The following is a 61541-nucleotide window of genomic DNA, read 5'->3' on the forward strand; positions in this document are numbered from 1 at the left end:
GACAGTATGAAAACAAAGTGCCAGTAATAGGCATAGCATTATTTCCCAGTAAGAAGCAAAAGGACACAAAAAATAATAAAGGTAAATCAATATGAAATAGGTGTTACATCTGCAGTAGGGGTTGGCAACTCCAGTGTGGCTTAGAATAAAATGCTTTTCTCCTTTTTATGACTATGCTCTTCCCTCCATCTGCTGGATCTCCATTTCAAATTCCAATAAAGATACATTTCAAGACTAGGGCATGACTATATTTTTGACAATTCAGTATTTCACTGGCTTTCTGTCATTTGTACTTAGGCCCAGAGGAGAAACCAAACTAGCTCAGGGTGATCAGGGAAGCAGCTGGAAGCTACCCCCAGTTCCATCAATTTCAGTAACCTCTTCTCATTCAGAATTTATGGTGGAACACAAGCAAAAGTGTTGTAGGGTAGCTGCAGCCTTACAAGGATCAGGAAACTGGCACAGAACGTAACTTTTACTGTTCCCCTCACTTTTTAATGTGCTGGAGTGACTGCAGAGTCTGCTTGGCACAGGAGATTGTCAATGCAACTAAACTGTACAAAAACACTCAATTCCACTCTCCCATTTAGCTGCAGACATCACTAAAAATAGTGTACAAACAGCCCCAGGAGGCAGTTTACCTTTATGAATAGTATGTAATAGTTTACATAAACTTCAGAGACAATAAAAATGGCCCAAGAAGCACTGAAAAGCAAACTTACATGCCCCTTGTTAGAAAACAGGTCTGCCCCAACCACCAATTTATTTGGCACCCAGTAACAGTATGAAACATTTTTAAAAACCAATGTGAATACAGTTAATATGTCAACTTTAAATTTTATTTCATGTTTTTTATGAACACAGTTCATTGTTTACTTCTGGCTTGATTCAGATTTAGATGTGGAGGCTCTCAACGAAGAAAGTCTACGTCTCTTGGCTATTTGTTCTTGACGTTTTTCCTTTGCCTCCTAAAAAAATGAACAAGCACTACATGTCACCACAAAACAGCATGCTGATTGACTGTAAGATGCTGCCACACGATACAAGCACATTTGGGAAACACGGCCCTATCAGAATTGCTGGACTAGAACTCTGGCCATCCCTCAACATGAGGTATACTAGCTAGGTTAATGGGACATACAGTCTGACAAAATCTACAAATTGCCCACTGGGCTATAAAGTCACAGTCATATATATGAAGTTTTCCCATTTTTTAACCACAATCTGAGTTCTTATTTTTGATTTTGTCAATTCATCAAATGTGGAAGTGCAATTTCATTAGAAAGAGCTTAGACAGTGTCTTCAGCTAAAATCTTAACTTTGAAGACCTTACTTAAAATCAGCTATGAACTTATATACAGCCTTAAGTATATAAGGCCTCAAATTCCTCATTTGCAACAGTTTAGTAAGATTATGTATATGAAATGCTTTCAGTGTTTAACTCGGTGGTTCCCAACCTTCCTAATGCTGCGACCCCTTAATACAGTTCCTCATGTTGTGGTGACCCAAACCCATGAAATTATTTTCATTGCTACTTCATAACTGTAATTAAATAGGTGTTTTCCAATGGTCTTAGGCGATCCCCATGAAAGGGTCATTCGACCCCCAAAGGGGTCCCGACCCACAAGTTGGGAACCACTGGCTTAACTAGTACTGACAAATCTAAATGCTCCATAAAAGTACCACAAGTTATTTTTAGTTGAATGTGCTAAAAGTGAGCAATACAGATCTAATATCTGTTCAAGACTTGCATCAATATTCGTGTATTCATTTTTATATCCTGGATTTTTGTAAAGAAGACTAGGATAGCATACATGATTCTTCTCCAACCAAATTTATGTTCAAATCAGCTCTGGGAGACAAACTGATGTCTAAAGGAAGAAATCTACCTGACCAAGGGATTTCTTAATTCTACTCTACACCATACTGACTCAAACTGTGTTGTACAGAAACAAACATACCTTCATTCTCTTGGCCAGAAGCTTGGCATATTCTGCAGCTTCTTCCTTATTCTTCTGAGTACGTTGCTTTTTTAGAGCAATACGCCTGCGTTTATGCTGCAGAACTCTGGGAGTTACCAAACGCTGGATCTTAGGTGCTTTGGTCCTGGGCTTCTTGCCTAAGCATGCAAAGACAGTATGAATAACAAGATGCCTATCATGAAGTTTAGAACAAGAGTTTACAGTTGAATAGCTGGACTACTTCATTTTTCTTTACCGCTGAAGTCATTTTCAAAACAGTGCCTATGTTGACTCTTGCAGCATGAAGAATCCTCTGGCACCTTAAGGACTATTGTAGTTAATCTTCTCCATCTACAATACCATTTGCAAGCATGTGTACAATATTTATGACTTGAAATTCCAGATATTGTCCCATGCATTTGATCAAGTGGAGCACAAAACAAAAAGCTCACATAATCATAAACTATTTAGTCATAAAAGTGCCACAGAACTGTCCATTGTTTTTTCTCAAGTTAGAGGTTTCCTCTTTGACAAGACTGTCTAGTTGTATCCAACTGTAGGGGGCAGTGCTACTCTCCATTACTTAGCCGAGGGAGGCAGGGTTGTCAGAGACAACACTGTGAACATGTAGCCAATATGACACACAGAATGCTATTAGCTTCCCAGGAAGTGGTACCTATTTATCTACTTGCACTTTTACATGCTTCTGAACTGCAAGGTTGGCAGAAGCTGGGACTAGTGACAGGACCTCACTTCGTCAGGCAGTGCTTGGGTCCCAAACCACAGATCTTGCAATCGTCAGTCTTAACTGCTAGGCCAACCCATCCCTATCTGTTGCTTTTACCAGTGATGAAAAATCTGTCCTGTAAGTACATACACATTGAAAGCACACATTCATTCTGTATTTATTCTCCTCTCCTCCAGAGACAGGACAAAAGAACAAAATAATCAACAGGAAAACACTAAATGATGTACCTTTCTGCAAAGAATGAAGGCATGCATTCCCACCTGCACTATGACAAGAATGTAGAAATGTATAAACTGAGAAAACATTTGACCAAGGAAATAATACACTGGCCAGTGCACATCTTCCTTGCCAATTGCAAAGATATCATTAAACCCGAAAGGGGGTTCAGCTACTCAAGCATTTAAAGACCACACAGCTCTGTCACAAAGCCACAGAAGGTAAGCTTACATCCTGCTATGCATCCAGCATCTGTGTATAAAGAACTTGTCAGGATGCACTGAGCTTGCACATTGAAACAGGATATTCCAGCAGGTGAAATACTCTCATGTGCATGCAATGGTCCATGCATGGAGTCCCTTCTGATACATTCTCAATGTGTGGCTAATAGGAAACCATGGCTAGTTTGCATGGCCATAAAACTCTATTGTTTTTTTAGTGCAGCAGAGAGTTCACTGAAACTTCCTCTATATTAAGACTAGTTATTCCCAGCTTGATGCATCCACGCTCTCTTCAAGCCGAGGTTTAAAGACATTAACTACTCTTGTCTTTATTCTGCTTATTAGCTACAATGACAATAGTGTGATGTTCTGGAGACAAGTACTGTGTTTCCAAGCAGCAACTCAGAACTATTGTGCAGGATCATTAGCGCACATAAAGGTCCACAGCTTGTACTGTAACTATAATTCATCTGAAGCTTTCACATATACACAATGATCTCTAAGCTGCTCAACATACATCCCAAGGAAGACTTTCCTTAAAGTCCTTCCAGTCGTTTTACTCATTTCACCAAATATTTTTTGTCCCTTCACACCTATCATTAAAAGACATATACATGTACTTTGTATACTATTATGTATAGATTATTTATAGTATTCTTCATGGATTTAAAGAGCTGGCTAGAAAATAAAATTAAGCCAGATGGCTCCAGTCCAGTTTTTCCCCACCCCAAAACCAATCTGCTTCCATTTCTGTGAAATGATACTGCACAGTCTAAGTATCTGACCACTATCTGATTTAATAGATAGATTAATATTGTTTAGAAATGTACAGTTTTTTTCCCTTTGTTTTCCTACCTTCCTTGTTCAATGGTTTTCTCACAACATACTGACGAACATCATCTTCTTTAGAGAGATTAAACAGCTTTCGGATTTTGCTAGCCCTCTTGGGACCAAGTCGACGAGGCACAGTGGTGTCAGTCAGCCCTGGAATATCTTTCTCACCTTGACAAGTTGCCAGACAAAATCAGTATTATTTTCAACAAGAACCACACTCATAATATTACACATTGAGATTCCAGCATTTTCGATGCCATGCATTACAAAACCAAGTGTCGTAAGGCAAGGCAAATAGAAATGCGAGCCACCCAGTTTCTTCATTACTCTCATTATTTTCTAGCCTCTAGTGCAGACAATGACATGTATATTATTTCCTACAACCTAGTTTCTTTTCCTCACTTCACTGGCCGCAAATACAATCATTTCCACTCCTAGTCAATGAAAGTTTAATTATGTACATTTGAAGCCATGCTGCCCTCAAGATCAACCTTTTTCAACCTTTACTCTTCCAATTATTTTGGGTATTTGCTCTATAAGCAGATCTTACAATTGTCTTATAATTCTCTAAGATAATGGAGGCTCCCCTGAAGAGAAAGAGAAATGACTGTGCCTCTCTTTGTATACCTCTGACATACATTCATCTCTATAATTGTGTTTTCCACCCCTTAAGTAAATTAAGGACATTTTCAGTCTTGTGTCTACCAGCATCTTGGATTATGACCAAAAGACAATCTACTGTGAAGATAATACAGCATGCATGGGATTTGTTCCCATTGATACATGTTACGAAAAACAGAAATCAATAAAAACTGCTTTCTTTAATGAGAAGCACTATTGGAGGCAACCTCAAAGCTGGATACAAATGACCAAGAAATTCTACCAGAAGACAGCCTTGTGAGGTAAATGGAGTCCTTTTGTTTCTAAAATATCTCCTCACATCTGCTTGTTAGCAAATTTGTAAGAACAAGCTGCCCACCAAACAGTTCCATTCTAGTTAATCCCAAAAACAGATACCAATTTGCTGATGCAAATGGATTATCTGAACACATTTTACAATGGTCACTACAAAGCTGTTCACCAGGCAGTACACCAGATCATCACCTAGAAACAGGGTGAAGATCACATGGCTGGAAGTAGCAACTTCTCATATTTACAATGTATTAGCATGAATTCTTGAGCATCCTAATAAACTGCAATTCACGTATAAGAACTTTTTTTTATTCATGATGTGTAAAATACCACAGTTAATCTGATATAAAAATAACAGCCAGCACAGATCCCATAAAGAGTCATGGGTAAACTCAACATTGCCACTTGCAAGAAAGCACAGCTTCCAAATGACCATTGCAAGAAATGTGTGCAACTCTTAACAGATTTAGCTAGTCACGTCTTGTCATTTTAGATAGAAAAACTCACCTTTCTTTACAATGACCAGATTCAAGACACTTAAGTTAGCATCAACAATGCAACCGCGAACAGATTTGCGTTTCCGTTCTCCGGTTCTCCTGGGACGATAGCACGAGTGACCCTTACTGAGTAGCAGGCGGACACGTCCATGAGTCAGGACCCCTTGCTTCATGGGGAAGCCTTGCTTGTCATTGCCACCACTGATGCGGACAACATATCCCTGAAACAAAGAGGAACTTAGACCTCACTCTCAGTAACACTTTTAAACAAATGACTGCATTTTCTTACTTGCCCTATGTGCAGATAATCTGTTTCCTAAATATCATTTGGGTTATTTTGGCAGAAGCCATAAGCCTGCTTTGTTTGAACATCAAGCATTAGATTATCTCTGGATTTCATTTCAAAAATATTCTAACCAGGTCTGTGAGAACATTAGTTTTTAATTATTTCAAATATTAGAAATAAGCAAATATGTCATGTATGCAGAGACATCCTCAGTTACGACAAAGCTAATTCAGGTTATTATTGTAAAGACCCATTTTCAAAACATCTCTACAAAACCTCACCAGTTTTTCCCTCTCATGTACTTATCTGGAATTTCATCAACCATAATTCAATTTGCAATTTATTGAAGATAAAGCTCTAGTTAAACAAGACACCATTCTGCACAGGAAAAAAACTTTCTATATTGAACCTACCTGCACAAAACCTCTACAAAACTTTTGTATATTTTTATGATAACTTATATTGTTTTATATAGATGATTTTAGCTGTTAATTAAATGTTACATATTCCCAATGTACCTGGGAGTAATACCACTGACTACAAGTTCTCCTTTCTTTACTGGAAACTTGTCATGGAGTAGGAGCCAGCGATTTGTGGACCAGATCCATCGCTTTGAGTAACATTGTTCTAGAACACAGCAACAAGCTCTGCAAGCACTGCAATGGAAGCCCAGGAGTGGCAAGTAAGTCAGCTTTCAAGGAAACAAAACTACAAGTGCTGCTCATCAAACCAGAGGAACACTTGATGTTTTAAAGATATAAGAATTCCCTTCAACCAACTTTTAAACCCACTACTATCATGTCACGGAGTGTGAATTACTATCATTTTAACCTGTTTGAGTGAAGTAAATACCCCCCCCACACACACACACACACTTCTTTCCACGTTTTTGACTTACAGCAACCCTAAAGCAAACCTATCATGGGGTTCTCTTGGCAACTTACCATGGCCATCCTCTAAAGATGAGAGTGTGTGACGTGCCCAAGTTCACCCAAGAGGTTTATACAGTTGAACTGGGATTTGAACCCTGGTCTCCAGTCGTAGTCCAAGACTCTAAACTTTATACCACACTGGTTTCACTAGATCTTAATTTTTTCAAGTCCTAGTCCATTTCTCAAACAAATGCACTGCATTGGCCTAACAGGGCCATTAAGACAAGCACATCTTTGGCCTTTCTTAATAGCCTCCAATCTTACTGTGGCAATGAAGACATTGTCACCACAAAAATCCAAAACCTTGTCGGGAGAGAAAAGCAGGAGCTCAATGCTAAAGTTCAATCCCTACATGCATAAGTTCCCAGGTCCTGCCCCTGGTGCTTCTGTCTGACTAAAGTCTGCAAATCCACTGCCAGCCACGAATACTGAACTAGACAGACCAATGAAACTTGGTTTTCCCAATCATAAGGTTCCCTCAAATCAACTAATTCTTCCCAACAGGAATTCAAGGCAATCACAAGTGTTGCACATTTTGCACTGCTAGGGCCTGGGCTCCCTAAATCTAAGGGCGCATCTACACTTTAGAAATAATCCAATTTGATACTGCTGTAACTGCCATGGCACCATCCTACAGAACCCTGGGATTAGTAGTTTTGTATGATCCTGTGGCAGAGAAGGCTTTAAATAAACTCTTTTTGGAAGAGTGTGAGCTCTTGGTTGGACTATGAGCCTCAGTGGTCAGGAAGGGATTGGAACGCCTTGGCCAAAGCCTCTGAATATTTGTGTGTGATCTTTACTTCCTATCTAGATCAATCAATCCAACTACATGCCTACTTTTTCAACTGTATTGTTCTTTAATTTGCTGTTAGCTGCATAGAGTCCCTATGTTAGGTGAAAAGCAGGGAATAATAATAATAATAATAATAATGCCCAGGTAGATATGTCTGAGCTAATATTTTGGCTCTCCCAACACCAGGAACCCATCCATAGGATGGAACCGTGGGTGGATGAAATGGCATCAAGCTGTGTTATTTCTTCAGTCTGGTGTGTTGCCTTACCTTCCACTCCTCGCCCAGAGCATCCGCGGAGACCTCCGCCGTCATCCGCTTCTCATAGAAGGTGCGGAGCTTGCGCTCATCGTCCACTTCAATGAGCTTCTGGCAGCCAGCGGCCGGGAAGGAGATGTTCAGCTGGAATCCAAGCACCGACAAAGGAGGGAAAATTAGCAAACAGGAATCAGCAGCATTTCCCCCACAACACTAAAGGTGACAGCCACCCAGTCCTCCAGCTGCGGTTATGGCATCAGGCTCCCCGGGGAAAGCAAAGGGCAGGGACACTTGGCTGGCTCAAGTGTGCAAAAACCCAGTGGGCGACACTAGGCAAGTCACTCACTCTCAGCCTCAGGGGACGGCAATGGCAACCCCCCTCTGAAGAAATCCACCAAGAAAACCCTCTAACAGGTTTGCCTTAGGTTTCTCTTGAGTCAGAAACTACTTGAAGGCACACAACAAGGCAACCCTATCAAGGGGTTTTCTTGGCCAGACTGGTTCACTGTGGGTTTGCCTTTGCCTTCCTCTGAGGCTAAGGGAGTGTGACTTGCACTAGGACACCCAGCTGAGGAGGGATTCAAACGCTGGTCTCCAGAGTCATAGCCCAACACTCAAACCATGCTGGTCCTGGACCACTGGGAGAATGGGAAAGGAAAGCATGCAGGCAGGCGAGTGAGCTCTGGCGCATGCGCAGCACTGCAGACTGTTGGCAGCAGCCTCTGCTCCAACAATCTTCCCTTCTCGCCCGGCTCCCTCTCCGCAATCCGTCTCAATCCGTCGCGGGGGCGTCGTTCGTTGAACCAAGGCCTGCCCCACCGCATCCTCCCCGAAGCCTCCTCCCCAGCAATGCCACTATTTCTAGGGCCCGGACGAAGCCGTCGCCAACAGCGCCCACTTCTTCCTTTACCTTCATGGCAGCGACGCGCCCGATCGCTTCGGATCCGCCACGGGAAAGAGGCCGCACTTCCGCCCAGCCGGAAGTCGGAGAGAGGGAGCTCTCGCGAGACTGGAAAGGAGAAAAGCGAGATATAGGTCTGCTAACTTATCGCTTTAAATGCGGTCCCTGCCTCCCGTTGCATTTTGGGGTTTGTAGTTTAGGGAGCGGCGTTTAGACTATACAGCCAGAGAACTCTTAAGCCACACTGGACTACAAAGCCGAAAGTCGGACTCCGCGAGGCTCTCGCGAGACTGGAAGGGAAAAACGCGATATATATAAAAACAATAACAAAAATAATTTGTCACTCAGCTATTTTCCTATCTCTATCTTTTCTAAGAGAGCGATAGAGATAGGAATATATATGAGTTAGAGATAGGAAAAGAATAGAGTGACAATTTTGTCTTTGAAAGCAAACGTTGCTGTTCTTTGCCCTTTTCTGACTGCCTCCACACTGTAGAAATAATGCACTTTGACACCACTTTAACTGCCACAGCTCAATGCGATGGAATTCTGGGATTTGTAGTTTCGTGCCAGGGAGCTCTGGTGCCACAAAGATCTACACATCCCAGGATTCCATAGCACTGAGCCATGCAAGTTAAAACAGTATCAAACTGCATTATTTTTGCTGCCAGGCAGCAGCTTCTCTCTTCCCTTCCTCATGTTTTATTGGGATGTTTTACTTATCTTTCTTTGCAACAACAACAACAACCAATGTCAATTAAAAATGATTTAATGCTGTTTTGTGTAGTAATTTAATTTTTTTTTAAATCTGTGAAGCTTTTTGATAGACTTTTAAGGCTGCATCTGCACTGCAAAATTAATGCAGTTTGACACTGGTTTAACTGCCATGGCTCCATCCTATGGAACCCTAGGATTTGTAGTTTGTTGTGGCACCAGAGGTCTCTCTCAGGGAAGGCTAAATACCTCACAAAGGCCTGTTACAGACTGCCAAAATAAAGCTGCTTCGGGTCTCTTTGGAGTTATGCTTTTTAAATGATACATGCACCCTAAGAATCCGGAAGCTGCACCAAAGCTGCACTCCAGTGCTTAGGAATGGAGTGTGGCTTTGGCGCGACCTCCAGACTCTTAGGACCCATGCATCATTTAAATAGCATACCTCCAAAGAGATCCAAAGCAGCTTTATTTTGGCAGTCTGTAACAGGCCAAAGCTACAAATCCCTAAATTCCATAGCATTGAGCCATAGCAGTTAAAGTGGTGTCAAAGTGAATTATTTCTACAATGCAGATGCAGCAAACAACAAGAAGAAGGACAACCTCCCCTCCCTGAAATAAAGGATAGGAAAGAAAGAAAAGGGTGGGGAAATACAGCAAGAAAAGGAAAGAGAAGAAACAGAAAGAAAGAACATAAAAATTACTTCACATCTTCACACCAGTGGTTACTAACATATGTTATAGTCTTTAAAAAAAGCTTTTGATGCTTCTCTCAAACATCATACCTGCACAGAAAGTTGAACAGTAGGGCATCTATTGGAAAAGAAGGACATCTAGTCACCCCAGACTGGCATCACTGGCATCACGAGGATGGTGCTACCCCATTGTGGTAACTCATGTTGTCACACACACACACAACATGTAACCATCCCACATCTCCAGTGAGTAGGAGCTGCTGGCGGAAGTGGGGATCCAGTCTTGGTTGCCTTCCTCCATTCATGGAGCAAAGACAGAAGAAGGAGAGAGGTCCCAACTAAACATTAGGGAGAATTTCCTGACCATAAGAGCTGTTTGACAGTGGGCTTAGTAAACTGCCTCAGAAGATGATGGGCTCCAAATGTTTGCTGGTAGGTTTTTAAAATACAGGTTAGGTGGAATACCCTTCAACACAGATGAAAACAGGGACACATGTGGCCAAGCAGCTCCAGAGTGTGGTTAAGATGGCAAAGGTTATTAATGAGAAAGAACACACAAGCTAAGAGAGGCTGCCACAGTTTGCTTTTGCCTGAGTCTATTAGAAAGGGCAAGGTTTCCTCTCTTCTCCTCAATGCAACTGAGTTAACTGAGTACAGTACAAACTACTTTTGCATTTCAAACTCTATTTGTAGCAGCTGGGGATAAAAGGGGGAAGAGAGAAACTGGAACATTTTAAAAGCAGCTGGAAAAGTGAGGTGACACATTATTAATCAGGACTTTTTCTGCCAAACTGGGACAGTTGGGTGGGTATGACCATTTCTTAAGAATTCTTTAGCTGAGGATTTTCTGCATTGGCAGAGGGATGAACTTCCAGTTCTACAATTCTATGACTCTGGTTCTAGTTATAAGACTTTGGAAACAGGTAATGGAAAGTGCCTAAGGCTTTGGAACATGACGGAGTAGGCAATACTAAATAGATAGTATTGCTATGAGGCAGCTTGCTATCTTTCACAAATTAAGATCATTTTCTGTTTACTCTTGCAAATACTACCACTTCTGTTACTGTTATGAACAGTTCCTTATCTTTCTTCCTTTGACAGCCTAGCAAAACTCACTCTGCCAGCCAGGTTTAGAATGAAAGCTGGTGTCATTGAGTAGTTTGAGTGTTGGACTATGACTCTATAACTGGGTTTAGCTCCTCACTCAGCTACGGAAACCCACTGGATGATGTTGGACAAGTCACATACTCTCAGCCACTGAGGAAGGCAATGGCAAAACCTCTCTAAAGAAATCCTGCCAAGAAAACCCTGTGATAGGTTCACTTTAGGGTTGCCGTGATTGAGAAACTATGTGAAGGCACCACAACAACAATATTCTGGGTTTAAATACGCACAGATGGCTTCTCTCACAAGATTTTCCATTAAATTAAGAAGAATGAAAAGCTGGGGAAACAAGAGAGGGCTATAAGATCTACAAATAGAGGACAGAGTTGTCTAAAGCTTCAGTAAAATTCAGTGAATAAGGCAGGGTGAATGCATGCTAAAAGCCATTTGGAATCACAATCAGAGTAGTGTTTGACGCATTACCGGTACTGATCTAAAAACTGTCACAGTATGTTATGTGCAAAGAAATTTCTGGTTTTCCTTTGCAATGATCTCGTTCATTTGACTCTGTTGTGATGTTTTTCATCTTCTGGACAGCATCTTCCCATAAATACTTCCTGTGGATTAGTTGTACAGCTAATCATACAAAAGAAACATAACCCTGCAGGCAACAGGAAGCGTCCCTCTGATGAGTCTATTTGTCCAGCAAGTACAGTGACCTGTTCTTTGCCAGGAGCATGTCACATCCATTAAGAAAAACGCCTTTCTCAAAGTCAGATAATAACAATGCATTTATATTCCCTTCCATTACTCCTGTTCACAGCTTTAGGTGGCATTTGTTTCTTGTAGTTCACCTAAAATATTGAAGCAGGGTGATTGGAACTGAAGAAGCATTAAAAATGTTGAGCCATCTTATAAAATAAGTTACCTGCATTTTGTGAATTGGTATATTAGATAGGCAATGGCATGATAAATACGTCTCTTTTATATGCTAGGAGGAGATAACCATTAAGCACTGAGTGGAGAGAGACCCTAAATCAAGATATTGGTAAGTATAAAAAGGCACCCATTTACTTTAAAAGTATTGACATTTTAAATAGTTCTGTATTCTTACTCTTAGTTAAAAATCAGCCTTAGCTTTTTTTGATTTTTTCAGCCTATGTGGCCATCTTCTAGCAGAGTTTATTCCTGATGTTTTGCCAGTATCTATGGCTGGCATCTTCAGAGAATGCATTTTCTGAAGATGCCAGCCAGAGATGCTGGCGAAACACCAGGAATAAACTCTGCTAGAAGATGGCCACATAGCCCAAAAACTCACAAAAAACTATGGATGCCGGCCATGAAAGCCTTCGACTTCACACCAGCCTTAGCTATTCAGCACTTTGTCTTGAAGGCAGTAGGAACCTCATTTGTTGTTCTTAGTAAAATATTTTAGGCTGGTTCTTCATTGGAGGTAGAAAGTTTCCTTATCTACATTAAGCAATTTAAAGAAGGACACTTGAACCTGTGGCTAAACAAGGTACAAGCATTTATATCTTTCCATTCCGCATAATACGTATAAGCATAACCTTGAAAGCCCTTTTATAGTTTGATAAGCTGCCAACTTCTGGATCAGGGAAATGTGCCCCATTCAACTCACCAGGCTTACTTTTAAGTAAATTTTCCAGGATGCACTTACTGAAAATGTATCTCATACCAAAAATACTAAAAACATAAATGACAATTCAATCTCTTTAGAAAATCCCTATAAATTAGGATGGCTGGGTTTTTCATTTTGTTTTAAAGGGGAAAACTGCTCAGTAAGAATTCATAATATTGCAGCTGTGGTGGCCAGAGGCAAATAAAAGGATAAGGTTCCAATATCTTTTCCTAGTTGTGCAGATATCTGATATTTCACTTTCACAGCTTTTAAAGAGATTTGTCCCAAGAGAATTTAGGCCACACCATGCTTGCTAGCCTTTAAGGTGCCATGAGCTTTTCATTATGTTTGCTAGCTACAAGCATAGCATTAAAAACAACAACTGTGTCTGGGTATCCATTTCTTCCATTGAAAAGGTTCACAAGGGGAAGATGTATGTACATTCATATTGTGTTGAAAGTGATTTAAAAATAAATTAGTCAATACAGAGTTCCAAATACATTTATTTGGTTTTTCAGTATTTTAACAATTGTTTTTTCTCTTGGTTACCGCCAGAAAATACCTGAATTAAAAAGAAGAAAAATTCCCCAAACATTAAAGCTTGGTTAAAATTGGTTAAAAAACCATGGCTGATCTGAAAAGGTAAAGGATATATATTTGAGGGTTATTTCTGTTTTTGGTTGGCAGTAACTTGCAGAAGGCATTGAAAAAGTGCCCCAACAAGTTGTCTATGTGTGCATGTGCCCTTCATGTAGTGTTCCCAGGCGTCCCTTGTTACAAGAAATGCTCTTTATTTTACAGCTGGAAAGTGTGTCCCTTCTAGTCTAGAGCTAGTAGATATCCCTTATTATTGGAGATGTCCCCTATGTGAGGGTTGGAAAGTGTTTCCATTTATATAGACAGAGCAGGAAGCCAAAAATGTCAGTATTTTGGGATGTGAGCTCTTTTGAAAAGACAGAAATGAGTGCATTGTTTATGAACATGGCCAATATGTTTATTTTATGGAAAAATACATGGCTAAATTGACTGAAATCAATACTTTAATCTGGTATTTGGGTAGAACACAGACTTCCAGATTGTCACCTCTGTATGCCATGATTTTTCATTGTCTCTCACTGCTATTTTGAAAATTTGGCAGCAGTACTCTCAACTTACTTCTCAATTTATGGCAACTCCATAAATTTAATTGGCATTTCTTAGGCAAGGAATATGTAGAGGTGGATTGCCATTGCCTTCCTCTGAAATACAGGCTACAGCATCTTGTATTCCTTGGTAGTCTCCCATCTGTGCACTAACTAAACCTAACCCTGATTAGCTTTCTAGGGCTGCATCCACACTGAAGAAATAATCTGGTTTGACACCACTTAACTGCCATGGAATTCTGGGAATAGTAAATTGTTGTGGCACCAGAGTCTCTGCTTGGCCATGAGAATCTCTGCTTGGCCACAAGAACACATTGTATGACCTTGGGCAAATCACACTCTCTCAGCCTCAGAGGAAGGCAGTGGCAACCCCCGGGATGACCAGATATCATAACTACAAAGAAGGACAAGGGACTGTTTGTCAATGCATGCTTCTTAGTCCTTCTCAAAAGGAAGGACATTTTGGAATTCTTCCTGGACATTAGGTTGAAATGCAGAACATGGCCTGGAAAAGGAGGATGTCTGTTCATTCTGGGCAGCAGCCTCAACCAAGGAAGACAGGTTTCTTGAGCTTGCAAGACCTGAACTGGGTTGTGGATGCTCACTGGGCCTCTGGTCACTCCCTGGACTTGGCAATTTGGCAGCTAAGAAGAACCACCAAGTGGAAATCAACCAATAAATAAAAGAACTCAAGAAACCAACAACACAGACATGCATTTGAAAGACAGGCTCTTGGAGGAGGTTGATCCTGGGCAGGGAGACCAGGCATGTCCTCCTTTTCCAGGGCATGTCCTACATTTCAGCCTCCTGTCCAGGAGGACTTCTAAAACGTCCTCCATTTTGAGCATGACTAAGAAGCATGAATATATGTTTCTATGAGTGTTTTTAGCTTTTCTTTGGTAATTTCCTATATTTCCTTCAATGGCTTCCAGTTTCAGCAGGACTACGAAGGATACCTTTAATATTTCTATGAGTGTTTTGAGCTTTTATTTGGTCATGTCTTCCATTTTTAAAAAATACATTTTGCAGGCTCTTGGAAAGGTTCGATCCTGGGCAGGGTGACCAGACACCCTTCTTTTTCAGGACACATCCTCTATTTCAGCCTCCTTCCAGGAGGAACTCCGAAAGGTCCTCCATTTTGAACAGGACTAGGAAGCATGAATTTATGTGAGTATTTTGGGCTTTTCTTTAGTCATTTCCCCCATTTTTCTTGGAATGTCCTCTCTTTTGAGCAGGACTAAGAAGCATGAATTTAATATATGATTATTTTTAGCTTTTGTTAGGTTATTTCCTCAATTTTCCTGAAATGCATTCTTTTTGAGCAGGATTAAGGAGAATGAATCTAATACAGTATGAGTGTTTTGAACTTTGGTTTGGCCATGGCCCTGCCCTCAATTCTCCTGAATGTCTTCCCTTTCGAGCAGGACCAAGAAGCATGCATCTAATAATTCTGTGAGTGTGCTGAGCTTTGATTTGGTCATTCCCTGCATTTTTTCCTGAATGTCCTCCCTTTTGAAGAGGACTAAGCATGAATTTAATAGTTATATGATTGTTTTTAGCTTTTGTTTGGGCATGTCTTCCATTTTTCCTGAATGTGCAAGAAGTATGCATGTACATTTCATATGAGTGTTTTGAGCTTTGATTTGGCCATTCCCTCAATTTTTCTTAAATGCCCTCCTTTTGAGCAGGACTAAGAAACATGAATTTAATATTTCTGTGATTGTTTTTAGCTTTTTTTTTTTTTTGGTCCCTCCATTTTCCCTCAATGTCCTCCCTTCTGAGGACTGAGGAATACCCATGTATTATTTCTAGGAGTGTTTTCAGCTTGATTTGGTCATGTCCTCCATTTTTTTCTGAACGTCCTTCTCCCTTTTGAGCATGAATTTACATTTCATATGAGCGTTTTGAGTTTTGATTTGGTCATGCTCTACATTTTTTTCCTGAATGAGCAAGACTAAGAAGTACGAATATATTATTTCATAGGAGCGTTTTGAGCTTTGATTTGGTCGTGGCCTCCATTTTCCCCGAACGTCCTCCCTTTTGAACAGAACTAAAGAAGCATGAATGTAATATTCATATTACTGTGTTTAGCATTTCTTTGGTCATGTCCCCCAGTTCTACTGAACGTCCTCCCTTTTGAGCAAGACCAAGAAGCATGCATGGAATGTTTCTAGGAGTGTGTGGGGAGCTTTGATTTGGTCCTTCCCTCCATTTTTTCCCTCCCTCCCTTTTGAGCAGGACTAAGGAGCATGCATGTAACACTGTATTTCTAGGAGTGTGTGGAGCTTTTCTCTGGCCAGGTCCTCCTCCCTTTTGCCCTGGCCTAGTGTTCCCCTTCTTTTTTTTACCCTGCCTTGCCCTTCTTGGGCCAAGGAAGGGGGAGCAGAAAGAAGGCAAAAGAGAGAGAGGTGCCTGTGTGGAGTGAGTAGTGCGTAAAAGCGCGCAGGCGCAAGCAAAAAGAGGAGGAGAAGGAGGAGGAGAGCATCCCTGGCCAAGCCTCTAGCTGGCTTAAAGGGGAGGGAGGACCCAGTCCTCTGTCCAACAGGAGCAGAGCAGCCCAGGGGACAAAGGGGGAGCCTGCCTGACCCCTAACAGGATCCCCAAGAAAGCCAGGACCAGGGGCGCCTGGTGCACCTTTTTGTGCCAAGGGTGCCTTCCCTTCCTCCCTGCCTCTCCTCCTTGGCACTGTTTTGTCCTCTTTCTTTTCCCCCTCTCTAAAGGCTGGGCAGGATCAGGACCTGGGCATGGCTGCCCTCCACCTCTGGGACCACCTGAAGGCTGGCAGCTCCGAGCTGGACTGGTGCGAGGATAACTACACCATCGTGCCCACCATCGCCGAGTTTTACAACACGGTGGGTACCTACCTGCTGGATGTGCCCTAGCCATTTCATGCACATATTATTGTTGCTGTTGTTGTTGATAAAAAAAGATAATTCTGTGCAGGGAAGAAAGTTTGTGTACACTGGGCTCTCAGGGATGCTGCTTGGGACCCAAAGGGTTTGGGATTTTATTATTATTATTATTATTATTATTATCATCAGGAAGACCTATCTTGGCACACACACACATATATGAGAACAAACAAAACGAGAACCGTGCATTTACATTTCATAACACAACCCAAAAAACAGGGAGGAACTAACAATGCACCCAAAGCTGTGATATGTCAGCTAAATGCTATATATATATATATATAGAGAGAGAGAGAGAGAGAGAGTAAATAAATAAAACCACCACTTAAACGTGGACAAGGCTAAATTATATTTTAGAACAATGAAGAGATTACTGAGAAACATGAAACACATAATACAAAATACTGTGTAAAAAAGGTAAATCAAACTTATTTTCACAAGTTCTTATAACCTCTGCTGCAGGAAACATTTACAGTGTATTGTGTGTGTGTGTGTGTATAGCACAGCTTGGTACTTATATGAATAAATATCTGTAAGCCACTCTGAGAGTCTTTAGGGCTGAAGAGCGGGTATAAATACCGTAAATAAAACAAACATCTATCTATCTATCTATCTATCTATCTATCTATCTATCTATCTCCTTGGGGATGGGACCCCAGAGGCAGGCTTGGAGTCTTCCTTTTCCAAAATGCTGGGCACCAGGTTGGTTTTTTGTTATTATTATTATTATTGAATTTTGGAATACCAGCGTTTGCATCCTTATTGGGTGCCTTCAAATTGGCTGAGGTCCAAAACACACTCCAGAAATAATCCAGTTTGAGACTGCTTTAACTGCCCTGGCTCAGTGCTAGGAAAACCTGGGAATTGTAGTTTCTTGTGGCACCAGAGCTCTCTGACAGAGAAGGCTCAGAAAATGACAGTTCCTAGAATTCCCTAGCATTGAGCTAGGGCTGTTAAAACGGTTTCAAACTGGATTATTTCTGCAGTGTGTTTTTAACCCAAGAGAGACCCTAAGGGTCAATCTTAGCATGGGGTTTTCCATCATCTCTCCTATCATGGGGTTTTCTGGGCAAGATTTGTTCAGAGGGGGTTTGCCATGGCCATCCTCAGAGGCTGAGAGAGTGCACCCCAAGAGCACCCAGTGAGTTTCAGGGCTGAGCCAGAATTTGAACCCTGGAGTCCAATGCTCAAACCACTACACCATGCTGGCTCCCTGTGTATATGAACATATGAGATATCATGGTGATGGGACCCATGTCTTAATGCAAAATTCATTTTATGTTTCCTGTACCCCTTATACACAGAGCCTAAAGGTAACTTAATACATAATAATTTTTTAAAAATACTTTTGGGCATGAAAGGAAGTTTGTGTATTTGTATATATGTACATAATGAGATAGATTGGAGATGGGACCTTAATTTAAGCATACAATTCATTTATGTTTCTTGTATATTTTATACACATAGCCTGAAGGTAATTAAATACATATTTTTAAAATAATTCTGGGCATGAAAGAAAGTTTGTGTACACTGAATTACCTGAATGCTTGGGACCAAAAGGGTTTGTATTTTTGGAACACCTGCTTGTATATGTGTGCATAGTAAGATATCATGGGAATGGGACCCAAGTCTAGACACAAAATGTTTATTTATGTTTCATATAAGACCAGTGTGGCATAGTGGTTTGAGCACTGGATTATGACCCTGGAGACCAGGCTTTGATTCCCAGCTTGGCCATGAAACTCACTGGGTGACCTTGGGCAAGTCATACTCTCTCAGCCTCAGGTGAAGGAAATGCCAAATATTCTCTGAACAACTCTTGCCAAGAAAAACCCATGATAGGGTCGCCATAAGTCGGAAACAATTTGAAGTCAAACAGCAACAAGGGTTTGAATCCCAGCTCAGCCATGTAAACCTCCTGGACAGCTCACTCTCCCTCAGTCTCAGGGGATGTTTAAAGCAATTCCCTTCTGAAGAAACCTGCCAAAAAACCCTCCAATGGTAGGTTCCCCTTAGGGTCACCATAAGTGGAAAATGACTTGAGGGCACACAACAATAACATAGTCTAAAGGCAATTTAATACATAACACACATAGCCTGAAGGCAATTTAATGCATAATATTTTAAATAATTTTTGTGCATGAAACAAAGTTTGTGTACATTACCTTGAACCATCAGAAAGCAAACGTGTCACTATCTCAGCCACCCATGAAAAAAGTTTTGGTTTTTGAAATATTTCAGAATTCCGAATAAGGGAGACTCAACCTGTAATAGTAATAATATCAACTGTTAAATAAACAGTGTGTGTATGTGTATGCACAAGCTAATACCATTTAACGCACAGGTGTGTTTGGCTTGTCCTGAATTTATCTATCCCCTTCACCTCTCCTTCTGTTATTATTTTGATTTGATCTGATATGTGCATCAACTTTTTTGGTAATCAAAACACCATCGAGGAGGAGGAGAACAAAAATGAAAATAAGAAACCCAGTCCTATATTGAAAATGCCTCTGTGTGGTGTAGTGGCTTGAGTGTTGGACTGAGGGTTCTTCCACACTGCAGAAACAGAGCAGTTTGGCAACACTTCAATTTTAATGGCTCTATTCTATGGAATCATGAGATTTGTAGTTGGTTGTGGCACCAGAGCTCTCTGACAATGAGGGCTGAGTATCTCACAAAACTAAAAATCCCAGGATTCCATAGCCATAGCATTGAGCCATGGGAGTTAAAGCAGTGTCAAACTGTATTAATTCTGCAGTGCAGATGCAGCCTACGATTTGGGAATTGTTGTTGTTAGATTCTGGAGAGCAGGGTTCAAATCCATGCTTATCCATGGAAACCCATTGGGTGATCTTGGGAAAGTCACACTCTCTTAGCCTCAGAGGAAGGCAGAGGAAACCCTCTGGACAAATCTTGCCAAGAAAATCCAATGATAGGTTCAACTGAGGGTTGCCGTAAGTCAGAAACATTAAGACTGCAATCCTGTATATTCTGGCTGAAATCTGAATGTAATTTGTGGTCTTACTTCCATGCAAATGCACAGAGGGCCACATTGTGTGCAGTTGCATTAAGAAGTTAAATGGTCTTCATTCTTTAAAAAGGTAAAGTGAATATTTCTCTTAATGTTCTACTTACTGCTAGGGTTGTGCATGTACATGTTCTTAGCAAATTTATCCAGAGGCCAGATCATTTGATGCAGTTTTTTCTTTGTTTTTCCTGGCAAAGGTTCTTCAAAACATAAAAATGAGATGGAGCCTGTGTTTGTGTACATGTAGACCTATTAAAAACCAAATTGGGAAATATCTGTAGCCTTTTAAAAGTCACCACCTTCTTTGACAGAAACTGTCAGTTTGCCTGATGTTCAAACTAGAGGATAAAACTGAGGGCATTAGATTAATGGAACAAAACACTGATTTCATCTGTCATTGTTTTCAGCTTTAACTTTACTCCAGAAAAATATATACATCCAGTGCAATTCAGCAGTTTTCATGGCAGATACACCCTAAGAAATACCTTTGCAGGCTCACATTGACTAGATTGTTTTATCCTGCATGCTGCATATTGGCCTCTCTCCACATGTTGAGGATAGGTAAAACTGATGTACATGTAAATGATACATGTAAATTATGTCAGTAATGAACATGTCACTGCATAATACAGTCTACATAGGGGCACCCTATTGATTTAGTTTTGCAGAGAAGTCTCCAGTGTTACTGTTTTGCATGCACTTTTCCTACCCTTGTGGCCCAGCATATCTTTGTTTGTCATTTCTGCATATGTAAACTTTTGAATGAAATCCACAGCTCTCATCCAGTTGACAGATGTTTCCCTGCTTGGTGAGCTGATCCACTTCAATGTCTGTGGCAACTTAGAAACTAGCAGGAATTAGTGGCTAAACAGGAATGTAATAGAGGGTGAAATGACCCTTATTCCATCTTCTGTACTCTCTCCTGTATCCCTTACTTACTGGAAAATACTTATGAGCTGTCTTTCCTTGCAAGGTTCATGGCAATTTAACAATCAGAAAGAAAATGATTTCTAATAAAATGCATATTAATTGTTTTTGGGTTAAACATGTTAGATAACTGTTGTTGTTGTGTGCCTTCAAGTCATTTCCAATTTAGGATGATCATAAGACAAGCCTAACATGGGATTTTCTTGGCAAGTTTCTTCAGAGGGGGTTTTGCTTCTGAGGCTGAGAGAGTGTGACTTGCCCAGGAATTTTGCTTGCCATGAAATGTTTTTACTTGACAGCAAAGGATGTACGGGTAGGCACAAAATCTAGAGTAACCGACACCCCCCCACCCCCAGTTAGGGTGTCATAGAGAGAAAGCCCATGTCCACTAACCACCAATCCCAAAATATGAAAGCATCTGGAGTAGAATGCAGGAGAACATAAAGCAGGGTCAGCTTCTTTCCCTCTTTTGACTAGAACGGAACATGTTTGTGTCATCATGGCAGCAATAGTGCTTCAGTGTTTCAAGATTATTCTTGTCGCTCCAAACATATGGCAATTCTGTCATGAGTGTTAGCAATTGTAGTATGAGTTATCAATTTATGTCTGGCTATTATTAATTTCAAACTTAAGTGTTCAGCAATAGATAGGCTCAGTCCTTTGCCAGGAGTTTGGAATTAAGAAGTATGAGTCACTTCTCCAGAGAAAACATGCAGTATACCAAAAACATGTTGTACCTTAAAGAATAAATAAAATTATCCAGCACAAACATGCTTGCAAGTCACACACTTTCAGGCTCAGAGGAAGACTATGGCAAATTCCCTCTGAACAAGGCTGCATCTGCACTGCAGAAATAATGCAGTTTGACACTGCTTTAATTGTCATGGCTCAGTGTTATGGAATTCTAGGATTTGTAGTTTTGTGAGATATATAGCCTTCTCTGCCAGAGCACTCTGGTGTTACAATAAATCTCAAATTCCAGGATTCCATAGCACTTAGCTGTGGCAGTTAAAACTGTGTCAAAGTACATTACAGTAATTCTATAGTGCAGATGCAGCTAAGTCTTCCTGAAAAAACCCATGATAGGATTATCATAAATCAGAAACAACATCAAGGCACACTATTTATTTCCTGACTATTTCTTAGTCTGGGACTCAAGATGGCTAACAGCAGTTAAAAGAAACAGCTAAAAATATACCATATGCATGACTGCATTTCTGGGGTCCGAGATGGAGAAAAGGTACTGGAAAATAACGTTATATTTTGTGACAGCTGCTCGTATCTTAATTGCTAAAGTGTGGAAAATGATAACCTTGCCCAGTATAGGCGATTGGATACAAAAAGTCTTGGAAATTAAAACAATGGATAAATTAACTGCATTATTAAGAAATGAGGAATATAAAAGCAGTATTTGGACACCTTTTGAGGAATATGTGAACAAAAAATGGAATGTAAGAATGTAAGTGAAGCGTAAAGTAAAAAATATAAAGTTATGTGAAGTACTTAGGCAATAGTTTTGTAATTCATTTATACTATGTTGATATAGAGTATTTATACGAGTAGATACAACGATATTACGAACGAAAGAGATATAATTGAGGAAGAACAGCAATAGAGAATACGTATAATGTATTAAATAGAGAGAATGTGCAAGGTCATATTATGCAATATTATTTGTGTATCTGTACCTGGTCTTGGCTAAACACGAAGAGGATGAAATAAGTGTGGAACTCATTGAATACACCATTATGACTGTTCACTTTTATTTTATTATTATTATTATAAATAAAGATTATTGAAACAAAAAAATACCATATGCAATGGATAAAGATATCAGTAAAGATGCCATAAACTAAAACCAGTTAAAAATATAGCTGTTGAAACAACAAATAAACAAAATGCAGATCTAATACAGCTTTTAGGAAAAAAAACACATAAATATCTATCACACATTTAGAGGACCTGCCAAAACAATAATAATAAAAAAGTATTAACCTGCAAGGAGGGTGCCAGGCTAGCCCCTCTCAGAAGGCAATTCCACAAAAAACAACATGGGTTTGTGCTAATGCAACGAAATTGACATTGAATTGTATTGAAGACCATAATGTTGATACCAAGCAAGCATTTCTGGAAAGTGTATTCTTCCGATAGGATCACACCATCAAAAAGGCCTGGAATGGCCCTCTATCCTATAGCTATTTGCCACATCTAATTAGCCAGGGGCATAAAGAGGAGGGCCTTGGATGATTCCCTCAACCTGAAATCATGTCAAGTTTCCAGATGTGGATATTGGCTAAATATATGTTGCTGTTTAAAGAGTACAGTCAGCCCTCCATAGCCACAGATTCTTTATCCTTTGATTCAACCATCCATGGCTTTAAAATATTTTAAAAAATATATAAATTCCAAAAAGCAAAACTTGATTTTGTCATTGTATATAATTAAGCTGATCATACATATGTTTTACACAAGACACTACCTTTTTTCATATTTCCAGATTGTCCTGTCATTTCAATATAAATGACAATTTTGTCCCATTTTTAAGAAAAATGCCCTGTTCTATATCAAAATGGTTTGAAGATCCCTGTTTGAAACTGATTGTCATTTGCAAGAGATCAAGTGTCTATGTTCCAAACATACATTAATTTTTTGTAGGTTATTCGGGCTATATGGCCATGTTCTAGAAGAGTTTCTTCCATCTTCAGAAGATGCCAGCCACAGATGCTGGTGAAACGTCAGGAAGAAACTCTTCTAGAACATGGCCACATAGCCCGAAAAACCCACAAAAAACTATGGATGCCAGCCATGAAAGCCTTCGACTGTACATTAATTTCATTGAAAAAGATAATACTTCACCTACCAAAGTAGCCATAATCATTGAAAATGCTGTAGACAATTTAGAGTCCAGAAAAAGTGAAGTGTTTGCAACTATTAAAAAAAAATTGTCATGGAGTGTGAGATGTTTTATGATAAGGTGTTGAAAGAGTGAAATTCGCTGTGTAAGATTACTTCATCGGAGAAATATTCATGATACAGTTGTGGTGAAATACAGTTCCACTCTACATCTGCCTACATTTTTGGATGAGTTCTGTCCTTGAATAATAATTGTTAGCTCATTATGTTCATGTAATAAAACTTTTATTATCATCTTTTTCATGAGTACAGAACACTACATAACTCCGTTTTGCCATCCCAGTGTCCTGGTTTTGTCTCAAGGAAATAGGTCAGCCTAATATAATGGACAGCATTTTACTATGAGATTGTATATAATGAAACCTGAGCATCCATGGATTTTGGTATCCATAGGAGGTCTTGGAACCAAACCCCAGCAGATACCAAGGGACCACCGGAATCAATGTGTGCCTTCCATCAGTTAGAACCAACACTTTGAAGAATCTTTTCTATCATCCAGACATCCATTTTTACCTGGTTTACCTGGGTACAAGGCAAGCTTGTTATAAGGTCGAAGTTTATATCCTTTGAAGCTAATGCCAACTCCTGCAGCACAGTCTGGAAATGCTCATGTATTCCAAAGTTGATTGTCTTTTTCTACTGAATCCTATTTACCATAAAGAAGTAATTGGCAGTCCAGTAGCTCACTTTGAATTTAGGAAGTGAATGTGTGAACATCTCAGGGAAAACAGCTACATTTTGCGGGGAATTTATCTTTTTGCTCAGAGTGTGTTGTTTGTGATTTGTTTTTCATTTAAAATGTCTGTTAACGCATAAGATGAAAAAGGGATTAGGCGACAGGTCACAGCCGGGGTATGTCGATGTATGCCAAAATGCCTGCTTTTCTAAAGATAAGTGATGATAAATCCGATTGCTATAATTTTGGATTTAAAATTGTGTAATGTTTGAGAGAGTTATGCAAGATTTATATAATAGTAAAGGCAGAGAGCAAACCTCAGTGCTTAAAATAAAATATTTGTGTAGTACTTTTAGCTAGTTATAAGCACCACACTAAAGTTTAAAGTTTAGATGGCTTATCATATCCCTTTTGAGTTTAATTATAAAACTTTTAATGTAAATGATTATTAAAAACCCTCAGAAGCTTATAATATTAACAGAAGATTCCAAGAAAGTAAAGTGAGACAAATAATAGCAAATAAATAAATAAATCTCAGCAAATAAATAAATAAATCTTAGATTTTTGAGGATGTAAGGCAAACATGAACATAGGAAAGGCGAGGAAACATCTTACAGAGGCCAATAATTCAATCCTTTGCAAATGGAGCTTCAAAAACCATCTACCGGTAATATTTTTCATCAGCTTTTACCATTATGGTTTTGTATCAATGAGGAATACAAATATAATACTACAGCTATATTTATCTTGCAAAATTGTCCCTATCAGAATTGTGTAGATTGTTTGGGGCAAACGGCTTGGCCTAAAAATCTACATGTTCAAAGCAACTGGGACATTTGTATTTCTCCAAGTGCATCGCCCAGCAAATTGTATACTACTAAACTCAGGCCCATAACCTAAAAATAGCAAATCTTGTCTGATTTGAAAGCTAAGCAGGGACAGTCTTGGTTATTACAGGTTGAGTCTTCCTTATCTGAATTTTTGAAATATTCCAAAATCCAAAATTGTCCACATGGATGGTTGAGATAGTAACACTTTTGTTTCTGACGGTTGTACCCAAATTTTGTTTCATGCACAAAATTATTAAAAATATTGTGTACAAAATTAATTTTAGGCTGTGAGTATAAGGTGTGTACAAAACATTAATGAATTTCATGTTTAGACTTGTCTAGAGTCTGATCTCCAAATATAATCTCTCATTATGTATATGCAAATACTAAAATGCAAAAGATTCCGCAGTCCCAAACACTTATGGTTCGAGGCATTTCGGATAAGGGAGACTCAACTTGGAAGGGAGATCACCAGGGAATATCATGTGCTGAAGGCTGTATTCAAAGGAAGCAATGGCAAACCTCTCAAATCCGAATAAAAAACAGGATGCCTTCATAAAAATATCTTGTGAGTTCTGTTGGTGTCTCAGGGTGCACATTGTAGAAATAACGCAGTTTGACACCACTTTGTCCTAGTTTCATCCTACGGAATCTTGGGATTTGTAGCTTGGTGAGACACGAGAGCTGTGTGCCTTTTAAAGTACATTCCTCATACTCACTAACTACACCTATTTGTGCTGTTTTTGTTGCATTTAGACACCAACCTGTATGTAATGCTTAGTGTGGATAATTGACCAACCCATTAATCTTACACCAGTTTGTGTATGTGGAATGAATGGAAGTGAAGCATTATTATCCCAATTTTTCAGATGAATTACTGAGGCTACATGACTGACCTGAGAGTTGCAAAAGAATAGCATCTTAATAATCTGTACCTCACCTTCTCACTTACACCTGTATGTAAATGACCTAGTCAGAACTGATGTAAGAGGAGTTGCACATACTGTGTGCTTTCATCCATTACAGTTGACCCTCCATATTCATAGATTCTGTATCCACGGGTTCAACCATCCATGGCTTGAAAATATATTTTTAAAATGTATACATTCCAAAAAACAAACCTTGATTTTGCCATTTTATATAAGAGACTTTTTTTTTTTTACTATGCCACTGTATATAACGGGACTTGAGCAGCCACAGATTTTGGTATCCAGGATGTGTGCGTGTGTCCTGGAACTAAACCCCAGAGGCTACTAAGAGCCCACTGTATAAATTATGAGGCACAGAAAACAGTTCAACTTTGGGCAGGCACACTGCAGTGCCCTTATTTTGAAAACTAGTATTATGGAGACAGAAAAAAGTATTGAATGCTGGATATGCTTACTATGAATTGCAAACTTTTAATTACCCTGGGAACAGACTACTTGCTAATAGCTGTAAAAAAAGCAGGTGTGACTTGCTTATTTGTTTCTGAATTGCCATGCCCTGTTTCACTTACAAAGAGGCTTAAATGAAACTTGGTAACTAAAAGTAGAAACCAATATAAGGTGAGGCAAGTAACACTCTTTTGCAGTACATCTCTAGAAGTGTAATTTCTACCTGTATTGAACACTCCTTGCCTGCATTATCTAGAAAAGCGTGGCTGTCTTCCATGTGTCTGTATGCATCTTTCTTCCACGTGTCTGTATGCTCTGCTTCAAAATCAGAGTTCTGCATCCACCTATCGTAAAACCAAATTCTGAACCAAGTAAAGCTGGACTCTCTTATCTGTAGGCATTGTGAGAAATTAGCCAAGTGCTTGTTACTTTTCTTATTTTGCAAATTTTATTTTATTAAATCATAAAGAGGGACAAAAATGCAAGGAATGCAGGCTGACAGGCTATGGCAGTGCTTCCTACATACCATTTCTAATATGATATCTGTCTTAAGGTTTGACAGAAAGTGAACCAAACCAGAACTTCTGGTTCTGGTAATAAGGGAGACTCAACTTCTATTTATATGTGCTGTTTTTGTTATATCTAAATACCACCCTGTATGCAATGCTCAGTGTAGATAGGTCACCAACCCATTCATCTTACATAAGTTTGTATATGTGGAGTAAACTGAAGTGATTCATTATTATCCCCATTTTACAGAGGAATTACTGAGGCTGAATGACAGACCTGTGAGCTTCAAGAGAAAAGAATCTTAATAATCCATACATCACCTTCACATTCAAACCTATTTGTGAATTAATAAAAGTATTTATTAACCTAAATGTCTTTTTATATATCGTGATCAAGGCAGTTCCCATTTTCTAAGAAAGCCACTCTGATAGCCTTGGCTGAAGAGCGGGGTATAAGTTAATAATAATAATAATATTAAAATCTATAGATTCACAACAGTGTATCACAAATCTCAGATCACAATATAAAGAGTTCTAAACAAGGTTAGTTTTAAAGCATCTCAGTTTTACACTAACTAATTTCCATGGCTGAGTGGGGAATTGAACCCTAATTTCCAGAGTCATAGACCAACACTCAAACCACTATGCCATATTGGCTCTCAGAGTGACCCATACCAACTCCAAAGCTATGATACTTTGGTGTCCAAGTACATTGTCTGTACAAGTATACCTCTGTTAATGAAATAGATCTCTTCGTGGGCATTATTTCTTTAACTGAAAAGTTGGTATCAGAGGTAGCAGAGGAAAGAATAGGAATAGGTTTCTACACCACGAAAAAGATGAGCAATTCAAGGCGTTTCAGTGAACTTTTTAGTCAAAACTAAGCAGTTCAGAAATAAAACCACCACCTCAAGTATAAACAAAAAATATTTTGAACCTTCTAGAGACTACTTGAAGCTTCCTCCCAAAATACATCCATGGATGCCTTTTTCTTTCATTGACTTTCTTATGATTTACATTTTGGTGGGCACATTTTTAGATGTATGCTTTTCTGACATGCTTGGCGTATCTGGTGGGACAGGCTTATCTGCTCTCCCCTTGTTGCTGTTTTGCAGCTCATGCATGTTCAGTAAGGGATTCTGGAGGCAGCTGCTGTTTTACTTGCCTGTTGCAGGCAGGGACACAAACTGCACTAGGATGGGCTGAAGCACAAACTCATTCTTTTCCAACCCAAGCTTTATTGCACTGTTTACTATGCTGACCTGACAGTTAAAGCCTCTTTCTCTAAGATACAATGAGAAATTGGCCTAAAAGGAACCTATAAGGGTCCCTGCTTTTACTCTGTTTCTCTGACCTTCCATTCTCCTCCCAATGACAGTGCTGCTAAAAAACCAGCAAGATATAGGACAAGGAGGAAAAGGATGGGGCTGGAGGAGGGTTAAAAAGTCTTTGTAAAAAGGAGTGTCCATGGTAAGATGGCTTTGTTAACCGACTTTACACCTGTACTGCCCCACCCATCCCCAAAACCTACCATCAGATTCATTTACACCATAGAAATAACACAGTTTGATAATGCTTTAATTGGTACGGCTCCATCATACAGAATCCTAGGGTTTGTAGTTTTGTGAGGCACCAGTGCTCTTTGGCAGAGATGGCTGAAGGCCTTGTGAAATTACAAATTTCAAAATTCCATAGGATGGAGCTACAGCACTTAAGGTTGTGTCAAATTGCATTATTTCTACAGTGTAGATACACCCTCATTGTTTTTAGCAATAGTGTAGTACAGGAGAAGCAGGTGGGAATGTTGGTATTAATTCTGTGATTGTCTACCATTCCAGTCATCTATCCCGCTCCCTGAGTAGCAAACTGGGCATCCTTTGGAGAAGAATTTTGTATTTAGGTTGAGTCTCCCTTATCTGAAATGCTTGGGACCAGAAGTGTTTTGGATTTCAGATCCCCCCCCCCCCCAGATTTTGAGATAATGAGATATCTTGGAACTAGGATCCAAGTGTAAACATGAAATTCATTTGTTTAATATGAACTTTATACACATAGCCTGAAAGTAATTTTATATATAATATTTTTAATAATTTTGTCCATGAAGCTAAGTTTGCGTACATTGAACTACCAGTCACTGTCACAGCCACCCATGTGGACAATTTGGGATTTTGGAATATTCCTGAATTCCAGATAAGGGAGATTCAACCTATATATCAAACATCTGCTTATCAAACGTCTGCTTACACTTTGCCCTAGGATGAGGTAGGGAAAAGTGTTAGACAGTTACTCCCATTAATCCTAGCTGATGGTGTGGGATGCTGGGGGTTGCAGTCCAGTGACATGTGAAGATCCACCCCTGGCCCATTCTTGGCTGGGATAAGCTTACTTTAACTACTATGTGCCTTAAAAGGTGTTGCTAGTTCCTTAATCTCACAGTGTGGTGCTACCTACACTTTTTAACGATGTAATTTGTATTTGATTGTTATTATTTTGTTGTTGGTGGAGGGGTGGGGATTGTCTAATTGTTTATTCTGTTGGGTTATATATTCATTATTATACTGTGCTATATATTTTTATTTCTTTCATTGTAATCTGCCTCGATCCATAGGGAGAGGCGGGCTAAAATTATTATTATTATTATTATTATTATTTGTCTAATGTTTGAGGGGAAGATGGAAAGGACTCTCGTGGAAAGTGGCACTATACATCTATAGATCTAGATCAAGGGAAATAATAGTGCCACTCTATTCTGCCTTGGTCAGGCCTTACCTGGAATACTGTGTCCAGTTCTGGGCACCACAATTCAAAGAGGATGTTGAGAAGCTGGAGCATGTCCGGAGGAGGGTGACCAAAATGGTGAAGGGTTTGGAAACCCTGCCCTACGGAGACTTAGGGATCTGGATATGTTTAGCCTGGAGAAGAGAAAGTTAAGAGGTGATATGATAGCCTTGTTTAAATATTTGAAGGGATGTCATATTGAGGATGGAGCAAGCTTGTTTTCTGTTGCTCCAAAGAATAGAAAACGGAACAATGGCTGCTGGATGCAAGCTACAGAAAAAGAGAATCCATCTCAATATTAGGAGGAATTTTCTGACAATAAAAGTTGCTCGACAGTGGATCATGGTCCCTCAGAGAGTGGTGGAGTCTCCTTCTTTGGAGGTCTTCAAACAGAGGCTGGATGGCCATCTGTCAGGGATGCTTTGACTGTGAGTTCATGCATGGCAGGGGGTTGGACTGGATGGCCCTTGTAGCCTCTCCCAATTCCATGATTCTATGTGCTATTGTTTTATTGGCCTTTCTCTCTTCCATATTGCCCAAGTGTGGCCTCAATTCAGGTTGTCTGAGGTCTTTCCATCACCAGCACAAGCACTTACTTAAAAGAGAAGAAAAAACTATTATTTCATTATTCATTTCTGCTTATTTAATATATGTTTTTCATTTTTCCCCTTAGATAAGCAACATCTTATTTTTTGTTTTGCCACCTATATGTATGTGTTTATTCCGACAATATGCCACCTGCTTCAACAGTGGAATATATTTAATATGGACCCTGCTAGTGGTCGTTGGTAAGTTTTTCTGTGTCTGTCCATAATGTAACCTGAAATATAATGGCAAAAAAAAGAATAATACAAGAACTTTGGTCTTCCAAATGTTTTGGAATACAGTTCCCACAATCTTTTAGAACTGGCTATGTTGGCTGCAGCTTCTGGCAGTTAAAGTTCAAAACATGAGATGACCAAAACCTCCCACCTTTGGTCTAGTAATGTTTGGAGTTTGGTCTACCTAATTCAGAAATAGAACAATTACCCCAAATAAAATAATGTAAGTTGATGTTATTTGGATACCCATCAGTGCACCTTGCTATATACTTAAATAAGATTACATCAGGAGCTACAAAATACAACCAGCAGCATGAAATAATAGTCTCTATGTGCATCCCATTCCTCTTGCCCTTTTGCCTGACATTTCTGTAGAGGGCTAGTCTAATTTAATTTAAATTATATTATTTCTCATACTTGCCTCTCAAGCTCTCTGTTCATGGGCTTCTGAAGCAACGGCCTATAGTTTAAAGCGCTAGAAAATATGATTAGTCTGGTCCTGTGCTTGCTTATTTGGAGGTAAGCTTCACTGAACAGAGTGAGAGAAATTCATTCTGAGTAAGTAGTAAACATGACATCTTGGACAACACCTTAACTGCAACTGAAAGCAAGTTAAGGACATAACTGCAAATAAAATAGCAGTGATAAAACTAGAAGTATCCACCTTAAATCAGAGGGAAGAGGGAAGGAAGGAAGGAACTGTCTCTCAGCACCATCTGTTCAAACACCAAATTTTTTACAAGATGTCTTCACTTACTGACAGAATATAATTCAGGAGATGGACCAGATTCAGAAGTGCCATAACAGGAAAAGCTCTATACATTGATCTTACTGACTTTACCCAGGTCAGAGATAGAATTTTGAGCAGTTTCTAACTGATTAGTAAGTCAGCATGGCGTAGTGTTTAGACTAGGGCTTGAAAGACCCATGGTCATATATGCACTAGATTGCATCTATACAGCAGAAATAATCCAGTTTGACACCTCTTTAACTGCCATGGTTCAGTGCTATGGAATTCTAGGAATTGTAATTTTGTAAGACATTTAGCCTTCTCTGTCAGAGAGCTCTGGTGCCACAACAAATTACAATTCGCAGACTTCCATTGCATTGAACTATGGCAGTTAAAGTGGTGTCAGACTAGATTATTTCTGCAGTGCAGATGCAGCCTGTGAAGTTTGTGAAGCTAAACAGTGAGGGAATGAACTGCAAACATTTCTCTTCGATCTTGGAGAAAGTGTGTTGGTGCTGTTAACGTTATAATAAATTGATCTCCCTAGTTGAGATGGTATCCTATGGAGACACACACATCCTTTCTCCATACAATGGAGCAGACAGTGAGCACATGGCCTAAAGGAGTATTGAATCAAGAGGAACAGTTCTTATTCTTTTTTTTCTTTTTTGCTACTTCAAAACCTTTTTAAACCTTATCATCTCTAAATTAAGAACTCTGTTGGAATAAATGATTGTTCAGGAGAAAATCTCAGATGAAACATTTCAGAAATATTCAGAACTGATTTTATTTTCCAATTTGTTTGGATATTAGTCTGTTTTGTGTTCCTTTAATAACATTTTATTTTGCTGTGTGTTTTTGTTAACTTAAATTTTCAGACATTCATCATTATACAACCACATGCTATTGCAGCAACTAGAGTATTACATCCCTGCCAAAATGACAGTTTATTTTAAAATGTACCTTTCTAGGAATTGGATCCGTCTACTTCCATGCTACACTTAGTTTCCTGGGTCAGATGCTTGATGAACTCGCTATACTCTGGGTCCTGATGTGTGCTCTGGCTATGTGGTTTCCCAGAAGATATCTACCCAAAATGTTTAGAAATGACAGGTAATGTATTTTAAAAGCACTGGTTTTCCAATAGTGACCCATTTCACTAACATTACACCTATTTTCCTGGAACAAGGAAAGCAAATGGAGAAGAAGTATGGAAACGTAGCGTTGCCAGGTTACAACACAGATGTAGAGCAGATGTGACACTGGGGGACTGTTTTCCTCCAGAGCACTAAGGATTGTGGGGAGGAAGGTGCCCTCAAAGAAACCTGTTTTTCAATCTCATCATCACCATTATGCAACTTTGACTAAATCTCTCTTTCTGCCTTCTCAGCCTTACTTACCTCAAAACTAACACCTACTCCGAACTTCAGGAAGGATAGAAGATATATGGTTTGGTTCCAGGACCCTCTGTGAATACCAAAATCCATGGATGCTCAAATCCTATTAAATACAATGGTGTAGTGAAATGGTGTCCCATATATAAAATAGCAAAATCAAGCTTTGCTTTTTAGAATTGAAACTTTTTAGGAATATTTCAAGCCATGGATGTTTGAACCTGTGGATGTGGAAGGCTGACTCTATATGTAGATCTGTATAAAAGCTGAGTCTCCCTTATCCAGAATTCCAAGATCTGAAATACAGTTGCCCCTCCATTTGCCCTGACTTCAGATCCGCGGCCCTCTCTTACTTGCAAGGAACAAATGGAGGGGATTAAAATGGGCCGCGCACCTGAGGCGCACGCCCTCATCTACTCACAGGTATGTGCCCCCATACAGTCCTATGGGGCTTGAATATGTGTGTCAGGGGGGAGGGGGTCCAGAACGGATCCCTGCGAAAACAGAGGGCTGACTGTACACTAAAACCCAAAGCTTTTTTCACTGGTGGCTGAGATTATGACGCTTTTGCTTTATGATGGTTCATTGTACACAAACTTTGGCGCGGGACAGACCACCCAAAAAGGGTGGCCTGCCGGCGGTCTAATTCCCTCATGGTTTGGCAGCTGCAGCTTCCTATCGGAGGAAAAAAACCCCAGAAAAACTGGGGTTTTTTAGCACCTCAGGATGGATGATGCAAGTGCGCCAATGGCACACTCGCAATGTAAGTGAGGTGCAGGGCCGTGTAGTGCTTACATCACAATGGCGGTGCCTGTGTACGCAGGGCGCCACCATTGTTACATTGCCATGCTGTGCTACGGTTAGGGACTGTGCGGTTGCTGCGTCATCCCTAACTCTAAAATCGTTGCCAGCACGGTACAAAAGGGAGGTCTGTACCGCACCTTTGTTAAATGCACAAAATTATTAAAAATATTGTATAAAATTAGCTTCAGGCTATGTGTATAAGGTGTATATGAAACATAAGCATAATTCATTGAACAGTGGAAACTTGCTCCATTCTACAAGTTTTGAGGGAAATGACATTTTTGTGTTTCCTCAAAAAAGCCCTAATAATCAGAATATATATGGACTACATTTTCTTTAGCCTGCTAATAGTAATTAAAAGTGTCTTACACAGGAACTATTATAGAAACCCTTTATGTAACTATAGTCTTTCTGAATCCACTACTTTCCAGATGTGTCTGTCTATAACCTCCATCCTTCCCAGCTAGCGTATTCATTGGGGAGAAGTATGATAGAATGGAAAGGATGCAAAGTTTCAAGAAAGATACATCAATATTATTAGCTAATTTACAAGTAAAAGGCACTACTTCTAGCTATTCTCACTTCCTGCATGAGAAAAAAAAGCATGCTGTTGTAGCACTTCCTTTCACTTTCCTGAGGGAGAAAGTCATAAAAGCTTTGCCTTTTGCCAAGTGGACCTTTCCACCGCAACAAAAGACATGCTTTTATTACTGTCTCCCTCTGGAAGAGAACGGAAAGTGCTTTGATGGCATGTGGAAAGGCAAGGAGAAAGCCACTTCTCCAGTCTCATTTTGGCTTTCTTTTCTCATGCAGTAAGGCTCCAAGTCTCTCTCCATGTCATTTTACAGATGTGCATGTGTGTAAATATATGTCCACATGGATAGATCCACTTCCAAAATGCTTTCCCCCAATTTCTGCCTCACCATAGAATCATAGAATTGTAGAGGTGGAAGAGACTGCAAGGGCCATCCAGTCCAACCCCCTGCCATGCAGGAAATCTAAATCAAAGCACCCCCGACAGATGGCCATCCAGCCTTTGTTTAAAGATCTCTGTAAGACTAAAAACTTGCATAATCTATATTAAGTTCTTATTTTACACACAGCAATTTAGTCTCCCCTGTTTTTGTAAGGACTATAGTAGTCATTTCCTCTTGCATTACCATGTAATTACCACCCTGGGATTTGTTGAATAGGCATGCATGCATCTGTAATAAGGAATTCATTTTAAAAGGTTCACCAGGAATAATTTGTGCACCTGCTTTTGTTTATTCTTGCCCATGGGAAGGGAACATTTGGCACTTCAGAGGTCTTGAATGACAGTTCCTACAGTTGCTTACCATTGGCTGTACTGGCTAGGCCTGATGGGTATTGTAGGACCGAAATATAACCAAGGTTAGGACATCAGTGCTTCTTCTCCATTTCTACCAGCCTTCTCCTATAATCTGCATTACATGTTGACACTGTTAGGTAGTCACACCATGGGTAGAGTTTACAGCCCCCCTTCACATGCCAGGTACAGATGCTAGGCCCAGTACTCATTGTGTGGTAAAAAGTAATGTGCTGTATTGGTTTGAGCATTGGATTATGACTCCAGAGAGCAGGGTTTGAATCCAAACTCCAGTCATGTAAAACCACTGGATGATCTTGGGCAGGTCACACTCTCTCAGCCTCAGAGGATGGCAATGGCAAGCCCTCTCTGATGAAAACTGCCAAGAAAACCCTATGATAGGCTTCCCTTAGGGTCGCTATAAATCAGAAACAACTTTAAGACACACAACAACAATAAAATATATTACTGCATAGTAAATATGCCACTGCTCCAGCATTGGAACTTAATTGGTTGTGGTTGGTGACTGTGGCTTTCTTTCTTTCTCACAGTGCTTCTGTGCTCTGTGTCATGTCCTTTGTCCAAACCGCAAGACATTGTAGGGAGATTAAAATAGCCAATTAGATTTACATTTTTTCTTTTGGTGTGCTGTTGTTTTGACTGTAATGGGAAGGGAAGTAAAAAATAACTGCCATACCACATATCTAAGCCCACAAGGCAAGCCCCCATAATAGACAATGTCCTGAATCTAACCAGGAGTTGCTAAGCCACAAGCTAATTTCCTGAAAGTACAGTATCTTGTAAACCTGTACAGAGCTGGGAAAAGTTACATTTTTGGATTACAACTCCCAGAATCCCTGAGCCAGGATGGACATTGCTATCCTAATTAGGCAATTCTGGATTTCTAGTTTCAAAAGTAATTGTTCAAGCCTTTCAACTGTATTACGGATTTTGCCCTTGCTAATGATCACTCCCTGTGCTGTCCCCCCCCCCATTGTGCAAATCTACAGCACTAAATAAATAAATAAATAAATAAATAATTGTTGTGTGCTTTCAAGTCCTTTCTGACTTATGGTGATCCTAAGGCCTATCATGGGGTTTTCTTAACAAGTTTCTTCAGAACGGGTTTGCCATTGCCATCCCCTGAGGCTGAGAGAGTGTGACTTGCCCAAGGGGGTTTCTATGTTTGACCCAGGATTCAAACCCTGGCCTCTAGAGTCTAATACTCAAACCACTACATCACAGTGTCTTAGTATTGTTATTTTTAAAGTACCTAGATTTGACCTTTCCATTAAAATGTTGTTAAAATTGGTTCCAGTGAAACTTCACTACCCAAAACAAAAACAACTTCTGTTAAATAGCTCTGGGCTGTAAACCAGTCTTGTGACTTGATTATTCTTGTATGAAACTTGTTTACCCCTGTGAAACTGCACATTGCCCGCCCTTGCCAAGATGCTGACAGTCTGCTTTTCCCACCTCCAGAACTAAAAATAACTTCCAGATTTTACTGCTGCTCTCTCACCCTACCCACTCCTGCAAGACAGAGTTGTAATTTGCAGATTAGGTGACAGCTTCAGAAAATTTGGGTTGTAGCAGTAGCGTATGGTTACTTACGGATCATTGATCAGCTAATAAATCTGTTAGCACTTCTGCAGTTGTTCTCAGCAGACCAAGTTCAGGTTTACATTTTGTGCTTGGATGTGTACATCTGAAGGTAAAATGCATGCACTATTCAAAGTGTGTACTGCATATGACAGCTACAGAATGTACTGTTTTTTGTTAAAGTACTCAGGAGCCTGATCGCATCTCAGCTGCTGCTTCTGGGCATTTTAAAGAAACACATGCTCAGTTTTGCAAGAGTGCATCCTTCACATTTGAGAAGAGGTTTTTGGACTCTCTCTGTATCCAAGTGCAAAATGTAAAGTGAGAATTGGCTCTCAATAACCCATGCTGTTCTAATTTGCCCTTTCAAACAGACTTTGTGGTGATATGTTTTGAAGAAATAAACAAAAAGAGTCAGTATTGTCCCATTTCCTGACTTGCTGCTGATCAATGGTTAGTCGTGGCAAGGAGTCTGCCAGTGGAAATCCTGAATGCTGCTGAGACTTTTCAATCAAGCTTTTACAGTTATCAAAAAGGACATTTTGTTTTATTTTTATTTAAATTTACTTTCAGCTACTGCCATGAAATGTTTGTCTGTTCTTATTTTGTTTTTCTTAAAAATCTCCCCCAAATACCATTCTAGTCTGAGACACTAGAAATTTGTAAGCAGAATCCCCAAAGCTCCAGAAAGTCATCTAGTCCTACCCACAATATTTGTTGCTGTTGTGTGTCTTCAAGTCATTTCCGACTTAGGTGACCCTAAGGCAATGCTATCATGAAGCTTTCTTGGCAAGATTTGTTCAGAGGAGGTTTGCCATTGCCTTCCTCTAAGCCCGCAACATACAGCTCAGGAAGTTCTGAGTTTCAGAAGATGTCTGATCTTCTCTGTCCAACTTTGGCAAAGATGCCTTGCTGAGATGCATCAATGCATGGCTAGACTCCCTCTTATTTGTAAAGTTACCAGGGGAGAGGAGGCATGCATGGAGATTATAGTAGTGGGGAATTCTGTTCCTATAGACATTAGACTAATTTACAGCATATACTTGACTGTAATTCGACTTCATGCATAAGTCAAGGGATGATTTTGTGTCCAAAATTATGGATTCTGATATAACTTGAGTATAAATCGAGAGTAAAACTTAAGGGCATGTCACAAAGGATGTAAAGGACAAAGCAAAGGAAAACTAGTGCTGAAGAATGTACAGAATTCTGGTAGGCATAACTGTGTTCACTCTAAAGGTTGGATGGGTAAGAAGGGAACTATGGTAAATGTTGGTTGTAAGATGTGTGGGGGAGGCAGCCAGGTGTGGGCAGGGCTAAGAAAATACATACATGCCTACTCTTGGTGCTCTTTTGAGAGGAAGCACCAAAGAGATGACAATACGTCAGCTTCCACCACTATTTTTCCACCCAGGTGTTCAAAAAGGCCAGAAGCGATGCTGCGATGGAAAGAGTAGGAGGGGCTGGTGTTTCTTTTAGGCATTGTCAGGACAAACTAAGGTCCTCAACAAACTGGCATAAAGAGCTGGCCTTGTGGCGGAGTGGGAGCGTTCACTGTGCCAAAGAAGCAGAGAAAAGCTGCCACCACTGTGGCTAAGGTGCCCTTTCCGTGGCACAAAAAGGAGCTGTTTTTTGCAGCTCCTTTTTGTGCCACGGAAATGCCAGATCAGGGCTGTGGTGTCTAGTTGCCGATCTGGCAATGAAAGAAGCAGCTGTGGGTGGTCTGCTCAATTGCTAAGTTCTCCCCTTTTGTCAGTCTACTCAGAGAAGGGGATGGTACCTTTTTTGATAAGGGTTAAGGTACAGTACCTTACATTGACCCATGCATAAGTTGACCCACATTTTTTGGATTGATCTTTTGATGAAAATTTCTTGACTTATGCATGAGTATATATAGTAACCTGCTGCTTCTTAAGCTATGTGATTTAGTGTTGCAGGGAATGGCACCATATTTGTGCCAACTGACTACAAGTGTTTCTTTTTTTCCTGATCTTTGCTGCAGACCAGCAACCAATAGCCTGCAGACAGGCACTGGTCTATAGACCACTGCTTTGAGTATTGCCGATTTCATCTGCAAGTGAGATGCTCCTTTGTATTTTAAAGAACTTAAAAGAGAGGTGTTAGTTGTCTTGAATCCCAGCTATCTGGTTTTTAAGTTGGGCTTTAGAGTCACTCATTTGTGGTTGTGTCCATGGTGCCATGATCATAAATGTCAATCTGAAACAGTTATGAGGTTGTTAGTCTAGTTTGCAGCATTGTTAACTGCCAGCTTGAATTATTCCTTTCATGACATGGAAGGGGGTTCTTTTGGGGGGGGGGTGTTTGTGGTCCTTTAGTGCAACCTGATTTCATTTTTGTTATCCTTTGGGGACTTGTGATGAATACAGATTGTGTGTTTGTAAAATTGTTTGATTTGGAGATGTAGGGGGACAGTTGTGAGGGATGTAAATCAACACTGTGATGTAGGCTGGACAAATCTATTACTACTGACACTTGTTGCCTCTATCTTATCCAAGCTTAAGTGACACTTTAAAAAAATTATTATTCAGGGGCCGATTTAAAGCTGCAGTGGGCATCCTTTCCGGGATTACTACCTGCCTGGCTTTCATTAAGCCTGCCATCAATAACATTTCGCTGATGACCCTGGGTCTTCCCTGCAGTGCACTGCTCGTTGCAGAACTTAAAAGGTAGGTGTCTACCTGTCTACTTGCTTGACTGTCTGTGATGAATCGGCTTTACAGCCTCATTACATTGATAGCTTGCTTAATGCTCCTGTAGAACACATTCCAGAGATGCATATTACATATGGGAAGGCAAAATTTCACACCTAGAATTAAAATGTAACACATTCTCTAGTACAGTGCTACCTCGGGTTACGAATTTAATTCGTTCCGCGGCGCCGTTCGTAACCCGATACATTTCGCAACCCGAAAAGCCGCTGGAAAGCCGCTAGCCGCTAGCCGCGCTTTGAATTTCGCGCCGAAAGATTTTCGTAACCCGAAAAATCTTTCGTAACCCGGAACAGTTTTTTTAAATCTAACTTTTTCGTACCCCGGAAATTTCGTAACGCAGTGAATTCGTATCCCGGGGTACCACTGTACAGTGGTTCTCTGACTTTTTCCACTTTTTTTTTTTTTTGCTTTGTAACCTATTTTGTCACAAAGTCAGATTACGTAGTAGGATCAAGAAAACAAAGTGGCAGAATCTCCTTTCTTTTGGTTACTCTTGAAAGCTGTCGTTTGGCCCTTGAAATGAACCAAATGGTGAGAGAGAAGGCACCTACTCTACCACCACAGTTTTTTAACCTACAAGCTCTATCTGTCTGGCATTCATTACCATTTAATCAGAATCATTCATTTAGAAACCAGGCATGCCCACTAAGCTGCATTGGGATTAGGAACAATTTGAGCAATGATTGGCAATTTTGCGTATAGTTCGCTCTTCACTGTGCCTTGCAACAAAATGAACCCAGAAATGGTTGTGAACTCATTATCTGAATTCTGCTGTCCCAGGGTGCTCTTAAGAGGTATGATCTTGTAAAACAAATTGGCAAAGACAGATTTTTGGAGCATTTCGGCAAAACTCTCAGTCTAGTCACAATAATCATTGACAGAAGCTGAAGAACATCTGGTCTTCCAGATTTTGCTATTCTGCTACTTCCATCATTGCTAGATAGCCAGGCTGGAGTAGCAACGCGGGGGGGGGGGGGTGTTACAGCCCAAATAAAGGTTGAAGTTTATTCATAATGTTTCAGGAATCATATAGCCACAAGCTCTTACAGCTTGAGTTGATAACGGGGGGAATAATAAAACTGTCTTGCCTTTCATGGATTACTGAGATGACTTATATGGCTCACATTGAGTACTTGGTTTGGGAGAGCACTCTATTGAGACTAAATATATTATACCTCTTTTAATGGTTCACTTCAAACCAGTTGAAATGGCTGCAAGTCTAAGATGTGTAAATCTAATTGAACTGAAGGTCATAGTCTTGATCATATTTATGACAGTCATCCCTGTGGGATGTAAATACCACCTTTAATGGGCTGATAGATTTATTCTTTTATTCACTATGTGTAGTTTCATCTCCAATGAGATTTATTTAGTATGTAGAGAGATCTTGTAGCAGCTTTAAGACTAACCGAATGAAAGAAGTTGGCAGCATGAGCTTTCATAGACTTAACTCTGCTTCCTCAAAGTCTACTTCCTTAAGTCTAGGAAAGCTCATGCCGCCAATTTCTTTCTTTCAGTTATTCTCAAAGGTGCTACAATATTCTGATAATGATTCTACAGACTAACACTGCTATATCTTTGAGATTTATTTAGTCATATTGTTTCCTGTTTTATTTATTTAATTTAGATCCTGTTTTTCTTCCAATTTAGCACTCAAAGTGTCTTACAAAGTGAAGATAAAAATAAAGCAACTACCAGTTATTTTAAAAAAGTATTTTTGCCTATTGATGCAAAGTGTGTGTTGCATGCGCACAAACATATTTAGCTTCCTGTGAGAGAGACTGCCACAGTTTGGAGCACGTAGTAAGGCCTGTTTTCATAAGCTTCAACTCATCACTTTGCTCTTAGGTGCGACAATGTGCGAGTTTACAAGCTGGGACTCTTTTCTGGTCTCTGGTGGATGTTGGCACTCTTTTGTTGGATCAGTGACAAAGCATTTTGTGAGATCTGGTCATCATTCAACTTTCCATATCTGCACTGTGTATGGTGAGTCTTTTGTTTTGATCTTAGTAACTCCCTTTCTTTATGTCTTCTAGTACTCTCCACTCTTCACTGTTACACTAAGATTGCAATCCTGCATGGCTCAGCATAGCATGGTAGTTCGAAATGCAGCGCTACGCTATGTAGAGCCATGTACCACCACCTCCATGAGCTTACTGTAGAGACATTGAAGCCCCCACCCACCCACAGCTTTTCCATGTCTAGAGGAGCGAAGGTAGGGGATCACAGAGGTGGTTGGCAGATGAAGTAATTGATTCATGTCTGTCTAACTCTATGAGGACATCCTCATAGACAGACATGAAGCAATTACTTCATCTGCTTGGGTCTTCTGGAGGTAATCATTTTGATTCTGGCTATGGGACATAAGCAGAAGCTTTTGTAATCCTGTGCCCAGCTCTCCTGGTTGTGGGAGAGGCTTTGGCTCCTCTATGGTAGTTCCTGGGGGTGTCTTTGTTTCCTGTAAAGGGAGGAAAGGAATACTAACTTCTGCAGTGAACAAAAATAGATACAGTCTGTCCTTCATATCCATAGGGGATCCATTCCTGACCCCGCTGTGAATAAAGAAAAACATGAGACCTCAAGTCTCGTTCTCCTTATTGGTGGACGCAATATGTGCATGGCTAATGTGGCCATGTGCAGGCACGCCCATTGAAAGCAAGGGGGCTTGCTGTTCACGGATGTTTTAATACGTGGATGGCAAGTCCATGGATATTGAAAGACCACTGTATTTGCTAGTTAATTTAGCTTGTGTATGCCACCAGCAGGATACCCGCTCAAATGTGTTAAACCAAAACAAAAAACAAACAAACAAACAAAAAAAAACCAACCCACTCAGATGTGACAGACAAAAACTTTGTGGGTTTTTTAAAAATTGTATTGGGGTTGTAAAATGTTATACAGTATGACTCCATATCTGTGGGAGATCTTTTACCAGTTACCGTGGACAAGTGGAAACCACAGTTCACGGTAACTGCCATATTTTCAGTGCAAGTTAACCAACTATACAGTCACTCAGGAGAACCTCCAGATACATTGGGGGGGGGGGGGTCTTTCTAGGCATCTGTAAGTACTCCAGCATGACTCTGTGGTCAGCTTCCACCAGACGTTGCTCTGGAGGATCTCCAGATGTCTAGAGAGACCTTTTTTTGGACTCAGCTAAATGAAACTGGGGTTACTGGACCTGCGGATACAGGGGTTCTATTGTATTGCCTTGATGCTGGATATTTATTCCGATGGAATCAGCACTCCACCCATGAGAGTCTACATGTTTTGGATGCCTAAGATTCTAGTTCTGGCTTCTGGCATCCCCTGCTTTTTGTATGGTAGATGGAAAAGACCCTGGCTTAAGACCCTGGGAGAGAATTTTTAGTCACAGCATATATTGCCTGGCAAGTAGACAATGATCTGACTCTGAAAAATTAAAAAAGACTTTGACATGTTCATAATCTGTTAATGAAATATGCTAAATTTGCCTCTCACTGTATTTGTCCTTTCTTAAAAGATATGTTCTGTATAGATCCCCACCCAGGCAAGAAGTTTATACGAGGGGAAAAAAGTTTATACATTTGGGAAAAACAGTTATTGTAATTAATTTGAAGAATGTTAGGAAAATGTAATTGAAGACTTGTGGTCAATTGTGTTAAAATTAAATCTGGTATTAAGTGTCCTTGAGGTTTTTTTATTTCTCTCTTCTCCTTCATCCCAAATGACAGTGTGCACAATATCACACCCTCAATCACTGATGATAGTGGAAGTCCCACTGCTCTCTTTTTCTACTCCTTTGGATACCAATAAAGTGATCTGATGTAACAACATCAGTAACAGGGCAGTAATGGAAAAAGTATGTCCTCTACATATGGATATGGAAAAGATATGCCCTCTACATGTTGTTGTACTGGAGTTGCCATGATATTTCAGCACTGGCTGTGTTGGGAGTTGCAGTTCAACTATATTTCCCTCATTTTCACTAAGCATTGAAGTCCCCCGTCAGTGTCCTGGCAACTAAGTCCTAATTGCCTTCTGCCCCCCTAGGATTAAAATGGTGTGTATCCAAGCACAATCCTGTAAATAGTATTTTCCTGAGCTCATATCCTGATGTGTCACTGTTGAATTGAACACTGCAGTTCTTCCTTGATCCCACATGCATTGTTGAATGTTACATTGGGTGGGAATTTCTAAGGACAATAGTCCTTGTGTGTTTTTATGTGCCTCAAATTGCCTGTTGACTTATGGTGACCTCATCAATTTCATAGGGTTTTCTTAAACAAGAAATACTCCTTCCTTTGAAACAGAGCCTACAGCACCTGGCATTCATTGGTGATCTCCAATCCAAGTACTAACCAGTGCTGACTCTACTTAGCTTCCAAGATCAGATGGGATCTAGTGCCTTTTAGAGTCCTTACACTCATAAAATACTTAATTCTCTCCATGGCTTTCCAATTTAAGGGTCTCAGGGACCAGGATTAGGAAAGGAGAGGCTTGCTGCTAACGGGTCTGCATAGTTCCAATTGGTGTGGGGTATTGAAATTAAATGAAATAATTTATTACGGCACATGGTCAGCATAGGTATTACACTTGGGATATTATCACACGGAGGATAAGGATGGGAGTAAAGCAGATTGCTCCCGTCTTTATCCCGTCCTATTAGCGCAATTGGGAAAGATTATCACACACACACCGCACTTATTCTGTCCTCCTCCTGTCCGTGAAATGTAATGGGCCCATCATTTGGTATTAACAGGATGGGTCTATTACACTTCATGGATAGGAGAAGAATGGAATAAGTGCTTGTTTTGTGATAATCTTTCCCTGGATTGTGCGAATAGGATGAGATAAGGATGGGAGCGATTTGCTTTGCTCCCATCCTTATCCTCTATCAGATAATCACCATAACATTTTCCCTGTAAGTCTGCCTGTTTTGTTACTTCCACAGAATCCTCTCTCATCTATATGTAATGTATCTAACTACTCCAGTACCGCACCTGCACATTTATTTATATGAACCTTTTCGCCCTCAAGAATATGTGCAGTTTTTTATGCAGAATGGTAGGGAGTACTAGCTACACTTTGTAGCAAGGTCCAGAATCAAAAACATCGGGTCTAAGTGTCTGGTGCTTAACATGGCTTTTGTTTCTCTCCTTTCATCTTCTCAGGCACATCCTCATCTGCATTGCTGCTTACCTGGGCTGTGTCTGTTTTGCCTACTTCGATGCTGTCTCCGAGATCCCCGAACAAGGACCTGTCATTAAGTTCTGGCCCAGTGAAAAGTGGGCTTTCATTGGCGTTCCTTATGTCAGCCTCCTCTGTGCCCACAAGAAATCACCCTTGAAGATTACATGAAGCTTGAAATATGCAGAGAGAAGGCAGTAGAACTACACTGATGTGTATTTTTCTGCTCTTAGTATCTCCCTCTCTCCAAGCTGTGTGATTCTCCATGAGGACTTTTCTCTCTCTATTTCTGACTTGCAAGCACACAGGTTGTGTAACGCAGCAAGGTGTCTCCTTTGGGAACCCCAGCCCTTGATTTTGGTGACTCTGGAACTTTTCTATTAAATGTCTTTTTATCAGTGCTGGCTTGGTTTGTTTGGCACATTTTTTCCTGTGTTCTCCAAATGTTTTCTTGGGGTAGAACAACACATAATAGGAGAGCAGACCCATGTTCTCTTGATCCTCTCTAGAAGTACAATTGGGTGACATTATCAGATCTGTGCTTTGCTCCACTTCATTGCCTGGCTCTTCCGCACGGAGGACAGAGAAACTCAGTGCATTTTGGCATGATGCTGTGCCAGTTTCCTTAGCATTATTGGGAGGTGGATGTAGTCACATATGTCCCATAGTGCCTAGCTTGAGACTGTATTTTAAACCTTTGTAGGTTCTAAGGGTGTTACTACACATGCATTATTTTTGTTGCTACTTGGAGATTTAGCCAGCAGTTACAGAAGCCTTTTAATAGAACTGCTTTGCTGTTCCCACGCTTCCATCCCCCCTTTTTCCCCACTTTGAGTATATTTATATATAAATTAACTGTGTTATTGAAAGGTCTCTTAAACCATATTGAGGGAAAGTTGGTGTATAAATACTTGAAAAGCTGGGTGTTTTTAATTCCTTTGGTTCATATACTTGTGTACTTAAGGACCGATGACTGTTCTGCCATATAACTGCACATGATACATGGTAAACTCTCACGTCATGAGGGCTGCCAATTTTTTTCCTTACCAGTCTTTGCTTCTGTGAATTTTAATGGCAGTTTGATATGCAGACATTAGCTGGTGATAATAATACTATGAAAATTTCACTTATTCACTTGTTGTAAAAGGGAGAAGGGCAAACCAGGCCAGTATTACCATATTTTCCCCATGTCAGTTTACATTCTTACTTGACAGGATGATTACCAGGTGGATTCATCCATATTGTTCTAAAATGTCACTTGATCCGACTCAGAGATGGGAATGAGGTAATGTTCACTTATCCTCTGTTTTTCACCCAACATCAGAATGTCAATGAGAGTTGCCATCTTTAATTTATATTCTGTTTACTCAGCACTAAGAACCGAACCATATGGAGGTCTCTTTGTGCCTTTGTGTATTGTTGTGGGCACAGCCATAACCCGACCATTTGTCATAATTGTGTCATCTGGTCTTACCTTTGAGATAACTATATTATTGGTTGTGATTTGACACTGTCAGCAGACTGGGCAAACTGAGACAGACTTTCTTCCCTCTTGAAGCTCCTGAAGAACATGCTTCCAGATTGGGATGCCTATTCTCATCTGCAGTCCTGTGTAGTGTGCATTTCTTAAAGATCTGCTGTTCTGAAGTACTGAGATAGGAAGCTTGTAAAGCCAGTGAAAAGGTGAGGAGTGTGGAAAGTCAGCTTCACAGATAATAGCAAGTATTTACAGCCAACAGAGCTTCCTGTTCCAGTCCTTATATTATAGAGCATGGAAAATAAAACTAAAATTAATCCTTGAGAAGCTGTCAGGAGTAGACTGCTTGTGAGTTAGGACTTCAGGATCTCCAATTGCATGATAATTTCATCCCCAGTTTGAGACTTTGAATAACCAGATCTCTCATAATGCACATCTGCAGATGTTAGAAAAAAAAATAGCCCACTTGCTAGATTTTTAGGTTTCTGGGTGTATAATTTAGGGCTATTTGTCGGTTTTGACAGTGACAAAAAACCTGGATGAGAAAGCGATTTGCTATTCTAACACTGAGTAAAAAATTCTGTTTTTATTTTATAATTTAGATGTATATCATGGTGCCTACTCTTCTGTCTACCTTTAATTTGAATATGTAGGTATTAATTTTATCCATGTCCCCATCTCACTGGCTTAAAAATGAGATGTTTAAAAAGGAAAAAAATCATTTTGATCTTATTAACAGTGCAAATTCTGCGCAAACAACTGATGGGGGCATCTGCTACCTCTTCTTGGCAGTTAATATTCTGGACAATTAAATAATGTGCAAACAAAGTTCTTGGAAAAAGATTAAAAGGTATAGTAGATTGCTTTTTCAAAAAGTCTGATAGAATATTGCTGTATTAATCTGTATTTAAATCTTGGACTATTCCCAACAAACAGATGAACTCAGAAAGGTTAAAGTTTTAATCTTTTTGGCCACAAAACAATTTTGGATTGTGCTCATGGAGCAAGGGCTGGCGTTCTGACATCTGTTTTACCTTTATGGAGGTAACTGTTTCTTTTCAAGGACAGCAAGCACTCAGGTTCAGTATAGCCCCCTGTTAAGTCATGAAAGCTATTTCAACGTCTAGGCAAACAAGATGCCAGTTGTCCAGATGTTTCCATTTCTTAAAACTTTTTTATTTTTTTTAATTTTTATTAAATTTTATTGAAACTTAAAACAGACAATCAGATATACAAACACCAGACATACACAAACATACACAATATCACACTTACTTACTCGATACATTAACATACTTACAATGGAGATTCAAAAAGAGGAAATAATAATGATATATTGAGAGAGAACCCATCATTGAAATAATACGTTTTTACATAGGGAATATTACTCTATGGTCACTTTCTTTCCCCACTCCCATATTCTCCTTCTTCATCTTTTCCTTCTCCTATTCCTTACTTTACTTCTTAACTATCTCCTGCTTCCTTCCTTCTATCCTTGTTCCTCCATTGTTTCCTTCTCTTTCCTTCAAATTCCTTCTAGAACCTCTCTCCCCCTGTTACTACCTACTTTTCTTTTCCAATTCCCCAATCCCTACAGCTACTACGCCTTCATCTTCACACTTGCAAACCTTCACTCTGTCACTTTCTCCTCTTCTTCTACCACTTACTCTCACCTTCCGTCACTTACTTTACACTCTCTTGAACACTCTTCCTCCATTCTCTGCTTTCTTTCACTTCATTCTTCCCTGACTTCTCTCTCTAATCTTACTAGATATCTTTGTCTTTTCTACTTGGAGTGTCCCTTTTATTTCTTTATATTAATTTCTTAAAACTTTTTTACACTTGCTGAGAAATAGAATTGATACATGTCTCTGAGGCTCTATCTACATCTTAATTTGAGAGACTGCAAACTTTCAACATAGTTTGTGGTAAGGAAGGCTTATAGCAGGTACAGCTTGTCTGTGTCCTAACCAAGATTGAGATTAACTCATTGTCATAAAATTCCTATTTGCAAAACGTTTTAATGTTGCATAGGTTGCATCTGTCTTCTTCCTTTTGTATAAATGAACGAAACCCACAGAACAGTTTGTTAACCATTGATTCCTGTTTCACTCAAACTAGGAAAGTGTGATAACCAGATTTAGAACAATCCAAGATATTAAACCACAGTTTGATGTTGGCTTAGTATCCTGGTTTGTTTTGAGCTTGGTAATCAAAGTTTCTTGAATTGGATGAAATAGTAACCTACTATTAAGAGAAGCTTACCTAGTTTACTTGTTTTGACGTGTATGAAATTGCTAAGTGTGTTCATAATGGAAGGTTTTAAGACGAGAGATGATAATCTAGGTGGGTCACTGTGACAAGGCTAGCTAATTTCTCATGGGCCAGAATTAGCATGATACAAATGTTTTTGCTGGAACAACACAATCAATTATACAATTACTTTTGTGGGAAAAAAAGCTGTACAGTATGCTTGGTAAATGGGACAGACTTTCCCAGTTGTTTCATTGTCCATTCACAATCCACTGAAAGCAGAGAAGACTCTGGAGTTTTTCAAACAGGAGGAATTTCTCTTAAATTCGAATGAAAAGAAAGTGGGGCCAGAATGCATTCACTTAAAGTCGCTAGTTTAGCGCAATTACGTGAATATGCATTGCATTCAAACTGGCTTCCCATTGCCCGAAAATTGATGCCGTTGCCCGAATTTGCGTGTGGCAGTCTATCATGCAATAACGTGAAACCCCATGATTGTGTTTGGATTGACTTCCCATTGCCTGAATTTGCATGTAGTGGATTATCACGCAATAATGATTGCATTCAGATTGCCATTGGATTATACTTCCAGTTTCCCTTGTCTGATAAACTCCTTTCATTGTGAGGCCTAAAAGCCAGTTTCCCGTGTTATTTGTCCTCTCTGCAGCATAGATAGGGTGTCATGTTGTTGTAGGTCTTACGTTTGTTCCATGATAAGGAGACTTGCCAAATCCAGAATATAGCTTTGTTGGCTCAAGGAGCTGCAAAACTGAAGGTTAGTGTTGGATATTTTAAATATAACTTTAATTCTGCCATGATTTTGCTGAGCATCATTTTGACATGTACAGAGCAAAAGATAGAACATGTTATTGTAATACAAAGTTTCAAAGTAGGCTGGTGGTAGGTAGGTTGACCAGCCCAAAACCTTAACACTGAGGTGCAAAATGTTTTAAAATAGATTAGTATTCTCATTATTATGTACTGTTTTATCCATTCAGAGCAGTAGTGATACAGTGGACAATCTTGTCAGCCAAACTTGAAGTGTAGCCACACTGCAGAATTAAATTAGTTTGACACCACTTCAACTTTCACAACTCTTTCCTGTGGAGTCCTGGAATTTGTAGTTTGATGAGGCACCAGAGCTCTCTGACAGACCAGGCTGAATATCTCACCAACTGAAAATTTCAGGATTCCACAGGATAGAGTCATGGCAGTTAAAGTGGTGCTTTATTTCTGCTGTGTGGCTACATCCTCACTGTTCTTTCTTGAATTAGTGTCGACTTTGAACACTTTAACTGTTACTTGGTTTTATTCAGTTAGTAGTCTTGGGAAAATATTCTTCTCATCTTGCTTTAATATGTTGAGAAAGGCACAGCGTATAGAGATCCTTAGATTGTACCACTCTAGGATTCAGATGGGTTTGAGCTAGAATCCTTTGGAGGCAGTTATTTATCTATTCTTTAGTAGCATAGTGTTTCATGGGCTTAACCACATGTTTCCACTGGTGTGTTGGTTCATTCCTAGTGTCAAATGGCCTGAAGTGTAACAGGTCTTGTATACCTCTAGCAGTTGTAGTGCTATAGAGGCAATTTGTATATATTTCTCCTCAATCTCCCCACTCCTCCCCACTGCAGAAATAATGCATCTTGCCATGTCTCAAAGCTAGGGACTTCTGAGATCTGTACTTTTGTGAGATATTTAGCCTTCCCTGTCAGAGAGCTCTGGTGCCACAGCAACTACAAATCCCAGGATTCCATAGGATGGAGCCATGGCTGTTAAAGTGTTGTTAATCTGAATTAAATCTGCAGTGTTGATTAGACCTTAGTTAGTTTACCAATTTGCCAGCTTTCTTTTTAGGTAATCTCAGAATTTTTTGACAGCCTTATGCAAGATCAACCATTCCATTTGTTCCAGTGGATTAGTTGCCTTGGGAAATCTTGGCTAGCTGTTTTTTCTGCTAACATGAATATGACATAATGGGGACTGGCGGTGTGGGGCTTAAGCAGGGTCTTAATGCTACTAGGATTCCCCCCCCCCAGCATTTCTCAATACAGTCAGCCCTCCACATTTGTGGTTTTGACTTTTGCGGATTTGAGTAATATGTTATATCTAAATCTAGTTCCTCCAGTGTGACTCTGGTCAATGTCCATCAGAAGTTGTGCTGGAGGACCTAGAGATTCCTAGAGAGAACACTTCTCTATGCATTTATAAGTCCTCCAGCACAACTCTATGGTCAACATCTGCCAGACGTTGGCCATGGAACTGTGCTGGACCACCCAGAGATTCCTAGAGAGGTTCTCTCAAATAATAATAAAAAATAGTTTTTGTTATTTGCATTTCCCTCCACTTTCACAGGGTTCCTGTGCCACTTACCCCAGTGAATGTGGAGGACCTACTACACTTGTGCAGCAACATGGAAGTGTATTGTTGGGGCTCCTTAATCAGTTCTGTCACCCACATTTCAACTAATTTAATCACACACCCTATTTTAATGGGAGGGGGGGAAATCTCAGGACAGTATGGCATATTTGAAACACAAAATATGCTAAAAATCAGGATATTGGCAAACTGATTGTATTATTCCCTCCCCCCAGTTATGGCTTTTAGGGTGTGTTGGTGACTTACCCTGTCATCGGCTGGGTGATGGGGCAGCAACAGAGGGCTTTTTAAAGGTACCTACAAGAAAACCAATAAATTTGAGGCATCTTCATTATTGAGATCAGCTGTCTTTTCTGGAAACTTCAGGTATTTTTGTATGGGAGATTATCCACCATAAATCAGCCTCTGCTAAGTGAAAGGTATTTCTGCATTTGTGCTGAGGAGGGAAATATATTCTTGACTTCACAATAGTATTGCATTTCATTCCTCACCTGAGTCAATGCACTCATCTGTGTGTCAGTGTGATAAAATGTCTTGCAACTTTCCATATACCTTCCCTGCCTTTCCTTTTTTAAAGTTTACATATTATATAATAATTCTCAGGTACAGGGTTAATAACACTGGCGGTGTTTTTTTAGTGAGTGCTTCTTAGGTTCCCACCTGGCCACCATTTTACATAGCTAGTAGGTATGTATACTGTGAATTGCTAAAGGTTTCAAGAGACTCAAAAGATTAAATAATTTGCCTAGCAGAAAGGATGGCAAGACAGGAGTCGAGATAACAGTATAAAGGCCAGTAGGCTTTTGTGTGAACTCAAGTAGCCTTTAAGTTCCTGCATCCCTATTTTTACGAATGGTTCGATAAATGGTTAAATCTTTATTGCTATCCTGCAATAAAACATTTTCACTGAAATCTCCTTTTTATATACACTGTACACTACTAGCAAAACCACAGACTTGTAGTATTCGCTTTGCCACCTATAGAACAGTAAAGCTCAATACGTCTTCTGCTTCTGTAGCCCCAGTATGTATGGAACTATCTGAACAAAACAGAGTCATTCTTGGACCCATTATTTTAGAACAGCTGTTCCCAACCTGTGCTCTGAGGAGCCCTTAGGGCTCTGCATGCGCTTCCCAGGTGCGCCATGGCCGCTCCAGGAATATGAAAGAAATAAAAATTGAATGAATGAAAGAATAAGAAACAAAAAGTAAGACTAGTCTTAAACACTATTAACTTGTAAGACAAACGGCAGGCCTCTTAGGGACTCCGCCATAAAAAGTGATTCTAAAAAGGGCTCCACCAGTCAAAAAGGTTTAGAAGAAATAGAAGTAGAAGGCAGTAGTAAAAAGTGCAATGTTGAGTGTCTGTTTGCACACACATCCCTTTGTGTCACCCAGCATGGTGGTGGCAGGTCACTTACTCATGAGGTCAGAATGAGACATCCAGCCTCAAAGCAAGCAACAGGGTGTGGCCCAACAGAGTGTGTTTTAAACAGCCATCTGGCACCACAACAGAGGCCTCCAGATCTCCCCGGAGGATCTGGTGCAAAATGATTTTTTTAGTCTGTATTAAGAGGGATCAATGTAATGCCATGGCTCAGTGGTTAAGATGTTATCTCTGATGGTTGCAAGGGTGGCAGTTCGAGACCCAAGCGCTGCATGGTGGAGTGAGCTCCCATCACTAGTCCCAGCTTCTGCCAACCTATCAGTTTGAAAGCATGTAAAAAGTGCAAATAGATAAATAGATACCACTTTGGTAAGAAGGTAATAGCATTCTTTTTGTAGTCATGCTGGCCACATGATCACAGACTCCTCTTTGACAACATTGGCTCCCTCGGCTTAGTGATGGAGATGAGCACTGCCTCCTACAGTCGGATATGACTTGACAACCTTGTTAAGGGACAACCTTTGGCTTTACCTTTATTAAGAGGGATATACTCCGGGTTTGGCATTGAATGGGCTGGACATTGTCTGGTCCGTTTGCACCAGACTCAGGATTTGGGCCATTTATTGTCCGGACTCCCTGTCAAGAAGCTAGGGGGAGACTGGTTTATTTGGCCCATGCTAACAAGCTATGGTTTCTTCAGATGCCAGCCACAGATGCCGGCGAAACGTCAGGAATAAACTCTTCTAGAACATGGCCACATAGCCCGAAAAACCCACAAAAAACTCACCAACTAACCTTGAGTTACATTTTCAAACTAACCTGCCCCACAGATTGGGGGCAGGAATCACTGGCCTTTCAAATGTTACTGGGTTGCTGCTCCCACATTCTTCACCCTTGACCACACTGGCAAGGACTGCTGAGAACTGGTCCCATGAAATCTGAAAGACTTCATGGTCATGATTCCCACACCATCATAGACAAACCTTGGAATTAATTCATAGAAAACAAATTGGTTTCTTCTAATTCTTTACAGCTTTCAACAACGCTTCCAAAAACATTATTAAACCGTTAAATGTAATTCTACTAATAGGTTAGGTAACAATTAACATCTCACATTTTTGTTACTTAGGGCTGGCAATTTGCAATGACTCTAATTGCTTTTTAAATTTTAAAATTAATATGTTACTAATGTGGCTTCAGTGCAATAAATTAATTTTACAATCCTCACTAAAACAATTAACATTAGTGGATTAATTCCTGAATTGCCTACGTTAGCTTTAACACTACCATGTCCAAATTTTCTTCAAAGGCTTCTTATGAAGCTAGAAGTGAAGAATTCTTCAATTCCTTGTAGGAAAGGTGGATTATAGGCAGTCTTTTGTCTTTGGGGTCAGAAACAATACTAAGGGGATATTGCATTTTATGTGGAGCTATAGATTGGCTTCATCTCGATCAGGGATGGAGAAAGTGCAGTCTCAAAGTGGCCTCTGCAAACAGGCAGATGGGTTTTAGAGTCCTTGCTAGCACCATGGCCAAACCTTAATAGCTGTCCAGTGGAATAGAAATGGTTACTTGGTGTTTAGTTACTATACTTTGGCTTGGTTGTTCAAGGCTGGTAACGGAGTGAAGAGTGAACTTTCCTCTGTTACTGACCTGCTTGCACAATTCTCATAGCTTTGGGATCCATCTTCCATCAGTTTAGCCAAGGGGGATGGGGATGCAATCCAGCCAGGAGACCTTGTTTAGCCAACCACAGGGAAATGGATTGCCATCCTTGGGCCAGTCTGGAGAGAATTAGTTCTTGGGGGGCCTAGTTCTACCACTGACAGCAAGGAAATGCTGGAGCCCATCAGTGAAAGGCCTGGAATGCTTCCCTGCTGTACACTGTCTGCTGCATCACTTCCCACCTATAAAAGTTATAACAGCAATGACAGTCAGTGCTCAGTATCAAATGAAGTCTTGGGGAGACCTGGAACTACAACCAGTGCAGCTCAGAAAGAACATGCAGTCTCTGATGTTTTTGAATTGCAACTCGCATCAGCCCTAAGTAGCATAGCTAATAGCAAGAAGTGCTGCGAGTTGAAGTCCATCTTGTCTGGAGGTCAGCCATGCAACACTCTCCTTTTCATTGTTTAAACATTCCTCCCTGTGCAAAATCCTTCTTGCACCAGTGCAGATTTTCTAATCCTTATGTATCCATGTCAGGGGCCTTCCAATAATCTTGCCACCACCAAGAATCTCTCCTAAGGTACCACCAAAGAGCTGTTAAATAGCTACTGCTACTTCGAGTGCTGCAGTTTTTCCTGCATACTGAAAGAGGCTTACAGTTGCCTGCCACTATCCTAGGTCATCCTTCTTGAATGCCAGCCAGGAAAGTCTAAGCCTGGATCCTGTGGTTTATGAGGCTTGTGCCCTGGCTCACAGATCTGAGCCGTGAAATAATCAGGATATTACCAAAGCAATGTCAGAAACAGGAGAAAAATATAAGTGTCATGGCTCTCCTCTAAGCAATCTTCAGAGATATAGAAGTTTAGTATGGTGCTCAGAATTCTCTCTTAAAGCTTTAGTCCACTTCTCTGAATTACAGCATTAGAGTTCTCAGGGAGAGAATCCTAAGGACCTCACCAAATCCTAGGTTTCCACAGGACTGACCCATGGCTATTAAGTGCTAAGTACTATAACTGGTATAGATCAACCATGGAAATCAGATGACCTCCAGAGGTTGGACTGTAGGTCCCAGAACCCTCCATCATTAATTATGCTGCCTGGGGCTGCTGGGATTTGCAGTTCTACCATATCTGGAGACCATATGATTCCCATCCAAGGAGCAGATAATTTTCTAGCCAGCATATTATTAGTGAATTTGTTGTGTGCCTTCAAGCAATTTCCAACCTATGGCGACCCTAAATTGGGATTTTCTGGGGCTGAGAGTGTGTGACTCAGTCAAGGTCACTCAGTGGGTTTCCACGATGGAGCAGGGAATCGAATCCTGATTCTCAGAGTCATGTTCATAATTGCAGAGAGAAGAGGTGGGAGGGTGAAGGCAACTCATGGAACACCGTGAAAACCGAGGTGTGCTGAGAGAAGGAAAAGGGAGGTATGCTTGGTTTGAGAATACAACTTCATTTCTTTTCCCTGAGAAATGCCCAGCTCCTTTTGTATGGTATGAATCACCTTCTCCCTCTCTTCCGCACAGTTAAATGACAAGAGGAGGAGGATGTGGTGCATAGAGTATCAGGTCAGGGTCATTCCATGCCCTGTTTCAGAGCCAAACCCTGAAAGCCAGGTATGGCCTCTTGGGATGTTATAGGGCAGGGCCTGGTGATATCTAATGATGTGGCTTGAAGGTATGACTCTGGAGATCAGGGTTTGTTTCCCTGCTCAGCCATGAATCTCACTGGTTATCCTTGGGCACGTCACGCTCTCTCAGCCTCAGGGGAAGGTAATGGCAAACCTCCTCTGAGCAAATCTTGCCAAGAAAAACCCATGATAGGTTTGCCTTAGGGTCACCATAAGTTGGAAATGACTTGAAGGCACACAACAACAAACAACAAGCTAAGCAACAACTACAGTTTATCATAGTTTTTAATTCAAATATGCAAATATATGACATTGTTCAGTGTTCAAAGCCTGGGGATTGAAGAAAGCTTTAAATCTCAGACAGATCTTTCTTCTTCTTCTTCTTCTTCTTCTTCTTCTTCTTCTTCTTCTTCTTCTTCTTCTTCTTCTTCTTCTTCTTCTTCATCGTTATGAAATGTTGCATCAGAAAAAAAATCGTTCTGCTTTTGAAAATTATTATGAACCTCACCCACTAATATTACTAAATGTGATTTGCGAGAAGCAATTGTAACTAATGTGCTTGAAGTAGCCACCAACAGTTTTGCCACAGTTTCTGTGGCAGAAACTCAAATGTTTCAGCCAGTTAGCACTCATCCAAAATGACGAGTGTTCTGCAAGAGCACTTGAGCTATCCATCTGTTTGGTTTACGGAGTGTGCATTTGCAAACCAACTTGACTTTTGAGACCTAATTCTTATTTTTGTTATTTTAAAAGGACAGAAAAATGGTGTAAATATGAAGAACATAAAGAAGAAAAAAATACCATCTTAACTAAGGACAGAAATAACAAAATGCAGGTATCTTATACTAACATCGCCAATTTTTTTCTCCTGTTTGATATCTAACATCTTGCCTGATGAAGAAGCCAGTGGAGCTTCGAAATATATATGCTTGCAGCAAATATATTGTGTATTCTGGCTGGCCAATGAAGATATCACTGTTTGGTGGATTTTTGTTTGAATGTGCTAAATGGCCAGCACAGCTACCTCTGCAATTTTTTTTCATGGTGAGGGTTGCCAGATAGAATAAGGGACAGGGCTTTTGTAACTTTAATTGTTGTCCAGGAGAGAAGAATTCAGCTGAAACCTGCTGAAATTCTCTTTTACCTGATCATTAAAGGTACCGGAACATTGTCCCTTATTTCAAATGGCAGTCCTATTCCTGGTGAGCAACATGGTATGTATGGGAGGATAGATGCTCATCTCCATGTAAGAAAAGAGCCTTTTTAAAAAATTAGTAGCAGCTCCCTCCAAAAATGCTTGGAAGCTAGTTGCAACAAAATAAAATTATTATTATTATTATAGCTTAATTTCTATAATGTGTAAATGTACAGCGCTCTACATACAGATAATCAAATCAATAAAAATATAAAACTGCAATCTTTCTATTTTTATTTATTTCATTTCCATGCCACCTTTCGCCCAGAAAGGGACCCAAGGAGGCTCACAAAATAATAATAATAAAAAAACATTTAAAAAGACTTTACAATAAAAATTTAAAAACAAGTAAAATCATCTAGATGACACAGTATTAGAATCACAAAAATGTACAAAAGTTTAAAATATAACTAATACCCCATATAAAAACCGTCCGTTCATGTTTATATATTAATAATATCTCTAAGAGAGTTTATTTGGTTTTCCCACTTTAGCAAATCACAAAATACATGATGCAAGCTTTAGAAGCTCAAGTGGCTTCTTTGCCCAATGAAGAAGCCAGTGGCGCTTTGAAAGCTTGCATCATGTATTTTTTACATTTTGGTTGGCCAATTAAAGGTGTCACTGTTTGTGGATTTTGGATGATAATGTACTTTGCTGTATAGCCAACATGTACTTTAGAGATGTATCTGTCACACTTATGTCCACAAGAGGGTAGTGTTGAACTAAGTGTGAATGGGCTCCACATCAACCAAATTTGCAGAAACTTGAAAACATGTTTTGAAGTGGTATCTCAATACCTGTTTTTGTGATCTTTTAGTCCTTGAGGTTTATCAAGTCATGTCAAGACTATCCTGCCTCTGTCTTTTCTCTTGCAGCTCATTTTCTTTCACTGGGAGGAGATGAAGATGTGTGTATGTGTGTGTGATGGGTAAAAACTGAAAATCCTTCCACCAGCCCCACCAGGGCATGAACAGAGCTCTAATAATCCTGATATGGGCTATGCACGTGTAGATATTAATCACTGTAATAAACTTAATAAACACAGATCTTGAATATCATCTAAGAGAAAAGGAATGGATAACATGACTCTGTGAGTAGGTTCTGGAGTGAAGTGGTTGTAAAACCAGCTTAAGGTAGTACTATAAGAATTGTAAATGAATAAAGAATGAATAGCAATGCCGATTTTTAGAGGTGATAGTGGTATGAGTGGCACAAGGATGTAAATACCTATTTTTGAAATATACTAACATTTCAAAATACACATTGCAGTAAGTTTTTCTAGAGTTAAACCTGGACTCCCATCCTGTTGAAGAAATATAAGGGTACAATCCCTTGCTTACTTAGTGAAAGTCCTCACTGAATACAGAGGGACTTACCCCTGATTAACATGAAGAGATTTGTACTGTTTGATAAGTGCATTCATTTAAATGATTTATAAATGGCATAACATTTCCGTATGAATAAAACAATAGTGCTCAAGGAGAGGAAAGTGCCCTATATTTTCCAGTAATGTACATGTGATCTAGTACAGTGCCTCTCAAGGTGTCTAAAGTGGGTGACTGGCATTTCCCCCTAATGTGTCAGGGACCAATGCCACATTTGTGCCCTGTGACTACAATTATTTCTTTCTTTCTCAAACTTGCCAGAGGCTGGCAGCCAATGTATCAGGATCCAGCATTGGTCCAGAAACTGCCATTTGAGTGGCACTCTTCTAGCAGACACTGTCTTCAAGGCATTCTACTTCTGTAGATGAGAAAAAAATGATGCCTTTAAAGAGGCATCCTCCTAACACAGTTTATTGTAAGTTGTAGCATTAAAAAAATATCGTGTTGTTAGTCTATTTAGGAATATAACTCATCAACAAAATATTGTAACCCTGACAAACTATTGCAGGCTAGGGCTGCATCTGCACAGCAGAAATAATGCAGTTTGACACTGATTTTACTGCCATGGCTCAATGCTCTGGAATCCTGGGATTTGTAGCTGGTTGTGGTACCAGAGCTCTCTGGCAGAGAAAGCTAAATATCTCACAAAGTTACAAATCCCAGAATTCCATAATATTGAGCCACAGCAGTTAAAGTGGTGTCAAACGGTATTATTTCTGCAGTGCAGATTAGACCATAATTACAAAAAGGAAGGGAGGGGAGTGTCACAAAAGATGCAGCCTAGATTAAATCAAATACTTGGTGTTTGGTGTGACCTTTGGCCTGACAGATCTTTCAAACTACAGCTGCCACTGTCCTTTGCTATGGGCCATTTTGGATGGGGCCGATTGGAGCTATAGGTCATTACATCTGGAACGGCAAAGTTTCTTTACCCCAAGTGAAAAACAATTCTCTCAGCTGCTTCTGGACTTATTTTGGTTTTGAGATTTAGCTGTCAAGCCATTTGTATAGTAGCAGTTAATCTTCTCTGTTGCAAATAAAAAAGCATGAATGTATACAGTTGGTGGGAAGGGATAACAGACAGATTTGCACCCTCCTTGTGTCTTCCCTTCTTGTGTTTTCTTGCAATATATATGGATTGCTGCAGTTAGGTTCTTTTCTTCCTTTTGCGGTCACTTCGTCCTTTTGCAAGAAAGATGGTCAGAGACTTTGTTTCCCTTGAGTGAGGGTCAGTTCTGGATTCTCCTTCCCATTGATGATCCCCATGTATAGGGGCCATTTTTAGGGGTTTCTGTAACCAAGTCTAGTGTAACTTTTCAGTTCCTTTCCTGTCCTAATCCTTCTTAGACAACAAAAGTGCATTTTTCTTTTTAGTTTCCTACCAGCATCCAGTGTAATTATTCCTCTTTCTGCTATTAGATCACATTGCACTAGCCAGCTGCTAACACAAATGCACACTCTGCCAGCTCCTGCTTTTTGACCAAGAGTGCATGCTCATTTGAGACACTGTGGGAAGATGCCCTTGGCTAAATAAGGCGCACTTATAAGAGGTTTAAGGATAAATAAAGACACTTGAATTAGGTTTCTGCCACAGAGGGTTGTTCAGTATGAGAGCAGAGCACACATAAGGGAGACAGCACATGTCTTCTCTCTGCGCAGGTGTATGCGTGCCAGTTAGAGAAGGCTATGTGCTAATGAGATGGCTTTACCTTGGTGGCATGGCCTGGGCCAGACAGAGACTGGGCACATTCATCTGCACCAAGCCTTGATTTCCCATGGTGTTCTCTTAGTCAAACATTTCCCAGCCTGTGGCAGGTATCCGGAGATCCTTTCTGAATGAAAGCTATAATGGATAGGAAGGGTTTTGTGTTAATGGATGTGAGAAATTTGAACACAAATGCTGAGTTCTAAGGGTCATGTTGGGCTAGCAGGAATAATCCTAATGGGGCTTTCGCCAGGCTTCTTGCACACAGTGTTGCAGAAATTGCAGACAGTTTCATTGTCACCCATCTGCAATCCATTCTGTGTTGTCCCAGTGCTTGAGGTCACAGATCTTGGGTGTTGTGAAAGGGTAGCAAATTGTTTGTTTTAATATATTTATATATTTATCAACTTAGAACATTATTTTAATATATTAATATATTTATCCACCTGGAACATGGCCAAAGAAGGGTGACCAAGATGATGAGGAACCACTTAAGGAGTTGGGTATGTGCAGCTTGGAGAAGATTGAGAAGAGATGTGATAACCATCTTTAAATATCTGAAGGAATGTCACGTAGAAGATAGAGTGAGATTGTTTTCTGCTGTTCCGGAGGCTAGAACATGAACCAATGGATTCTGTTTTATTGTAGATTCCAGCTAAACATTAGAAAGAATTACTATAAAAACTGTTCAACAGTGGAATAGGCTGATTCAGAGGATGGTGGACTCTGCTTCTTTCAAAGTCTCTGAACAGAGGTTGGACGGACATCTTTCAGAAGTGTTTTAGTTGTGTATTCCTGCATGACAGGGGGTTGAACTTGATAGTCTTGTAACCAATCTTCCAACTCTTAAATTCAATGATTCTATAGTTATTTATCACAATTTTTAGAAAGGGGAGAAGCACTTAAATGATTAGATGCCAAAATAATTTGGCCTTTGGCACTGTGCACCTTTACTTGAGGGCTGGGTATCTTCAGGCAGCAAAATGTCCTGGGCTGTATTGTAATTTCCAAGTGATTTTGTGCCGTGGCAATGTAGATACTAGGCACATTTCTTCATTTCTTGATTTGTCTGTGTTCAATGCTGCAATAATTTTGGGAAATTTGTATCAAAAAGAGCTGACTTAGAACTTGGAAACGTTAGTGAGAATGGCTAATGCAATGCTGTTAGTCATAATTTCAAACACTTCTAATATACTGTTACAATTGTGGGGGGAAAACATGTTAATAACATCTTACTAATAATGGCTGGAACATAGAGTTGAATATTCATAATTTACTCATATTCACTCTCCCTGTGTATTCAAGAGTGTAGAGAATTACGTAGAGACCATAAAAGTCTCCAATTTCAATTTATGGGGCAGTAGCCACTGTGAATGATCCTCCATCAGGATGCAGGAGAGAGCTTTTTTCCACCCCTCCCGGGAGCAAACTCTGGTACAAGGGATTTGCAAAAGGGATCCTGCGTCCGACTGTTGCACTAGAGATGGCTTTTGGGAGGAAGGTGGAAGTGTCAGACAGCTGTGTCCTGACTGATAGGAGAACAAACCTACTTAGCTATGCCACTAAGGCAGTTATATAACTAAGTAGCACAGCGATAAAATACAATAATACAGTACAGTCATAAAAACTCTAACATGTGTCAACTTGCAGGGTGTTTTAAAAGGTTATAAAAATGTTTCAAGCAAGTAGCGCATGCAGAATTCTGGTTATTTTTTAGTTCAAACAAACAAACAAAAAAATGCTCCCAAAGTCTTCTGCTGAGCCTAAGCGATTTTAAAAAAAATATCCAAACCCACTTAATTAAACCACTTACCTATTTTCGTTACTTACTTGCAATATTAGTAAAGTTCATGTCTATTAAGAAGTCCAGATGTGTTCAGTAGGAGCTATTCCTGGTCAAATGTGCATAGACTTAGATGCATACTTATTTATAGCATCCTCATGTGCAATTGTAACTCAAAAGCAATACCACTGGGTTCAGTGGGACTTACTCCTAGGAAAATGTGCAAAAGATAGTTCCAGGGGATTCTGAACACTATTTTAGCTTAATTTACTCTTTTTACCTATCTCCATAGTGTAATG

The 61541-nt window shown here is 40.0% G+C and overlaps 2 protein-coding genes across 3 annotated transcripts; one reads left to right on the plus strand and one right to left on the minus strand.

The window, feature by feature from the left end:
• Positions 1–817: 817 nt before the first annotated feature.
• LOC149323139 (small ribosomal subunit protein eS6) lies at positions 818–8668 on the minus strand. Its single transcript, XM_089487824.1, has 6 exons — positions 8567–8668; positions 7669–7800; positions 5400–5610; positions 4002–4148; positions 1962–2119; positions 818–968 (listed from the first exon to the last, which is right to left on the minus strand). Exons 1-6 carry the CDS (start codon positions 8570–8572, stop codon positions 873–875), a joined length of 750 nt encoding a protein of 249 aa, XP_089343950.1. The 5' UTR covers positions 8573–8668; the 3' UTR covers positions 818–872.
• LOC149323140 (alkaline ceramidase 2) lies at positions 8398–44777 on the plus strand. Of its 2 annotated transcripts, XM_089487814.1 has the most exons (10): positions 8398–8691; positions 12063–12115; positions 13262–13348; positions 14878–15015; positions 16569–16700; positions 30471–30585; positions 32320–32461; positions 39025–39162; positions 41056–41193; positions 44361–44777. In XM_089487814.1, the coding sequence occupies exons 5-10, from the start codon at positions 16593–16595 to the stop codon at positions 44545–44547; spliced, it is 828 nt and encodes a 275-aa protein (XP_089343940.1). In that variant the 5' UTR covers positions 8398–8691; positions 12063–12115; positions 13262–13348; positions 14878–15015; positions 16569–16592; the 3' UTR covers positions 44548–44777. The 2 variants fall into 2 exon arrangements, with proteins under 2 accessions (XP_089343940.1, XP_089343939.1); XM_089487813.1 differs by lacking the exons at positions 8398–8691; positions 12063–12115; positions 13262–13348; positions 14878–15015 and adding an exon at positions 15215–15300.
• Positions 44778–61541: the final 16764 nt, after the last annotated feature.

Source organism: Sceloporus occidentalis, unplaced genomic scaffold (assembly GCF_023333645.1).
Source record: "Sceloporus occidentalis isolate IW3139 unplaced genomic scaffold, rSceOcc1.0.p SCAF_1, whole genome shotgun sequence".
NCBI lineage: Eukaryota > Metazoa > Chordata > Lepidosauria > Squamata > Phrynosomatidae > Sceloporus > Sceloporus occidentalis.

Coding starts and splice junctions, on each gene's coding strand:
- LOC149323140 (XM_089487813.1), top strand. CDS start 15,253: ATGTCTTCCCTTTCGAGCAGGACCAAGAAGCATGCATCTAATAATTCT. Junction 16,701..30,470: donor TCGCCGAGTTTTACAACACG/GTGGGTACCTAC, acceptor TTTTCCCCTTAG/ATAAGCAACATCTTATTTTT. Junction 41,194..44,360: donor CCATATCTGCACTGTGTATG/GTGAGTCTTTTG, acceptor TCATCTTCTCAG/GCACATCCTCATCTGCATTG.
- LOC149323139 (XM_089487824.1), bottom strand. Junction 5,611..7,668: donor CTCTGGGCGAGGAGTGGAAG/GTAAGGCAACAC, acceptor TCTTTGTTTCAG/GGATATGTTGTCCGCATCAG. Junction 2,120..4,001: donor AAAACCATTGAACAAGGAAG/GTAGGAAAACAA, acceptor TTGCATGCTTAG/GCAAGAAGCCCAGGACCAAA.